We start from the raw sequence: 71,829 nt of genomic DNA, 5'->3' as shown, positions 1-71,829 counted from the left end.
GTAGAAACGCTCCCAACCTGTACATGTGGAGCATCTAGAGCTATAGCTGACATAGCCAACAGAAATAGGCTCATGCAATTCCTAATGGGTCTAAACGAAGTCTTTGGGTCTGTAAGGGACCAAGTGTTAGGGATGGATCCTCTGCCAACAGTAAACAAAGCTTACTCTATGGTAGTGAAGTTTGAGTCTCAAAGGGAAATCCTAGGAGCTATGAATGACAACACTGAATCCCTTGCCTTACTAAACAAAACTCAATCTGAAAACCTGAATAGACCAAGAAGGTCTGAGAATAAGAAGGGACATTGTACCTTCTGTAACATGAATGGTCACACCCGGGAAGGGTGTTTCAAGTTGATTGGATACCCTGATTGGTTCAAGGGTAAGAGCAAGGCTGGGACACAACCGGTCAAAGGTTTTAGAAGCACCAAAATTATGGCTGCTATTGATGGAGATAATCCAGAAGAGGACAGTCCTCTGGAATGTCTGAATACATCAAATAGAATTCTTGAATTGTCTTCTATGCTGAGCTCCCTGAAACAAGAAGTCTCCCAACTTGCAAAAGGGAAAGGAGTTCTTGGCGCAAGCACTTCTCATGGACCAGAACCACACTTCATGGACTTTGCAGGTAAATCTACTATCTATAAGGCTTGTAATGCACAAGTACACAACAATGTTAGTTGGATCTTAGACACTGGAGCCACAAACCACATGTGTTCAGATAGCACTCTCTTCACTACTCTACAATCATCACACAAGCACATATCTATTTGCTTTCCAGATGGAAAAACAACTCAGGTCTCTCAATCTGGAAAGGTAAATCTTTTTGGGAAATTGTTTCTAGATGATGTCTTATATGTGCCTCACTTTCAGTATAATCTGATCTTTGTTAGTCAATTGATAAGTAGCTATGGCTACTGTATAATGATATGTCATCATTATTGCCTCATACAGGACCCACTGAATAAGAAGGTGGTGGCCATAGGCAAGAAACAGAGAGGTCTTTTCAGACTAAACCAGATGAGCTTTTCTCATTCTGATATCAGACATTGCTTACTTGAGATCATGAAATCTAATGCTGGCCTTTACAGCTTTGTAAACAGTACTCTTTCTCTAGTGGAATTAAATAAAGAATGCTCAATGCAATATGAACAAGCTCATAATTGTGTAGTAACAATGAATGACATGCATGATAGACTAGGACATGCATCTGTTAGTAAGCTCAAACACATTCAGGGGATAAATATGAGCAATGAGTCTATGCAATGTTGTCCTGTATGTCCTCTAGCAAAGCAGGCGAGATTACCCTTTCCCAGAAGTCATACCTTGACTTCAAGACCTTTTGATTTAATACACATCGATATATGGGGACCTTATAAGACCAGTTCTATTACTGGGGCTAAATATTTTCTCACCATTGTAGACGACTATAGTAGAGCTGTTTGGACCTTCATGATGCACTTGAAAGGTCAAACCTTTAGCTTAACTAAACACTTCATTCATATGGTAGAGAACCAATTTGATACTGTCATTAAGGTCATTAGAACTGATAATGGGAAAGAATTTCTAAGTCAGAATTATAGATCTTTGCTTATGAATAAAGGGATAATACACCAAAGATCCTGCCCATACACCCCACAACAAAATGGGGTTGTGGAAAGGAAACATAGACACATTCTTGATACTGCCAGAGCATTGAAAATGCAGTCACATGTTCCCATTGAATTCTGGTCAGAATGCATTCTTACTGCCACTTACCTAATAAATAGAATGCCCATGGAACATTTTGGTTGGACCACTCCCTATGAGAGACTCTATGGGACATTACCTAACTACTCTCATTTGAGAAAATTTGGCTGTTTATGCTATGCAACCTCTGTGGGAACACAAAAGGATAAATTTCAAGAAAGAGCTGTTAAAGCTATTATGATAGGTTATGCTAACACACACAAAGCCTATAAATTGTATAGCATGAATGACAAGTCATTCTTTGTGAGTAGGGATGTCATTTTCCATGAAAATGTCTTTCCCTTTCAAGGGACTGATATGATAGAAAGACCTGTGGTTCCTCTTCCTGTGGTTGAGGATGATAAAGTAGTTCCAGATTCCTCTCCTCCCAGTCAGACCAATGAGGATCTTCAAAATTGCCCTTCCATTAGAAGGATGCAAAGGCCAAGAAAGGCCCCTGCTTGGATGAAAGACTATGTTAACTCTTTAGAAACATCCTCCATGTCCTTTCATCCTATGCATAAGTCTTACATTTGCAATGTTAACAAAATTATTGAGCCTAGTACCTATGCTCAGGCATCCAAGGATGCACAATGGGTAGAGGCCATGAATCAGGAGCTTCAGGCCTTAGAAAGCAATAGCACATGGGTTCTTACTAGCCTGCCTAAGGGTAAGAAAGCCATAGGCTGTAAGTGGGTCTATAAAGTGAAGTTTAAACCAAATGGGGATGTGGAAAGGTATAAGGCCCGGCTGGTAGCTAAAGGATACAACCAAATAGAGGGCCTGGACTACAAGGACAGATTTTCTCCTGTGGCCAAACTTACCACTGTGAGAATCTTCATTGCACTTGCCACCTTTAGACAGTGGCCAATTTTTCAACTAGACATAAATAATGCCTTTTTGCATGGGCATTTGGATGAGGAGGTGTACATGACACCACCACAGGGATATCACAAAGCCCAGCCAGGGGATTTTTGTTTGCTAAAAAAGTCCTTATATGGGCTTAAACAAGCCTCTAGGCAATGGAACATTGAATTCACCAGCTTTCTCAAAAATTTAGGCTTTGTGCAATCTTCTCATGATCACTGCATGTTTACACAGCATACTGGAACTCTAACTGTGATATTACTTGTTTATGTTGATGATATCATTCTCACTGGAAACTCTATTGATGCTATAAATAAGTGCAAGCTTGCTTTACATTCGAAGTTTACTGTTAAAGATTTGGGGCCCATGAAATATTTTTTGGGTCTAGAGATTACTAGATCCAATCAAGCAACCTTCATTAGTCAAACTAAATATATTTCAGATGTACTGAAGGATGCAGGTATGTTTAATTGTAAGCCTGCCTCCTGCCCTTTACCTCAAGGTTTACACTTATCTCCTGATACAGGGGAGCCTTTTGATACACCTGACATGTATAGAAGGCTCCTTGGCAGATTGCTTTACATTAACCTCACAAGGCCTGATATTTGCTATGCTGTCCAGCATTTAAGCCAGTTTATGAGCATGCCTCGAAAGCCCCATTGGGAGGCTGCTTTACATGTGCTTCGTTATCTTAAAGGGTCCTTGCACCAAGGCCTTTATTTTCCTGTAAGTGCTGATATGTCACTGAATGCATATTGTGACTCTGATTGGGCTGCTTGTACCTATTCCAGAAAGTCACTTTCTGGTTATTGCATATATTTGGGACCTTGCCTTATCTCTTGGAAGACTAAGAAACAACCTACTGTTTCTAAATCCTCAGCTGAGACTGAGTATCGTGCCATGGCTAACACAGTATGTGAGCTCCTCTGGTGTAACGACCCGGAAATCCGACCCGTTACCGGCGCTAGGATCCAGATCGGCTTAAGGCCGCCGGGACCCGTAGCAAGCCTACATACCTTCTGTAAACCTGTGGAATCCCATACATAACAACATATACATGATCTGTAAAAATTTTTCTTTTCTCTTATCCAAGCAAAACCTGTGCATGCACAAAATCATACATAAACCCCACACTGGAGTCCTCATCAAATACTCCAATGGGGTATCATCATCGTACATATCAGCTTGGATAATCATAGTCATTAATATCATTACTCATTAAACACTCTGTACATAATGGGGATTCACACACCTCTAGGTCAAGCACTACTATAATCCTCAATATATCATCAAATCATTCATTACATTACATGGTCATAAATACTCATTACATCATGTTCATGTCCACTACTATCTATTACAACATACATGACTTAACTTCACTCTAGCCGACTTCCTGATCTATCCTGTACCTGCAACTCTGGGGATAAAGGGAGTGGGGTGAGCTACTAGAGCCCAGTGAGCAGAATAATAAAACATCAATTTAAATCATGCTTTCATGTATGCGCCATAACACAAACATTTCATAACAAGGATGAACTTGTCACCATTTAGCCCCTATCTTTCTTACTCATACATGCCGGGGGCGTAGAGCCGTAGCAGGCACACCCGGACTTCCATAATCTGTCATAGTGCCAGGGGCGTAGAGCCGTAGCAGGCACACCTGGACTCACATAGGCTATCATGACATACAAGGGCTAATGGATCATTCAACATTCATCCACATCAACAACAAAGTATGCAATGCAACATATTCGTGAATTCTAATGCAAACAACCTAATATATCTCATGGCATTCATGATGCGTGAATCATGCTAAAACATTTCATTAATTTGCTTTAAAACTTAAAGTTTATTCCACTCACCTCTGGCTAGCTCTGAAGAGACTCTGAAGCAGCTGGCTCACTGCTGGGGGTCTCGGTTCCTCGGGTCCGAACCTACACAGGTGGACTCAAATGAGGGACCAAACATACATGAATATGACTCTAAAATACTCCCCAAAAACCCTCCTAAAACATCTTGAAAACATCACATGAAAACATGCAAGAAATGGCTGAACAGGGCACTTTCGGCGGCAGGTTCGGCGGCCAAAAGTCCTTCTGCAGCCGAAAGTCATGCAGGTTCGGCGGCACTTTCGGCGGCCGAACCTCCCAGACAGAGACGAAACTTGAGTTTCGGGGGCAGGCTTCGGCAGCCGAAACTGCCTCCACAAGGGGGTTCGGCGGCCGAAAGTCACTTCGGCGGCCGAACCTGAGTTTCTGCCGAAGGGCAGAAACTTGGCTCCCTTGTGTCCACAGCCTCCAAAACGCCTCAAAACATGCATAAACTTGTTTCTACACATACATACACATCATACATCACACCTAGGGGTCTCAAACTATAATATACCCCAACTACAACACTTCAAACAACACATTTCCAACATACATTGTTCAAATCACAACATAAACCCATAAACCTAACAACAAGCCTAATCATGCATTCTACCCCATCAACTTGCATAAAACCTTCATAAAACATAAAAGAAGCATAGATCGAAGCTTACCTCTTGAAGATCGAGAGGAAGAACGACCCTAGCTCGGAAAATGGAGGGATTTAGCTCTAAGACTTCCAAGCTCCAAACTTGCTTAAGAACACTCAAAAACTTTTGTGGAACCTTAAAACTCAAAGAAAATGGTGGGGATTGAAGGAGAAACACAAGATTTGGGAGAGGGAGGTCGGAAGCTTGCTGCGGCTGAAAATGGGAGAAAACTCTCCCATTTCGGCTAAGTGCCCCTTTTATAGGTGGCTGGCCAGGCCACGTTCGGGGGCCGAAAGTGCCTCCGCATGCATGCAAGGTTCGGCGGCCGAACTTGGAGTTCGGCTGTAATACCCGGCTAGACTCCGGTATCGGAATCCCTACCGTCCGGTGGGAATTCGGATGTCGGAAACCTCTAGAAGGGTAAAACTATGATTTTATGAAATGTTTTCATGTATTTCATGTTTTTAAGTAAGAAATTTAATGAGTTTTTACATGAAAAGTCTTTGGAGGAAAACCCAGGTTCGGCCGCCGAAAGTCAAGTTCGGCCGCCGAACATGCATGCGTTTTGGAGGCACGTTAGGCCCCCGAAAGCATGAGTGAGGGAAGTCAAGGTTCGGCCGCCGAACCTCATGTTCGGCCGCCGAACATTTGCATGGATGCGGAGGCACATTCGGCCCCCGAACGTGGTTTGGCCAGCCACTATAAAAGGGTCCCTTAGCCGAAAATGGGCGAGCTTTTTCTCCCCATTTCGGCCAAGGTGAGCATTCCGCCATCCTTCCCCAATCTTGAGTTTTTCCTTCCTTTTTCCATGATCTTTACAAGTTTATAACTTTGGTTTTGAAGATCTTTGAGCTTAGAACGAGTTTTGGAGCTTGGAGACCAAAAGTTGGAACTTCTCCCATCTCCAAGTTTAGATCTCCTCAACCCTCGATCTTCAAGAGGTAAGAGCCGATCTTAAGCTCAATGTATGATTTAAACAAGTTTTATGAAGTTTTAAAGGGTAGAATGCATGTTAGGGTATATGTTAAACCTATGGGTTTTTGATGACTTTTTGAACAATGTAGCTTGATTGTGTGTGATTGAAGTGTTGTAGATGGGGTATATGCATGTTTGAGGCCCCTAGGAACTTGTATGCATGCTTTGGTTGAACTATATGCATGTTTGGAAGGTTTGGAGGCGAAATGTGCTAAGGGAGCCAAGTTTCTGCCCTTTGGCAGAAACCAGGTTCGGCAGCCGAAGGTACTTTCGGCCGCCGAACATGGCTGGGGAGGCAGGCCTTTCGGCTGCCGAAGTTGCCCCCGAAAAGAGACTTTCGTCTCTGTCTGGCACTTTCGGCCGCCGAAGGTGCCGCCGAACCTACCTGAGTTTCGTCTCTGTCCAGGACTTTCGGCCGCCGAAGGTGCCGCCGAAAGTGCCCTGTTCAGCCATTTCTTGCATGTTTCATGTGATGTTTTCAGGATGTTTTAGGGGGTTTTTGGAGAGTATTTTAGAGTCATGTTCATGTATGTTTGGTGCCTCATTTGAGTCCACCTGTGTAGGTTCGGACCCGAGGAACCGAGACCCCCGGTTGTGAGATAGTCGTTCAGAGTTCATTGTTTAAGCTTCAGTTACCAGGTGAGTGGAACAACCCCTTAAGCTTTGAAGTAAATGAATAAATGAATGAATCATAAAGCATTGCCCATGCATCATTATGCCATGCAATATTAGGTTGTTTGCATTAGAATTCACGAATATGTTGCATTGCATACTTTGTTGTTGATGTGGATGAATGTTGAATGATCCATTAGCCCTTGTATGTCATGATAGCCTATGTGAGTCCAGGTGTGCCTGCTACGGCTCTACGCCCCTGGCACTATGACTGATTATGAAAGTCCGGGTGTGCCTGCTACGGCTCTACGCCCCCGGCATGTATAAGTAAGAAAGATAGGGGCTAAATGGTGACAAGTTCATCCTTGTTGTGAAATGTTTGTGTTATGGCGCATACATGAAAGCATGAATGAGAAAAAGAAAGAAAAAGTTAAATAATAATAAAATGAATAATAATATACCTAAAAATGGAGGAATTAAAACAAATGTTTTTAGTTTCTGCTCACTGGGCTCTAGTAGCTCACCCCTCTCCCTTTATCCCCAAAGTTGCAGGTACAGGATAGAACAAGAAGTCGGCTAGAGTGAAGTCAAATCATGTATGTTGTAATAGATAGTAGTGGACATGAACATGATGTAATGAGTATGTATGACCTTGTAATGTAATGACTGATTTGATGATGTATTGAGGATTATAGTAGTGCTTGACCTAGAGGTGTGTGAATCCCCATTATGTACAGAGTGTTTAATGAGTAATGATGTTAATGACCATGATTATCCAAGCTGTTATGTATGATGATGATACCCCATTGGAGTATTTGATGAGGATTCCAGTGTGGGGTTTATGTATGATTTTGTGCATGCACAGGTTTTGCTTGGATAAGGGAAAAGAAAATTTTTTACAGATCATGTATATGTTGTTATGTACGGGATTCCACAGGTTTACAGGAGGTATGTAGGCTTGCTACGGGTCCCGGCGGCCTTAAGCCGATCTGGATCCTAGCGCCGGTAACGGGTCGGATTTCCGGGTCGTTACAGAGTGGTATCAGAGCCTGGTTTATATGATCGGACCTAGAGTGTCGGGCTCATAGATGTTCTAGAAGGTCAAGCACACTAGGAAAATCATGTCCACTAGGATAGGATGTAGAGTCCTGTCTATATGATGATATGATATGCCATGATGATATGCATGTGCATAAATGCTATGATGTGATGCTATGTATGTGATGAGGGTTCATGTGTTTCCACATGAACCATATGATGCTAATGATTGCTTGTGCTATGTGCTGTTTTTCAGAAGATAGAATGAGAGGAACTCGTCGATCTGCACGATTGACTGGAGTGCCACCTCAGGACGAGGGCGCTGATGCCCGTCCTTCAGCTTTGCCTATGGCAATGTCCAGTAGGTCCAACAGAGACAGAGTAGCTAGAGACCCTAGAAGGTCTTTGGATCTGGGTAGAAGCAGATCAGTACGGGGAACCGTGCAGGGAGGAATGTCTGAGGATATGGAAGTAGATCAGAGGAGGGATGGCAGTCTCGGTGTGAGCATGCCGGAAGAGGGCATGGGAGAATCAGAAGGAGGCACTCAGGCCTCGAGTTATGTCCAGCCACATCACTACCCACCCTATTCACACCATCCAGGGTATTCGATGGGAGGTACATCGGATTACCCCAGTTTTAGCCCTTATCCTCCACATATGCCATACCCACCTTACTACCCACCATACTCTCAGTACCCCATGTACCCACCTCCACCTCCCTATACCAGTACAGCAAACCCTACCCCAGGGGATGTTGTACCTCCACCACCACCAGTATCTACTGTCCCGGAAACACAAGTACCCAAACCTACCTCATCTGGAGGGAGCAAGGTCAAGATGACCGATTATATGAAGCTGGGTGCTCCCCAGTTTGAAACCGGTGATGATCCGTTCGTGTACTTGGAGCGGGTCAAGGCAATTACAGATGAGATAGGGGCTGATGACAGTAGAGCCATTCAGATGGCCGGGTTCACGCTTAAGTGCAAGAAGGCACGGGAGTGGTTCAAGAATTATGTGAACCCGAGAGTGGACAGCATGAATTGGGAAGAGTTTTCAAACGAGTTTGCAGGATGGGCTTTCCCTGATAGTTCAAGGGAATTGAAGATGATAGAATTCGAGCAGTTGAGGCAAACTGATGACATGAGTATAGACGAGTACACAGACAGGTTCCTGGAGTTGTTGCCATATGCTGGGCTGAATTTGGACATAGATCAAAAGAAGTCAAGGAGATATATTATGAGGCTGCACTCCAGGTATTCCTCTTTGGTACAGTCAGCAGAGAGAGAGAGTTTCCATGCCATAGTGGATATGGCTAGGAGAATGGAGGCTAGTGCTATCGTTGAGGGGAAGGTAAAACAGACAGTGGCACAGTCTTCTGGTTCCAAGACCCCAGGTGGGGAAAGGGTAGACTCTTCTTCTCTAAGTGCAGCAGTTGCAGGCAGTAAGAAGTGGGACAGAGGCCACAGAAAATCTAAGAAGAATAAGTTCTGGAACAAGATCAAGTCAGGTCTGGGTTTAGGCAGTGGCTCAAGCTCTGGCGCAGAGGTTACAGCATGCATGAGATGTGGGAGACCACACAAGGGAGTATGTCTGGCAGGGACAAACACATGTTTCAGATGCGGACAGGCGGGTCATTTGGCTCGAGACTGTCCTAGAGGAGCCTTTACAGCACCGTCTCAGCAGACAACCTCCGGCAGTGTGGTGCAGCCAGTAGCCCCAGCCGCAACACAGGCCAGTGGCAGAGGCAGAGAGAGAGGGTCAGCCTCTTCATCAGCAGGATACAGAGGTGAAGGTCCATCAGCTCCGGCACGGATCTTCACTATGACTCAGCAGGAGGCCAACACATCCAACACCGTGGTGGCAGGTAATCTCATCATTGGTTGTTCTGATGTGTATGCCTTAATGGACCCGGGTGCATCTCATTCTTTTATTGCTCCGAGAGTCGTGGAGAGGGTAGGATTGATGGTCTCTGGGTTAAAGTGTCCCCTATGGGTCAGTGGACCCAAGTGTGACCCGTCAGTGGCAGAGGCAGTCTGCCAATGTAGTCCAGTTTTCATAGAGGGGAGATGCCTTTCCGCCGACCTTGTGGTTCTAGATTTGACAGATTTTGACGTCATTCTAGGGATGGATTGGTTATCGACCCATGGTGCTACCTTGGACTGTAGAGACAAGGTAGTCAGATTCAGAGATCAGGATGGGTCAGAGGTCGTCTTCAGAGGAGACAAGAGGGGTACACCTAGAGGTCTGATCTCAGCTCTTCAGGCTCGTAGGTTGCTTAGGAGGGGATGTCAGGGGTTTCTAGCTCATGTGAGGGAGTTAGATAGTCATGTCAGAGAGCCCGCCTCAGTGCCTGTGGTGAGTGAGTTCTTAGATGTTTTCCCAGACGAGCTGCCAGGGTTACCACCTGCTAGGGAGATAGAGTTCGAGATTGAGTTAATGCCTGGTACCAGACCGATCTCTATCCCTCCCTACAGGATGGCACCAGCTGAATTGAAGGAACTGAAGGAACAGTTGCAAGAGCTGGTAGATAAGGGTTTCATCCGACCGAGTACTTCACCTTGGGGTGCTCCGGTTTTGTTTGTGAGGAAGAAGGATGGATCCCTTAGACTTTGTATCGACTACAGACAGTTGAACAAGGTCACTACCAAGAACAAGTACCCTTTGCCGAGGATCGACGATCTATTCGACCAGCTAGCAGGAGCAAGTTGTTTCTCCAAAATAGATCTGAGATCAGGGTACCATCAGTTGAGGATAAGGAATGAAGATGTACCGAAGACAGCTTTCAGGACCAGGTATGGGCACTATGAGTTCCTTGTGATGCCGTTTGGGTTAACCAATGCCCCTGCAGCATTCATGGACCTCATGAACAGAGTATTCAGTCAGTATCTGGATCACTTCGTTATTGTCTTCATAGATGATATCTTAGTGTATTCCAGAAATGCAGAGGAGCATGCCCATCACCTGAGGACAGTTTTGCAGACCTTGAGAGAGCATGGCTTGTATGCCAAGTTCTCCAAGTGTGAGTTTTGGCTTAGGAGCATTTCATTCTTGGGGCACATTGTGTCAGAACAGGGTATTGAAGTAGACCCCAAGAAGGTAGAGGCTGTAGCTAACTGGCCTAGACCCACCACAGTGACCGAGATCAAGAGTTTTCTGGGTTTAGCAGGTTACTACAGGAGGTTCGTTCAGGACTTCTCAAAGATTGCTGCTCCTATGACCAAATTGACAAAGAAGAATCAGAAGTTCATATGGACCGATCAGTGTGAGGAAAGCTTTGAGGAGCTTAAGAGGAGGTTGACTTCAGCACCGGTGTTAGCTCTGCCAAAAAGTGATGATGACTTCTCAGTATATTGTGATGCGTCCCGTGTGGGACTGGGTTGTGTGCTAATGCAAAATGAGAGGGTGATCGCTTATGCTTCTAGGCAGCTGAAGAAGCATGAGCTGAATTACCCCACACATGACCTAGAGATGGCAGCAGTGATCTTTGCACTCAAGATGTGGAGGCATTACCTTTATGGGGTAAAGTGTGAGATCTTCACAGATCATAAGAGCCTGCAGTACATCTTGAGTCAGAGAGAACTGAACATGAGGCAGAGGAGATGGGTAGAGCTGTTGAGTGACTATGATTGCAAGATTCAGTACCATCCGGGTAAGGCGAATGTTGTGGCAGACGCCCTAAGCCGGAAATCACTCGGCAGTCTATCCCACATTTCAGCAGAGAGGAGGCCGGTAGTGAAGGAGTTCCACAGACTTATGAGTGAGGGATTACAGTTGGAGTTGTCTGGCACAGGTGCCTTAGTGGCTCAGATGAGAGTGACACCCGTGTTTCTGGAGCAGGTAGCTCAGAAACAGCATGAGGACCCAGAGTTGGTCAGGATAGCCAGAACGGTTCAGTCAGGCCAGAGTAATGAGTTCAAGTTTGATGATAAGGGGATCCTCCGCTACGGGAACAGATTATGTGTGCCAGATGACATTGGTCTGAAGGGAGATATTATGGGGGAAGCCCATAATACCAGGTATAGTGTTCACCCTGGAGCCACCAAGATGTATCAGGATCTGAAGAGAGTGTATTGGTGGCCAGCTATGAAGAAGGATGTGGCACTGTTCGTGTCATCCTGCGATGTGTGTCAGAGGGTGAAACTAGAACATCAGAAGCCGGCTGGAATGTTGAATCCACTACCGATTCCAAAGTGGAAATGGGAGAATATAGCTATGGACTTCGTAGTGGGGTTACCGGTGACGTCCAACAGATTGGACTCCATATGGGTGATTGTGGACAGACTCACCAAATCTGCCCACTTCATCCCTGTCAGGAGTGGTTACTCTGTGGACAAGTTGGCGCAGGTGTACGTAGATGAGATTGTCAGACTGCATGGGGTCCCGGTATCTATAGTGTCAGATAGAGGGCCCCAGTTCACCTCCAGGTTTTGGCGGAGTCTGCAGAACGCTATGGGTGCCAGATTAGACTTCAGTACTGCCTTCCACCCACAGACAGACGGACAGTCAGAGAGGACCATCCAGACAATAGAGGATATGCTCAGAATGTGTGTGCTAGATTTTGGCGGTTCTTAGAGGCAGCATTTACCTTTGGTGGAGTTTGCCTACAATAACAGCTATCATGCTAGCATAGGGATGGCTCCATATGAAGCTTTGTATGGGAGGAAGTGCAGATCACCTATCTGCTGGGAGGAAGTAGGAGAGAGGACTCTTGCGGGTCCGGAGTTAGTAGAGCTTACCAGTAGGGTGGTACCCATAATCAGAGAGAGGATCAAGACTGCTGCTAGTCGGCAGAAGAGTTATGCAGATATCCGTAGAAGATAGCTAGAGTTTCAGGAGGGGGATTTGGTTTTGCTCAAGGTGTCTCCTATGAAAGGAGTGGTTCGGTTCGGGAAGAAGGGTAAGTTAGCTCCACGGTACATCGGCCCTTTCGAGGTGCTTCAGAGGGTCGGTAATGTGTCGTACAAGCTAGACTTGCCTGCTTCGATGGAGAGAATCCATCCGGTTTTCCATGTTTCTCTGTTACGGAAGTACGTGTCAGATCCGAGCAAGGTTCTTAGTGAGCCTGATGTGGAGATCCATGAGGATCTCACCTATGTAGAACAGCCAGTGCGGATCCTAGACACTCAGATCAGAAAGCTGAGGAACAAGGAAATCCCGATGGTGAAGGTCCTTTGGAACCACCACAATATTGAAGAATGCACCTGGGAGACACGGGAGTCCATGCTCCAGCAATACCCCCATCTGTTTTGAGGTGAGTGTTAGTTGTTCTATGTGTTGTATGTATGAGATATTGTATGCCATGTTGTATGCTATGATTGATGCCATGCTTTGTATGTTAGTTGAGGAACATTCGGGGACGAATGTTCTTAAGGGGGGAAGAATGTAATACCCGGCTAGACTCCGGTATCGGAATCCCTACCGTCCGGTGGGAATTCGGATGTCGGAAACCTCTAGAAGGGTAAAACTATGATTTTATGAAATGTTTTCATGTATTTCATGTTTTTAAGTAAGAAATTTAATGAGTTTTTACATGAAAAGTCTTTGGAGGAAAACCCAGGTTCGGCCGCCGAAAGTCAAGTTCGGCCGCCGAACATGCATGCGTTTTGGAGGCACGTTAGGCCCCCGAAAGCATGAGTGAGGGAAGTCAAGGTTCGGCCGCCGAACCTCATGTTCGGCCGCCGAACATTTGCATGGATGCGGAGGCACATTCGGCCCCCGAACGTGGTCTGGCCAGCCACTATAAAAGGGTCCCTTAGCCGAAAATGGGCGAGCTTTTTCTCCCCATTTCGGCCAAGGTGAGCATTCCGCCATCCTTCCCCAATCTTGAGTTTTTCCTTCCTTTTTCCATGATCTTTACAAGTTTATAACTTTGGTTTTGAAGATCTTTGAGCTTAGAACGAGTTTTGGAGCTTGGAGACCAAAAGTTGGAACTTCTCCCATCTCCAAGTTTAGATCTCCTCAACCCTCGATCTTCAAGAGGTAAGAGCCGATCTTAAGCTCAATGTATGATTTAAACAAGTTTTATGAAGTTTTAAAGGGTAGAATGCATGTTAGGGTATATGTTAAACCTATGGGTTTTTGATGACTTTTTGAACAATGTAGCTTGATTGTGTGTGATTGAAGTGTTGTAGATGGGGTATATGCATGTTTGAGGCCCCTAGGAACTTGTATGCATGCTTTGGTTGAACTATATGCATGTTTGGAAGGTTTGGAGGCGAAATGTGCTAAGGGAGCCAAGTTTCTGCCCTTTGGCAGAAACCAGGTTCGGCAGCCGAAGGTACTTTCGGCCGCCGAACATGGCTGGGGAGGCAGGCCTTTCGGCTGCCGAAGTTGCCCCCGAAAAGAGACTTTCGTCTCTGTCTGGCACTTTCGGCCGCCGAAGGTGCCGCCGAACCTACCTGAGTTTCGTCTCTGTCCAGGACTTTCGGCCGCCGAAGGTGCCGCCGAAAGTGCCCTGTTCAGCCATTTCTTGCATGTTTCATGTGATGTTTTCAGGATGTTTTAGGGGGTTTTTGGAGAGTATTTTAGAGTCATGTTCATGTATGTTTGGTGCCTCATTTGAGTCCACCTGTGTAGGTTCGGACCCGAGGAACCGAGACCCCCGGTTGTGAGATAGTCGTTCAGAGTTCATTGTTTAAGCTTCAGTTACCAGGTGAGTGGAACAACCCCTTAAGCTTTGAAGTAAATGAATAAATGAATGAATCATAAAGCATTGCCCATGCATCATTATGCCATGCAATATTAGGTTGTTTGCATTAGAATTCACGAATATGTTGCATTGCATACTTTATTGTTGATGTGGATGAATGTTGAATGATCCATTAGCCCTTGTATGTCATGATAGCCTATGTGAGTCCAGGTGTGCCTGCTACGGCTCTACGCCCCTGGCACTATGACTGATTATGAAAGTCCGGGTGTGCCTGCTACGGCTCTACGCCCCCGGCATGTATAAGTAAGAAAGATAGGGGCTAAATGGTGACAAGTTCATCCTTGTTGTGAAATGTTTGTGTTATGGCGCATACATGAAAGCATGAATGAGAAAAAGAAAGAAAAAGTTAAATAATAATAAAATGAATAATAATATACCTAAAAATGGAGGAATTAAAACAAATGTTTTTAGTTTCTGCTCACTGGGCTCTAGTAGCTCACCCCTCTCCCTTTATCCCCAAAGTTGCAGGTACAGGATAGAACAAGAAGTCGGCTAGAGTGAAGTCAAATCATGTATGTTGTAATAGATAGTAGTGGACATGAACATGATGTAATGAGTATGTATGACCTTGTAATGTAATGACTGATTTGATGATGTATTGAGGATTATAGTAGTGCTTGACCTAGAGGTGTGTGAATCCCCATTATGTACAGAGTGTTTAATGAGTAATGATGTTAATGACCATGATTATCCAAGCTGTTATGTATGATGATGATACCCCATTGGAGTATTTGATGAGGATTCCAGTGTGGGGTTTATGTATGATTTTGTGCATGCACAGGTTTTGCTTGGATAAGGGAAAAGAAAATTTTTTACAGATCATGTATATGTTGTTATGTACGGGATTCCACAGGTTTACAGGAGGTATGTAGGCTTGCTACGGGTCCCGGCGGCCTTAAGCCGATCTGGATCCTAGCGCCGGTAACGGGTCGGATTTCCGGGTCGTTACATCGGCGGCCGAACCTGGGTTTTTCCTCTCAAAGATTTTTCATGCAAAAACTCATTTAATGTCTTACTTAAAAACATGAAATACATGAAAACATTTCATAAAATCATAGTTTTACCCTTCTAGAGGTTTCCGACATCCAAGGTCCCACCGGACGGTAGGGATTCCGTTACCGGAGTCTAGCCGGGTATTACATCTGGATTAGCTATATTTTGCAGGATTTGCAGGTTACAGTCCCATTGCCAATCCCACTGCACTGTGACAGCAAGGCGGCCATGCATATAGCTGCAAATCCGGTATTTCACGAACGCACCAAACACATCGAAATAGACTGCCACCTCGTCAGAGATCAGCTTCAGCAGGGATTCATACTGCCTCACTATCTCCCCACTGAAGAACAGTTGGCAGACATCTTCACAAAGGCCTTGCCAGCATGTCGTCATGTTAATCTCACTCACAAGTTGAACCTTTTGCCTTTACCAGCTTCAACTTGAGGAGGGGGTGTCAAAACTACATCGTTTCTGATGTTTTTCAGTTTACATATGTATATTGTTTAGACTGTGTCGTTTTAGGACAGATGTGTTGAGTCTCTTGCACATGTCGTGCACGAGCTGTTATTTGATTTATAAGAAAGCTACAAGCTTCCAGAACATGTGTGTAACAACATTTTCTTTATCTCTGAAATAAAACCAGTATGTTTTCTCTCTCTCGTTCTTGAACATTCTTTAATTGTTTTTTTTTTAAATAATAATTGAAGTTAATAAAAAACGAAATAAAAAAAGAAAAGCAAAATGGAAAATGAAAGAAGAATAGGCTTATGTCTGAATTCAGATGATCTAGGCTTAAAATCAGAACAAGACATGCTCTAATCATGACCACACATGTGGATTTTAAGGTACCAATAGAAGTGGATAAGAACAGCATATGTTGGATTGGTCACATGCCTTAAAGAATGCAGCCTCCTTGGTGTATACTATTGGAATATTCAACAGTTATGTATGTCTCTTTAGCCACAATCATGGAATTTGGAAACTAATAATAGTTAGACAAGAATTGTGGGTTTCTAGGGCTTCAACTATAAGCTGCCAAGTATAAGCATTTCTAAATCATCTAATGTTTTATTTTGATTAATTATATTCATAATTTTTCAAATTAAAAAATTGACTGAATTTGATTTTAATTATGATTATTTTTTTTTCTTTTAATTCTGCATAAGATTGACGTGTAATAGAGTACTTAGCTACATTACAAGGATGGCCAAGTGGCACCACCTTGTCTCTATTCTTCTTGACTTTTAATGCTTTTTGGGAACTTTTAGGTAGTTTGGATTCCTTGAATCATTTATGTTCATTGAAACATTACACTTAATTTCACAACTTGAAAATCTCCAATATGGTTGTACCGCCTCCATCCAACACTAACTATCATTTTAAATAATTTATTTTATATCATTTGTCACTTTAAAATTTTCAAAATAACAATAATTTTTATTTTTTTTGTATATTTTTATAAATTTTTAGATCATTTAATATTAATAAATGAAATAAGCATGACCATTTAAAGACTATTTTCAATAAGTAATTATAATCTTTTTAAATAAATTATTTTTATTGATTTAAATAAATAAATAAATTTTAAATTGATTATATTTATTTAATTTGAAATTGAAATATTATTAAAATAATTAATCATATTTATAAATTTAATATTTTTTATCTAAAATTGATTTCTTATTAATGAAAATATTTAAATAAAAATAGAAATTATTGAATATTATTTTTTTAATAGTTTGGACTGAAATTTAAACTTAAAATCTCATAGTTTTAAAAATTTACTCTAATTATTTAATATTTATGCAGTCAGCAACTACTCACTCTTTGTGTAAATAATCATTGTTCTGCCAATTGAGGAGCTAAGCAACCGATTTACGATCAAATTTCAAAAAAAAAAAAAGAAATAAACAAATAAAAGGTTGTTTTCAATTGACCGGTAAAAAAAAAAGTCATTGCGTGTTTGGCCAATTCACCGGAAAAAATTTATTGTATTTTAATTTAAATTATTAAATTTTAAATAAATTGGCTCAATATTTATATTTAGATATAATTTTAATTAATTTCTAAAATTAAAATGTGGAAATTCAGTTAACATGCCAAATGAAATATTTTATTTTTTTAAATATAAATTAATTTTACATATAAAAATTATATTAAGTCATATTTAATTATAATCAATTAATTAATATATTTAATTTTAAAAATAATAAAAATTTAATATAAATAGATTTAATCAAAATTTAAATTTGAGATTTCACTAAAACAACTCTCATAACATTTATGCAGTTAAACAACTATTCTATTCACTATCGTGTAGCTAAGAATTAATCTGCCACTTGAAAAGGACTGTTTCAAAGAGACCAAAATTTGAGTCTCAATCACTTCACATGCCTATGCTTTATATTGTCTTCCCAATTATTAAGATACTCTGCATTCTATCACTTTGGTCCCAATTCAAAATAATTTGAATTTTATTCCTTTTAACATTGATTTTGTTTTTTTACTTCTTTTTCGACCCAAGTTTTCTTCTATGATTGTTTTGCGATTCGATATTCTCGTTTTTTTCTCTTCCTTAAACCTAACTTCTTCTTTCTCCTTTTTCATGAAAGACATCTACGTCAATTGACTATCGATGAAAAAGAAATTGTTATCCCTATTAAGAGTTGAAGAGATATTTCGATCGTCATTGTGGAAGAGTCATGTGCTTGTTTCTGTGGTTGACTTTTTTTCAAAATTTATTGATTCGGTTGTTTCGGAATGTAATGTTCAATAGGGGTTTATTAGTTATTATGGGTTTTCGGAATTGTAACAACGACGTCGGTTTTGAAATTTTATTAGAGTTTTATCTCATAAAAGTTATCTTCTGTGATTTTGTTCGGGAGACTTTAATGACTTATACTCGAGAGATGAGAAAGAAAAAGGAATATTTTTATCAAATTATTTTATACAAGGAGTTTAGACAGTCACTTGAGGAGTATATTTGCCAAATTATCTTATGAAAATGTTTGATTTTAAATAATTATAAATATTTGTTAGATTCTAGAACTGATATTTATGTTAGATGGGTTCGTCGTAATACTAGAGAATCTATTATGCATAATTGTCTATTTGTTTGAAATGATATCATTTTTTGATGAAATTTTATTAATATAATTAGTAGATTTGTTTAAAAAAAGTATAGAATTTATTTTTTTAAAAAATTAAAAATAAAATTTTTTTCATTTTAAACATGAAACTCATTTATAAAAGTTAATCATTCTTTTGAGCTTTCTCCCCCACATTATTGCTTTACTTTTCATTTAGAATCAAGTATTTTTTAAAATTTTAATTCAATTGATTTTTTAAAAAAAATAAAAAACATAAATTTTAAAAAATTTAAAATCTTATATGATTTTATAAAAAAATATTTAATTTATTTTTATTACAAAATAAATCATATCAAATAAATAGTTTGAAAATTAAATCTAAATTCAAGTTGAAAAGGTTGGTTCGATTTGATTAGATTTAAATTGAAGTTGAAATGATTGGTCCGGTTTGATTAGGTTTAGATTGAAGTTGAAATGGTTGGTCCGGTTCGATTGGGTTGTTTATTTGATTAGGGTCTGTTGGGCTGGATATTCATCCACTTGCAGCGTGACTTATTGACCCATTACCTTTCCCAGTGGTCCCACCAACAATTGACAACTCAACTATGCTCCAAAATTGGATATTATCCCAGCAAATTTTTTCATACATTTATAAATTAATTTATATATTTAATTAATTAAAAATTTTAAAAATTCATGTTTTGTGACGTATCTTATTATTTTTTATAAAAATTATTATTATTATTATTATTTTAATAATATGTCAATTACTAGTTGAATAGATTATATATCCTATTAGAGGCAAAAATCAATCTCTTATCCAAAGATTAAAGGTCTAATTTCGCATTTTATTTATTGAGAATATTAAATTTACTATATTTTTAACTTTTTATCAAATTCACTCAAAATTTTTAATTTAAACTTAAGTTAATTTATTTATTTTTTCTAAATTTATTGATTTAATCCAAAAATTAATTAGCTTAATTTTCTTAAGTTTTAGGGATTGAGTTTAAATTGAAAATTATAAATTATTTTAAACAAAAATAAAAAATTAACTAAATTAAACTTCTTTAATGAAATTGAGCAACAACCCATTCCCCCGTATCCAAACCATCAAGTTGGAGTGAGAAAGTCCAATATATATATATATATATATATTCTAATTTAAAAAATAGAAAAGTAGAAAATTTAAATTTTAAAATAAAAATTATTAATAAAAATAGAGTTTTATAGATATTATTAAATAAAAAATATAAAATTGAATAAATTTAAATACTATTCAAATAGTAATAATTAGCCTGAAATAAATTCAGATAGTTTAGTATAAATTTTTTAAATAAATTTATAATGAATTTAAATATTGAAAATAATAATTAAATTTGAGTATGATAATTTTCCGAATACACATTGCCGCAGAAACAGTGAACTTTTAACTAGTTCAGCTATGAAGCATGACAGGGAAGAAGTCCTACAACGTTTGTTTACTCCTACAGCACGCCAAAATGGAAAAGACCAAGGAAGTTTTCAGGACCATTATTCTGTGACAACAGAATCATTCCATAAATAATTCTGGGACTTTTTTTTCTCTCCCTTTTTTGGCATTGATAGATCTCTAGTCCCAGTTTGAACATTGATTGAGCTCAAATTCCAATTTAAACCCATAACCTTAAAAATCTAGGAGACAATTATAGTATTATTGAGTGAAAATACACAAAAGATGGAGAGTTGCAGCACTTTTCTCTGCTCAGACTTGCTTTCATCGCCCTAAAACAAGTTAAAGAAAATGTGAAAATTTTGTCAAAACAATGAACATGGCTGTCTACAAAATTGGCCTCTTTCAAAATCAGAAAGTTGCTCAAATTTATAGGGAAAGAGGCTCACACGTTGCTGTTTCAGCTTGTGATTCTTAAGAATATACTTGGATGTGCAATGACAATATGCTGTCTGAATCTCTCTCTGGTGCTGCATGCAGCCAAGTATGGCTCTGGTTTCTGGAAGCCTTTAGTCCCTTTTCAGGGTTTGGAGAAGCTGAAGTAAGTGAAAGAATTCGGGACAACGAATGTAACTGAGACATCTTTCCGATGGATTTTCTTGATCGAAACGTTTGATTCCCATGGTTTTTAGCTTTCAAGCGTCCCTTTTGGCCAATGATTATGGGAAAACTGACTGAATTAACGCCTCCTGGGAGGACATTAAGGCCCTCTGCATGCAAGGGAGAAGTTGGCTTTTCTGGCAATCTGTTCCTCCAAGCCAAAAAGGATTGTTGTATCCCAGACGGAACCTGCAAACCGACAGACAGGTTCAAGTATCACCCAAATAAAAAATAAAGGGGGAGAAATACCACAATGAAATACCAATCATGTAGAAAATAATCTATCAAAAAATTCTTTGGGATAAAACTTACAGCTGAAAGAAGGCTAGAAGAAGCAAATGACAATGAACATGAAGAGAAAGGAGTTTCACCGGGTCTTTTTCCCTGCTGATCATTCTTTGTTGAGCTCTCAACTTGGCCTACAGACCCAAAACTTGATGGTGTAACATCATCATCCTCATCATCTTCCTCCTCCTCGGCTTCTTCTTCCTCTGCAGCTACAGGTTTCTGATCTTGATCAGGTGACACAGAACCATCCTCTTTCTCCTGCAAATCTATTTCTGCCTTCTCCTCCTCCTCCTCTTTCTCTTGCATCTTCAACTCCTCATCCATGTCCTCAATGGCTTCTTCCAGAGACAATTCAGCCTCTGCCAGTGCAAGTTCTTCTTCAAGCAGCTTAATTTTGACCTCACTTTCTTTCTTCTTCTCTTTAGTCCATTTCTCTAGTTTATCAAGCGTTGGCTTTACTGCATTTTCCACTGCTTTTAGAAGACGCTGCCACATAGTTTCTTGCACTGTCTCCTCTCCGTAAAAATCATCAAAACCTAGAGGTAGGAACTCCACCTTTTTAGGATCCACATCTTCTCCATCTTTTAGAGGAGGTTGCCAAAACAAACGAACCCCATGTTCTTCATCCTCAATGTAATTGATTATTCGTCCAGTTTTTGTGTGTAAGATTACAGGATCTTCAGTGTATATGAGCTTTGATGGGTCTTCAGGATCAGGTTCTGGTTCCTTGCTAAGAATAACAAATTCAGGTTCCTCATCTGCCCAAACAAATTGGAAAAAACAGAAGACAAAAAAGAATCAGGCATAAAGATAGTTTGCATAAGAGTGAATCAGACAAAAGAAAAATAAAGAAAAAGATCAAGTAGCCTAAAACAAGTGCCTTAAATCAGGTCTACTTTTGCTGCCTTAACTTCCCTGTAACGCAGTGAAGCAAATACAACTATCTGATGCCTAGGCGTAACAGACATGCATGGAGTAAGACCTTTTCAAGAGCAACACTACAAAAGCAATCAGTAAGTCAAATGATAACATACCCAACCTGTGAAGTGCTTTGGGCTCATAAAAATAAGCCAAATGCCTCAAGTAGGCTGAAATTGGTCAAGGGACAATAGAATAAAGATTTGCACAAACAATTTCATCCTTTTTTTTTGTTTTCGGGCAAGGAGTGGGGGACTAAAAAGGAAACAATTTTAAGTTTTAATGAAGTTAAGGGCAATAGCCTTGTGAGGTTGCATAAAGCAAAAGCAAAATCAAATTCTTTCAAGGATGCTTATATACTCATAAGTCAAAACACATGAGAGAGAGAGAGAGAGAGAGAGAGAGAGAGAGAACCATTTGACCACCAGTGCTCAAGCTCAGCAGGCATAGGTAATCTCAGTGGAGCTTTATAGAAGGAATTTAACCACATTTCTCTTTCCTGATCCACGTCTTGCACATATCTTTTCCAGTAATCGGGGACCTGCCAGTTGAGCATATGTGTTCCTCATACTATGCATGCTTAGAAACAAGTAAAAGAAGAAAAAGAAAAGTTTCACTTACTTCATAGAACTGGTTGATGAAACCTGGTGCCATCCACACATCTTCTTCCTCGTAGAAATAGGGATGTTGAGGATCACTATACGGACCCCTGTCTTCCCTGACCACTGTGGCAAAAATACCGAAATTCATTTAAAAATTATAGGTCATATAAGTTCAGCTAGAATTCTATGGAACAAAATAAGCCGTGCATATAGCATGACATTGTTTTCAATCAATACATAGATAATAAACATTGTTACTATAATTTCAAATTGGAAATATTGTTTGTCAGTAATCTGAACTATCATTGGAAGTTAAAGGGTCAGGGAATAGCATTGCAGTAGGCACATGACACTGTACTTTGAAACTCAATAGTTATATTATCTTAAGAAAGTAATTTCAATGACATAAAAAAGACATACTTCCATCTGGTTTGTTAACAAACATCCGAGCCTTAGCAGCAGCTACTTCTGCTATTCCTGCATGCAACTGAAAGAACACACATCAGATAAAAATCTGTTTAACTGATACAAATTTCTTTTCAATTTTAAAAGAAATAAAATCATAAGATACCGCTGAAATGTTCTCATCACAGTCTGTTGCCTCCTCCACATATTCTCCAAAGTAGAATCTACCCTGTATGCATACCAAATATAATCAGTCACTCAAAAGAAAGATGTTTAAGAGTAGCTAACCCCATCAAAGTGGGTGTCATGAGAAAATTTGCAGGTAATCTTAACCTTCGACGTTTATGCACAAAGTGGCTATTCTTAAGGTTCAAACCTACACTCTTGCCTTTACACCAAGACATTTACCATTCATCAAGTGATTGCCCCTTAATTCACCCCTTAAAACCTTAGAGATCCCATTGGACAATAAGAGAAGTAGAGTACACAGCAACCAAAAGCATCTAGACAATTCAAACTCTAGCTATCCTTTACCACTTGTCAAATTTATGGCTAGAGATCCAGCACAGCATCCACATCTAAAAATACATTGTTCTATCTAATCTGGGGAGTCTGAAGTCTGAAATCATTTCGTTATGAGAAAAACAAAATCTCATGGACTGGAGAAGACTAGAAGAGAAATGAACTTGGATCATACAGATTGTCTGGTATCTTTAACACATTGACGTTAAGCATCCATTTAAATCTTTTCAAAATTAAAGTGCATTAAACTATACAAGTTCTAAAAATGTTGCTCATATTTCAGTCACCTACATATAGCATACGCTCATTCACAACATAGACTCCACATCCATGCATCCTTCCATGCTTCCACTCACCAGCATATCGGTACCGACCTTTTTCCCTGTCATACACTATTACCATTCATCAGTAGTCCCATAAAACAAGCCATCATCACATTGAAGTATTCATGGCTTTTTTCACAGCTCTAATGTAAAAATGTTTGTTACTACTCATGCCCATGCTAGCAATACAAGTTTAGGGTTTAAAGATCACTCACATTGAGACTCTACGTTATGATAATATTTCTTATTTTTGTCCATACTCAGTACTGGTAATATGAAGTCAATTAAGAGAATTTTTCTCATAGAAGAATATTTGGTTACAAGTGTCCTCTTAGCACGTAGCTTAGTTTACTGCCTATGCAGAATCATCAAAATTTTCATTGAACTTGGAGAAGGGCTGAGGTGAAGATACCAACAGTACTTGGAGAAAATTCCCTTCAGTATGAAAAGATAATTTAGTCTGAGCCTTTTGAGAGAGAGGAGGACTCTCTTTCATGTCCAAAGTATCTTCTATGGGGTTTCATCACACATTTTTTTGGTCATGTCTAGTGGTTATGAAAACCACTTCATTCAGTTACCTTCTCAATAAGAGGGAAAAAGTAGAAGCAAAACAACACCAAACCTAAATAGCACATTTCCCATTCTCATTTAGATTAATTGAATCTAATTGCATAAGAAAAGGTCACTTTTCTTTGGGAGTGAACTAATCCAAGTTAGTGTAATGAAAGGCGTGCCTCAGGCACAAAGCACACTAGACGCCAGGCTTAGCACCTAGGGTGGCAGCAGGCGGGCGCTGTGCCTGAGGCGCCCTTAGGCGCACCAGGCGCAAGACACAGGCGAGGCGCGCCTGAGCCCTTCCAGGCGCCCTCTATAGAAGGGCTTCAAAATTTGCCCTAGACTTTAACAAAAACTTCAACAGCTAGCAGCAGCCGCAGGAGAGAGAAGGAAAAATAGGGAAAAAAAAAGAAGAGGAAGAAAAAATCAACGTTCAAGACTTCAACATACCTAGATTTCATCTCTTCAGTTCATTCTCAACGTTTAATTCTTTTTTTTTTTTAGTTTATCATTCTCCTTCTTTTCTTTATTCTTTCTCTTTTTCTTCCTTTTTCTTTCTCTCCCCATGGTTGTCATACTGCTGGCATGCTGCTCTGCCATTGCCTACCAGCTTGCTATTGTGCTGTTATTGTTGATTTTTTTAAACTTGATGTTAATTATCCGTTTATATTACTATCATGTTAATTAATCAAGTAAATTGAGATTTGTGAATATAGTTAGCAAACAATAATTTAGAGTCTATTGTGAATGTGAATTGTGGATTGTGATAATGTGATTTGAGGTGATTGTTAAAGTAGCAAACAAGTAAAGATTATATTGCATTTGATGTTTGGTACTTGATTTTATTGCATTTAGATTTATGTTACTTGAATTTTAATGGATTTTTTACTTTTTATTTTTTTGCGCCTCGAGTTGCCTTTCACAACTATGATGCAAGTTCAAATAAATGCATTGCAACACACAGCAAAAGTAACAAATCAAGAAGAATTAAATAAGATATATAGTGTGTAAGAAAGGGGAGTCACAGCAATGTAATGGAAAAATAGATAACAGCATAGAAAGCTTGATACAAAAAGAAACTTACGGTTTTTCCCCAAATTGTCTGATCCACTCATCATTCTCATAAAAAGGTATTTCATACTGCCCCCGAGTCAGAAGAATGCTATCCTCAATATCCATCTCCAGCCATTTTCTGTCTTCCGGGGACATAAAATCTCTAGATATTATATGCCCTTCAGCACGCATCTTTGCTTCAAGCCTTTGAATATGGATGACAAGCAACTTAATTCATAATGCCGTATATGAATTGATTACATGGAATGTAACTGCTGAATACTACTAAGGAGATAAAGGGATAGAGATTGAAAACATACTTGGAACCAGGCAAAGGTTCAATGTCAGGTATATCCACTTCACAAACTCCATGGCCTTCCATGTTATTCCGAAGCCATTCACCTTCATACCTTCATTAAGGAAATAACATAAATTCCAAGTAGAAGATACAATACCCATTTGCTGAGTTCCATGACTACGGATTTACTTGAAAGACAACAGAGAAAATAGTGTGGGTGTGAAGGGGGACGAACCTTGGACAAAACATGTACTTTCATTACTAAATAGCATTTTTAAAAGACATTCTTGTCACTGTGATTCCCACTATTCCAAGCGCAGAAACCCATTAGTCTAACTTCTAAGGGATTCAAAAGATATCAGAAACTCCTGAAGACAATATTCCATTAAACATTGCTAAGAGGGTGTTTGGAATGGAGTTTGGGGGTCAAGAAGTGCTTTTTTGAAAAAGCACCATTTTGGATGCTGTTGAAAAGAGCAATTTACAAAAAGCTGTTTTGTTATTTTGGTGTTTTTATGACTAAATTATATAAAAAATAATATTAAATTATTTTTTAATATTTTCTAAATAATATTTATAAGAAAGTATTTTTCTCAATAGAAGCTCCAAAAACAATGCCAGATAGACCCTAAGTCTGGTGAGGATGGAAACAAGTGTGGAACATTGCTTGTCCAAAACCATAAGTGAAAACTAAAATTTGTAATCTACCCCGAGTCATATTATTTCATTCTGATTTTCAAAGTTTCTTGTTTTTCTAAACAAAACGTCATTACTCCTGGACAAGACTTTTCAAACTGCTCTGAGCAACGAGCAAATTTTGATTATAATGCACTGTGGACTGATATAATGATATAGAACGCCAACGCAAAAGCTTTTGGAGTTTCTGGGCGACATAATGTGAGTAGAATCATAATTGTCATGCACTGTACAGCTATGCTTCCCATTTTTACAAATTCTCATGCTTTTTCCTTCCAAACTTTGAGTATTTATTAATTTTTCTAGCAATGGTAGACCACTATACTTTAGAATTGTATTATATAAAATAACTGGTATGACTTTTAAGAGAGAGAATACATACTTTACAAGTCCTTGTTCTGCAATGTAGACACCCTTGCCATGAGCCAGGTCATCCCAAACAGTGCCTTCATACCTTGACGAAACCAAAATCCAAAGAAACGAGAAAGGAATTTATTTCAAACTTGGTGTTTGCGTGAGTGAGGGACAGTAAGTGACAGGAAGACTCAGCAAAATGGACACATCTCTTCCTCAAAACAGAACAAACAGTAATAATCACCTTGGTGATTCAGCTTATAGAAGTAAATAATTGCACATTGGATAAACTCGCTAGGACTGTGAAACAACAAAAAGGGGGGAAAACATATATCTAGATAACCAATATGTTCGTTTCAAATTCCAATTATGTCCTATTGGCATCACAATTCACCTCTTGAGTTTACCACTAACACCGTAATTACTTGGTAGACAATGATAGATGCAGAAAACAATAAAAAAGTGATTTGAATCCAACTGAACAACTAGATAATGACTCCAATAGCTCAAAAAAGCTCACAGAGTACATAGGTGGCATCAATAAACCTCAGTTCCTCCACAACAAAGATGCTCAACTATCAACCACAAAATCAGAATTATAATATCATCCAAATTCGAACCTACTTGGATAGTCCTGAATCCTATAAACTTATATGCATATGGGTGTTTTAAGAATGACAAAACTCACTTATAATATGCAACGAAGTATGAAAATATAGACAAAGAACCAATAATTTAAGAACAAAACAAAAGATCAAAATCCATGACAAAGAACAAGCGACATACGAGCTCCCATCAGGGAAAATGTAGCTAACCCAAGTAAGAAACTCCTCAATTCTATCCAATTCCTCAACAACATCCTTGGGAGTTCTGACATCGAAATTGTTATCAGGGATAACTGGATATGGCGGCCGATAAGGAAGATAGAACGGAGCAATGGGTGGGTCTCTCCCTTCCTTCTTCTCCTTCATCATAATTCCCCAGTCCTCCTCGTCCGCCCACACTGGATCCCACCCGGGCTTCGTCATTTCCAATGGAGCATCCGCCCACAGCTCTTTCAAATCCTCCTCTCTCCAGTCCTCATTGTCCTTAGGAAAATTAAATAATTCCTCGCGACTAATATACTTGCGGTCCGCTTCCTCTTGCTTCTGTTTCACGCTGTCCAGTGCTTCCGAAAACAGAGCAATATTGATTTCCGGTGTGTTAGTCGACGGTGGCGGCTCCTCACCAGGGCGGGTGTAGGAGACATTGGCGTCTTGGCCAGGCACATAATCATAGTCATAGTCTGAATCTGAATCTGAATCTGAATCAGAATCGGAATCTGGGGATAACAAGGAGCGCTTTTCAGCATCTGGGCCTCCTTGTTCTTTCTCTTGCACTTGTTCTGGCTGAGGCATGAAGTTTTTTTGTGAATCAGTGAGTTGGGTTGGCGAGTCATCGTTAGCCATGGTTGAAGAAAGGGAGATAAAAGAGAAGATAAGGAGCAAAGGCGGAGATTCCAAATGAAATGAGGATAGAGCGAGCAGAGGAACTGAAAAGGGTTTTTTGGAGGGTTTTGTCTGCTAGCAACTTGAATTTTGAAGCTTTTTTCTCTCTTTTTTTTTTTTTTTTACCATGGACAACAAAATATATTTTTATCACTTTTTATATTTATATTTTAATTTTAAATTTTTAAATAATAAAATTAATATTTAATTTTAATTAAAAAAATTATAATTCACGTACCATTCTATTATAGCTATTGAATATCTAAAATTTTAAATTTTAAATAATAAAATTAAATATTTTTTATTTTATTATAATTATAATAAAAAATATTAAATTTAATATGAAAAAATTAGTAATAAATTATAATATAATTTTTAAATTTTATATTAATAAATATATAATTTTTTAATTTAAATTTATATTAAAAATATATTTATTTTATATTTATTATATATAGTATTAAATAAATATTTATTACAAATAAATTTTTTACTATATAAAATATCACATATAAATATTATATATTAAATATTTCATTAAAAATTTATATTTACTATAATTATATATATTTTTAATATATAAAAAATTATAATTTATATTAATAATATTAAATAAAATAAATATTATATGTTTTAGTAGGTAACTCATTCTTTATAATTTTTATAAAAATTTAAATATATTAACTCTATCTTTTTCATTTCAAAAAAAAACTATATCTTTTATGAGTTATTTGAAATATTCAATATTTTTATTTTACTTATTTATATAAAAACTAAATTTGTAATATATATATGTATTAATTTATTTATTGATTACAAAAATGTATTTATATCAATAATTTTAAATAAAATATTTTATATTTTATATTATAATTTTTTATTAAACTATAATATGTGTGTAAAAATAAAAAGGAAAAGTAAACCATGGGAGTAATCAAATAGGATCATGTTAAATAAAAACAATACGTTAAGGATTATTTTATCAATTAAATAAAATTTTAAAGATTATATTGTAATTTTTTGATAATTTTTTATATTCAATTTAATACTTTAATTATAATTGTGATAAATTGAAAAATATTTAATTTTATTATTTAAAATTTAAAATTTTGGATATAAATATAAACTAAAATAAATATTTAAATTTTATTATCTAATAGATTTTTAAAAATAATCTTAGACTATAAAATTTTTAGTCAAATTTAATAAAAAATTATTAAAATTTGGATAAATATAAAATGATTAATTTTATTGTTTAAAATTGTAAGGTTAGGATATAATACGAAGAAATGGTAAATATTTAGATTTTTTTGCAATAGATTTTATTTTTTTTATATAAAATGATTATTTTTTAATTAATATAAAATTTTTACTGTACAAATATATAGAAAACATTGTATATAGATGTTCTGATAAAAAAAAATAAAATTTACAATACAATAATATAAATTTTAATTTTTAAAAAAATTAAATTTATATATTTTTAAAAATTATTATTATTTTCCATCAATATTATATATTTTTATAATATAATGAATTACAAAAAATTAAAATATAATAAAATAAAAGTACTGTATGATAATTGGAATTGGCATTTTTTTAAATGGACAAGGAATTTATAAATTATAAAGGGATGAAAAAAATACTGAAAATGATAAATTAATATTGCATAATTTTTTTTTTTGGGAATTTAAAACTAATGGTTTCATTCTCCATTGAAATGTGTTATTCTTGTAAAAAATAATTACTTATAACAATTATACATAATATGATATTTTACAATATTTTTATTTCTATGATTAGAAATATAAAAAATTGATACAGAAAATCAGAATTGTATATAATAATTAGTATTAAACTACAAAATAATTTAAGTTAAATATTTTAAATTAAATAAAAAATAAATTTAAAAATTATTTGAATCAATTTGGTGTTTCAATTGATATTATATTCTAAGTCAGACAAATCGTGCAGAACTAATGAGTCTAAGAGAGAGAAAATGATTATTTATGTGGTGAAACTGAGATAGTAGCAAATCACAATACCCAATAATTTAGTTCTGAATTAATAATTGTATTCGAATCAATTGCGTTGAAGACATTACAATACTCAAAGTCGGATTTGTTTAGTAGGTTGGTTTATGGAAAATTAAAATTATATATAATAATTAATTATTAAATAATTTGAATTAATTATTTTAAATAATTTCTAATTTTATAAATAATTTTTTGTTAAACTAACAAATATATCAGTAGTGCATACTAAAAAAATTAAATATAAACAAATTAAATTTAATTATTTAAATAAAAAAAATAATATGACAATAGTATGATTTGGGTTAGCTATATGTATATTTCTTATTATTCACTTTATACACCAAATCTGAAAATCATTAATTTTTGAATTATTAAAAAATAAAAAAATTTAATTATTTAAAATATAAAATAACTTAGGTCCACTATAACATATATTTGTTGCAACTCAACACTTTGAAATATAAGTAAAATAAGATTCTAATTTTATTTTAAAATTTTTATTTTAAATGGTTAAATGTATTATCTATCTAAATTCAAATTCTGTTTTATTAATAGATATAATTTTAGTAAAAAAATTAATTCCTTAAAAATTATGGATTAACAAATCTTTATTTTGATTGATTGGATGAACTTTTATTCAAATTCAAATTTCATTTTATTTGTTGAAATAATTATTAAAACTTTATAATTCAATTCAAAATTTCAATTCAAATCATATCTATTCCTTCTATTAATAGATGTGAATTGATTAACAAAATAACAAATTTTAAAACTACATGTTTTTGAATCAGATTAAATATCACGTTTTTTTTATAAATTGATAATTTAAAAATTATTAAATAGTAAACAAAATTTCAAACTTGACTCCCATATTGGATGACCATTCAGTTGGTTCGATTTAAAATAAATTAGAATAAATCAAAAACTGAAATTTTAGTATTTATGAAAATCGAATCGAATCGATTTGTTCAAAAATCAAATTAAATTAAACTGATATAATTTGGTTTAATTTAAATTTTTAATAAATTTTTAATAAATTTTTTATATTTTATATTTTACGTTTAATAATTTAAAATTTAATTGGAACATTTTAATTTTAATATAATATAATTTCTCTATATTAAAAATAATATACTATTATCACTAATCGATTTGATTCATTTTTTTCATTAAAACTAAACCGAATTTAAATAATTAAAACTTTTAAAATTAAAAATAAAACTGAATTTTTAAATTAATTTGATTGGATCGATTTTTTTAATTTTAACCGCGCATACACTCACACTTCGAATTTATATAACTCATCTACTCCCATGAAATTTAAGTACATAAAAATAATAATTTTTAATAAAAATGCATGTACATTTTTAATAAAAATAACATGTTTTTTTAACAATATTTAAAAGTAAAAAAGTAATTTTAGGATGTAATCCATGAACCAAAAAAAAGTGACTAGAGTGAAAATAATTATTATTTGAATAAATAAAATAATAATATATATTGTTATGTGTTTATCTGTTTAAACTAATAAAACTTATATAAAATTTTAAAATTGCATGAAAAATATTAAGAAAATAATAAATAATTGCATAAAGTAAATTCAATTAAATATTATTTAAATAATAAATTTTTTAACGAGATAATGATATGCATTGCAAATTAGTATTATAAAAAAATATAATAATAATAATAAGAAGAAGAAATAAAAAATAATTACAACAGAATAAAATGATTGTATGACAAATTGTTAAAAATAAGGAATTATAATTAAGAGTGTAAATTTAATTTAATTTATTATAAAAATAAAAATAAATTGTGCGAACACATATGCATTGCATATGACTATTTACTATTAAAATAACAAACAATTGTTACATAATTGGCATTTCCGGACAAGGCCTAAAAGAAGGGAGCAGGTAATGGTATTTAACTGTAATAATAACAAGTTATTTATTTAATAAATTATTATAATTAAAAAATAATAGGATTTAGAGTAAATTAAATTCATTGAATTAATTTAATTTAAAATTTAATTTGATTTTTTATTTTTTAATTTAATTATTTTAATTCGATTATGTTTTGATAAAAAAATTATGATAAAATTAAATTGAATTGAAAAATATTATTTTATTTTTTATAATATAAAAAGATTAGAATAGAGTTAAAATAAAAATATTTTAATTAAATTTTAGAATGTTAAGGATAAAAATGATAAAAAATAAAAAGTTTGTTAAAATGTTAAATCCAAATAATTAAATTAAATTAAATTAATTGAATTTAAATTAATTTTAATTTAAAATTAATTTAATTTAATTTTATAAATAATAAAATTTTAATTTTAAATTTAAGATTTTAATCCATTTTAAATGAAAGCGATCCAAAATCCAATGCTCACCATTGTCGATCCATTTATTGCCTAACGGCTAGCAGCAATCCTCGAGAAAAACACTTTTAAAAGCTTATTACCATAATTTAAATTTTATATTTACTGTTTTAGATTTCTATTGGCGGTTGACTACCTTCATTTCGGAAACTGCACCGTTCATTTCTATTTCATACCATAGAGAACAGGCATGTCGAGTATCAAGTTCTATCAGAGAAAATCCAAGAACACGAAAATTGGCAGTATGGGGTGTCAGCCTCCCCAGGGACAGTATTATTGGATTCCACAAGCCAGACCCCAAAAAATCATCTATGCCAGGATTGACGAAGAGGAAAAAGACAAGGAATCTCAGACTAAAGCTCCTTCATTTTTGTGTTCTGATGGCCTGATAGATTTAAACAAGAGTATTTGTAATTGGGAAGATACCAGAATAGCTGCTTGTTGCTCTAAGGATTCTGGAGATTCAGCAAATTGTTTTCTTGAAACAGCTTTGCTTGCCGAACAAGAAACAAAGGAATCAAGAGATTCAGGGGAAGGAGAAGTAGATTTCATTTTGGGTGATACGAAGTCTAGTAATAATAATTTGGCTAGAATTTTAGATTAGTTCAGGGGAATCAAATAAAGGGTCCTTGAATTGTTGTCCCTCTGTAGCCCCTCCCGTCTTTCCACAATCTGAAATTGCTTCTCAGGAATCCCCAGTTGCTCAACTAAAATATGAAATTGGCCGGAGAAAATTTCCTCCTTCTCCGATCTTAGGTTCTGGAGTTGACAGAAAAATTCAATTTGAGGGAGAGAACCTTTTGCCTGTAAATCAAAATTCCTTGCTCAGCCTAGCCATAGAGAATAGTACAAGCAACCTAGAATGTGATGCAACTCAATGTAAGTGATGCCAATTTTGTCTTCATATTATAATTTTATTTATGACTTGAATCTGCTGTGTTCTAATTAAAGCAATATTAGATATCATAGTAATTAGTCTGAAATTGATGGCAATGATTTGATGAGTCACTAATTTTTATTTTTTTTTCGTTGTTTGTTTCCCTAGATAGATATGTAAAGGTTAGGATACCTGAAAAATTAAATAACTAAATCTTAAATCATATTTAACTTTTTACTCGAATAATAATTTTATCTTACTCAAAATCTAAATTTAAATTTTTTTTTCACGTGGATAAACATGTAAAGAAATAAGATAGGAGAAAAAATTAAACTAGTTAAACCCTAAATCTTACTTGACTTCCCACTCCAATAGTAAAATTTTATTTGACTTCGAACCTTTACCTGAACTTAATAATATCTGGATCTTATTAAAAATTAATCTAAACTAACCGAATAGTATGATTTTAAGTAATTTTAATAAAATTATGATTCTTAATTTTTTTATTTTAATTTTAGTTTCAATTTTAAATTTTTACAAATAAAATTATAATATTATTAGTTATATTTTAAAATATTAAATAATTAACATTAAAATTAATAAAATTAATATTTAAATAATAATAATAATATATATTATATATAATTCTTAGTAAAAATTAATTTAAACTATTCAATCCATTTAGTTTTATATATTTTGATTAATAATTTATATAAAAACTACTTTTCATTAATTATTTTTATTTAAAAATTTTAATATTTTTTTAGAAATATTTAAATTTAAAATTTTAAATAAAAATATATAAATATTATTATAAAATATATATTTTTATAGTAAATTAATTATTTATATAAATATATTGGAGTAGTGAATAATTTATAAATAAAAATTTAAACCTACAGTGGACATTATGTTTTAAATTCAAACCTATTTCAAATTCGATTGAAAGCTACTTCCGATACTGAAAAAGAAAGCTACCATCTAAAATTTATTTCTGTAGTGCTTTGAACTCAGCATGAAATTTAACAGATAATGAAAATAGCAACTCCAATTTCTTTTAGTGAATTTCAATGCAGGTGATAAACAGAATGAGAAGGGTGGGGGCTTAGAACTAGCAACTCCAATGCTGGATGTCAAGAAAAGACAAAGAAAAGAAACAGATGTGAACCAAAGTCCACTCAAGAGAACCAAAATAAAAAAACACAGACATAGGCCCAAAATAGCTGGTCAAGGAAGATCTAAGAAACATTTTAAGATTTCACTTGAAGGAAACAAGCCAAAGAGGAACAATGTTAGAAAAAATCAGGAGAAGAAGGAAAAAGGGAGCTTTCTTAGAAAAACTGAGTAGTTATGGCATAAGGTCTGCAAGGGATTATGGTAGGAATTCTTTTTCAAGGAAGAAAATTGGTTTCCAACATGGCTGCTTGTGGGTTAGCCAGATGTCCCTTAAGGTCATTAAATCTTATAAATATGTTATGTATATTTAATTTAAGTACATAAAAATATAAAATTAAATAATATATAAAAAATCAAAACTTATTCATAAATAATCGGAATCATAATTGAAAAGTAAAGTAAGTTTAAATTAGTGCATTTCTATTCTTACAGTATAATATTTTATTATAATTTTTGCTTAAAAAATTCAAATAGTCATAATTAAAATAATATATAATGTGCAAAAAAATAGATATAATTTTGATTAAATAAAAGTAATTATAAACGCATATGAAAATCATAGAAATATAAGTAAAATAAGATTCTAATTACTTGAAAAGAAAAAAGATTCTAATTTTATTTTAAAATTTTTATTTTAAAATTTTTATTTTAAATGGTTAAATGTATTATCTATCTAAATTCAAATTCTGTTTTATTAATAGAGATAATTTTAGTAAAAAATTTAATTCCTTAAAATTATGGATTAACAAATCTTTGTTTTGATTGATTGGATGAACTTCTATTCAAATTCAAATTTCATTTTATTTGTTGATATAATTATTAAAACTTTATAATTTAATTCAAATTTTAAAACTACATTTTTTGAATCAGATTAAATATCATTTTTTTTTATAAACCAGTAATTTAAGAATTATTGAATAGTAAAAAAATTTTCAAACTCGTCTTCTCATATTAGGTGAGTATTTGATCGGTTCGATTTTAAATTAAATCAAATCAAATAATTCGAGAACTGAAATTTTAATATTTATAAAAATTAAATTGAATTAAATTGAATCAATTTGATTTGATTCAATTTCATTGATTTAAATTTTTAATAAAATTTTTATATTTTACACTTTATTTTTAATAATTTAAAATTTAATGAGAATATTTTAATCTTAATATGATTTAATCTCTTCTGTATTATTAAAAATAATATACTATCATCACTAATCGGTTCAATTTGATTTTTTTATCAAAATCGAATTAAACTGAAATAACCGAAATTTTTTAAATTAAAAATCGAATTGAATTTTTAAATTAATTTAATTTAATCAATTTTTTTAATTTAAAACTGCTCACTCCAATTTAAAACTACTCCCATGAAATTTAAGTACAGTTAATTATTTAAATCAATTTTAAAGATCATATGAGAAGTAAAAAAGTAATTTATATCTACTCCCATGATTGTATGACAAATTGTTAAAAATAAGGAATTATAATTTATAATAAAATTGTTTCAAAAATATCTCAAAAGAAAATAAAAATAATTAATGATAAAACAATTTCAATTAAAACAAGGAGGTAAGTCTACCGTTTTAATGAACAGTAAGGACTGGTTAGTATAATATAATGTGTAATTAAGAACTTAACTAAAATATTTAAAATAAATAAAATCATTTTAAGTGATTTCCTAAAAAAAAAAAGGAGAAATATGTGAAAATAGCACTGTCAACGTCGGTTGAATTTTTTATTTAAATAAGAGATTTAAGATTTATTTTTAAAATAAAATTTTTTTTATTTAACTAGTTTTGAAATTGATTCCGCATAAATTAGATCATATAGATTCATGAATTAGATCATATAGATTCATGAATTATCCATTTTAAAAATACTAAAATAATATTATTTTATTCATTCTTTTTAATTTTTTATAGATAAAATCAAAATGTGAATAATAATAAAAGGTAAATAAAAAAAATGTATTAATTTTTAAATAAAATTTAAATATTATTGATTCATACTTAGATTGATATTTTTTTATCTTGTATAGTTTTTAGTAAATTTATTTTGTTATTTAAATGATTTTAATAAATTATATTTAGATTTTAAAAAATATGTAGTTGAATTTTATTTATTGATTATAGTATTTTTTTTTATTTACTGATCGTAACATGTAAATTTAGTTAAGGGTGTGAATTTAATTAATTTTAAAAATAAAAATAAATTGTTGGATCTATCCATAGACTTGCTACTAATTGAGTTAAGTTTAGTGTAAATATTAAAAATTTATTTTGACAATATTAAATAAATTCGATTGATTATTTTAACAACATTAACTAAATTCGATCGATTTTTTTGACAATGTTAAATAAAAGTATTTGTAAAAAGCTTTAATCGATAATAATTTTAAAAACAGCACTAAAATTTAGTAGTCTTGTTATAACATTTAACTAACTACTGCATATGACTATCTACTATAAAAATAACAAAGGATTGTTACATAATTTGCATTTCCGGACAAGGCCTAAAAGAAGGGAGCAGGTAATGGGTATTTAACCGTAATAATAACAAGTTATTTATTTAATAAATTATTATAATTAAAAATAATATGATTCAGAAAAAATTCATCCAATTAATTTAATTTAAAATTTTAGATTAATTTTTTTATTTTTTTCAGTTTAATTTTTATTTTTAAAAATTTTAATTATTTTAATTCGATTATATTTTAATTAAAAAATTATAATAAAATTAAATTGAATAAGATATTATTTTATTTCTATAATATAAAGAGATTAAAATAGAATTAAAATTAAAATACTTCAATCAAGTTTTAAAATACTAGGAATAAAAAAATTAAAAATAGAAAATTCATTAAAAAGTTAAATTCACACAATTAAATTGAATCAAATAAATTAAATTTAAATTAATTTTTATTCAAAATTAATTTAATTCAATTTTATAAATAATAAAATTTTAATTTTCAATTTAAGATTTTATTCCATTTTGAATGAAAGCGATCCAAAATCCAATGCTCACGCTCGTCGATCCATTTATTGCCTAACGGCTAGCAGCAATCTTTTTAAAAGCTTTATAAAAAAAAAAACGCTTTTAAAAGCTTATTACCATAATTTAAATTTTATATTTACTGTTTAGATGTCTATCGGCGGTTGACTACCGTCATTTCAGAAACTGCACCGCTCATTCCTATTTCATACCATAGAGAACAGGCATGTCCAGTATCAAGTTCTACCGGAGAAAATCCAAGAACACAAAAATTGGCAGTATGGGGTGTCAGCCTCCCCAGGGACAGTATTATTGGATTCCAGAAACTCCTGCAAAGCTTACACAAGCCAGACCCCAAAAAATCATCCATGCCAGGATTGACGAAGAGGAAAAAGACAAGGAATCTCAGACTAAAGCTCCTTCATTTTTGTTTTCTGATGGCCTGATAGATTTAAACAAGAGTATTTGTGATTGGGAAGATACCAGAATAGCTGCTTGTGGCTCTAAGGATTCTGGAGATTCAGCAAATTGTTTTCTTGAAACAGCTTTGCTTGCCGAACAAGAAACAAAGGAATCAAGAGATTCAGAGGAAGGAGAAGTAGATTTCATTTTGGGTGATACGAAGTCTAGTAATAATAATGTAGCTAGAATTTTAGATTTCTGTAGTTCAGGAGAATCAAATAAAGGGTCCTTGAATTGTTGTCCCTCAGTAGCTCCTCCAGCCTTTCCACAATCTGAAATTGCTTCTCAGGAATCCCCAGGTGCTCAACTAAAAGATGAAATTGGCCGGAGAAAATTTCCTCCTTCTCAGATTTCAGGTTCTGGAATTGACAGAAAAATTCCAGAATCTGAAGGAGAGAACCTTTTGCCTGGAAATCAAAATCCCATGCTCAGCCTAGCCATGGAGAATGGTATAAGCAACTCAGAATGTGATGCAACTCAATGTAAGTGATGCCAATTTTGTCTTTCAGATTATAATTTTATTTATAACTTGAATCTACTGTGTTCTAATTAAAGTAATATTAGATATCATAGTAATTAGTCTGAAATTAATAGCAGCTGCAAATCTGCAATAATTTGATGAGTCACTGATATTATTTATATATTTTTTTTCTTATTTGTTTGTTGTAGATAGGGATGGAAAGGGATAGGATATCCAAGAAAAATTAAACTAACTAAATTTTAAATCTCACTTGATTTAAACTCCAAAACTCTAAATCCGAAACCCTAAACTCCAAAACCCTAAAAACTCTTACCCGAATCCGATCTATGACTCCTAACCCTTACCCGAATCCGATCTATGACTCTACTCGAACCCATCTATATAAGTAATATTCTAACTAGACTAATATGATTCTAGGTTCTTATTTTATTTTTTTATTTTAATTTTAGTTTCAATTTTAATTTTAAATATTAAATTTTTACAAATAAAATTATAATATCATTACATATTTTTTGAAAATATTAAATAATTAACATCAAAATCATAATATTAATATTTAAATAATATAAATATTAATAGTAATATATATTATATATAATTCTTGGTAAAAATTAATCTAAACTACCCAATACATTTAGTATTATATATTTTAATTAATAATTTATATAAAAATATTTTTCATTAATTATTTTTATTTAAAAATTTTAATATTTCTAAAAAAATATTTAAATTTAAATTTTTAAATAAAAATATATAAATATTATTGTAAAATATTTTATATGCTGTATTGCTTTGAAACCAGCATGAAATTTAATAGATAATGAAAATAGCAACTCCAATTTTTTTTAGTGAATTTGAATGCAGGTGATAAACAGAATGAGAAGGGTGGGGGCTTAGAACCAGCAACTCCAATGCTGGATGTCAAGAAAAGACAAAGAAAAGAAACAGATGTGAACCAAAGTCCACTCAAGAGAACCAAAATAAAAAAACACAGACATAGGCCCAAAATAGCTGGTCAAGGAAGATCTAAAAAACATTTTAAGATTTCACTTGAAGGAAACAAGCCAAAGAGGAAGAATGTCAGAAAGAATCAAGAGAAGAAGGAAAAAGGGAGCTTTCTTAGAAAAACTGAGTATAAGAAGAGTAGTATCCAACAGACATTCACTGCAGAGCACCATACTGAAATTGTTGCTGCAAAGGTGAGTTCATTGAGTGGAGTTAAATATCAAAATGATGAAAGAATAATAGAAATTATGCAGCCAGAAGCGGATGACCACTCCAATGATGATAAACCAATAGATGTTAACCATGGAAGTAAGTCGGTTATGGAGTCTAATTTGGGTTCTTTTGGTGGGAAAGAGTTGTTGAATGATCTCCGGGTAGACATAAACTCAATCAGATGGAGTAGTTATGGCATAAGGTCTGCAAGGGATTATTGTAGGAATTCTTTTTCAAGGAAGAAAATTGGTTTCCAAAATGGCTGCTTGTGGGTCAGCCAGATGTCCCTTAAGGTAAATCATTGTCTGAGTAATAGTAGAAGGTTCCAGCCTAATTTTCCAAGAAGTTGTAGGAGGAGGAGGACCAAGAGGAAGAGAAAATCAGTTGTGTGTATAATATTAGGTTCTTTCTGCTTGAGTGGTTGCATAAAAAAGAAAAGATCCAAACGATTTCTTCCAAGAAGAAACCTATGGAAACAATTTATTCAGAGAGTAAATTTATCTCCGCTTGATATGGTTCAAATGATCAATGATAAGATGCTAAATATCCATACTTGCGAATCCCAAAAGTTAGCATCAGATAAAGGAAAGGAGCAAGTTAACCATAAAAGAAATGTGCCAGGAAGCTCCGTTGAGATGGGACAGCTTCTCCAACAACCACTTGCGGAAATGAAAGGGGCGGAACCCAATTCAGTAGCAAAGCCCCATGAGAACTTACTGTCTAAATGCAATGGACAAGCATTAACCAAACAAGATCATGATGACCTTCAACGAAATCATGAGAAAAAAGTGATTGGACAACCTGCTGATCAGAAGCTCCAACTCACCGTCAAATCAAAAGGTAGTTTTCCATATTGCCTATAATTATTTTTGTGTTTTGTGTAAGGTATTTTTTAGTATTATTTTTTGTAACTCTGTGAATATTTAGGGACGATAATGGATTAGATATTTATCAAACTCTTCTGAAACTGTATTATAAAAAAACAAAAAGTCACTCATAATTTTATTTAGAGATAGCTATGGGTCGGGTGGATTCGAGATTAATTCAGGTTTTATTTATAAATTAAATAATTAATTTAATAAAAAAATATATTTTACAGTAATATTTATATTTTTATATATATATATTTTTAAAAAAATAAAATTAAAATATGTTTTAAAAATATTAAAATTTTTTTATATAAATTATTAATTAAAATATATAAAATTAAATGGGTTTACATTTTGTTTTGATAATAATAATTGGGTTTTTTAAATTAATTTTTAGCGGTTCAGTAATTTTATTTTTAATATAAATATAGTTTGGGTTATTTTAGGATATACACACAAAATTGTTACCTTTCATTTATTTTTAGGTTGATTCATATCTGTTTTGACAGGTCAAGTATCCAACAGAAAGGGTAGGACTATGACAGTGGAGCAGATTATTGACAAGTTTAAGAAGCTAAACATCAGTGATATAACTGCTATTGTTCCCCATAAGGGTTCTGAGTCTACCAAAAAGCCAAAACCAATGGTGCTTCTAGACTCGGTGACTATAAAACGATGGAATAAGTTGATGAAAATAGATGATGGTCCAGATGATGAAAAGGTAGAGGGAGAAGATCATAAAAAGTGGGAAGAAGAAAGAAAAATTTTTCGGGGAAGAGTGGAAGCATTTAATTCTATAATGCATACTGTGTTAGGTAGTTTCTTATCAAAAGTTCATGATTAGTTAGTTTTTTTATTTTAATTTTTTATTTTTTATTACTTGCATTTGTGAGAAAAGAAACTATTTGAAAGTATATTAACAGTAACAAAAAAGAAAATATTTACAGGTGATAGAAGTTTCAGACCTTGGAAAGGATCTGTGGTGGACTCGGTAGTGGGAGTTTTCTTAACTCAGAATGTTTCAGATTTTCTATCTAGGTAGAATTTTATTATTTTTAAAGTGTTTAATTGACTATTTTTTGAGTTCCTGATAATAAAGTGTTTAATTTGATATTTGTTGATAGTTCTGCTTACATGTCACTTGCCGCAAAGTTTCCTGCTAAGTCACCAACAAATGATCAAGAAACAGTTGCTGATGGGTTGGAGAACAATAATAGCCAATCCTCAACTAGGAGCAATATCTGCTTCACTGAAGCAACACAAGATGAAGATGGTAACCAATATTTTATCACTGAACCAGTTGATATGACTGAAGAAATGAGTTTGGTAGATATTGAAGACCTTGGGAACACTGTGTTGCCATGGGCACAATCAAGTTCAAGGAGGTTAGTTTGTCTCAAATTTTTATGCATTTAACTACTCCAGCAGACTTATTTGATTTCTTTGAAATGTTATGTTGTTTTCCGTGCATGCCATAACAGCCCATCAGAGATCTTGGAAGTCCATGAGAATGTAGTTTATGAGAATATTTCAGAAGAAAAAAATTGGATGAAAGGAGATCAGCATGCTCAAAATGAAGTGAATGAAACCAATATGAAAATTCTTCATCTGGTAACAAGAATTCGATATGCCTTGAAAGCCGTTGCTGATAAGACAAAAAAGACAGGAGGACTAAAGAAAGAGAAGTTTAAGGAGGTAGAAAAGAGAGACTGGGACGAGTTAAGAAAAATGTATTCCAGACCAATAACTAGTGAGCACACGGATACCGTAAACTGGGAAGCAGTTAAGGAAGCACCTGTAACTGAGATTGCTGAAATCATTAAAGGAAGGGGCCAACATACTATTATTGCAAAACGAATTCAGGCAAGAAAATATTTGTTTTTTCGTATCTTAAATCACTGTACTGATACAAATACCAATGTAAATCATTAAATTTTGCAGGACTTCCTCAAAAGACTACTTGATTATCATGGAAGCATTGACTTGGAATGGTTACGATATGCACCATCTGATCTCGTAAAGTATGTGAATAGTTTGCATATGAATAGTTTGCATATATATACATTATATAATCTATGAACCATGGGAGCATTTCTGCATTTGTAGGGCGTACTTGTTGGAGATACCTGGATTGGGCTTAAAAAGTGTGGAATGCGTAAGGCTTTTGGCACTAGAAGACAAAGCTTTTCCGGTAAGTTCCAAAATTGGTATCATAATAGCTTCTGAAAATAGTTCTTGAAAATGCACACTTACAATTTTATATATAGGTTGATGTAAATGTTGCCCGGATCCTAGTGCGTTTAGGATGGATCCCCTTGGAGCCACTTCCAGGAAATCTTCAATTTCACCTTTTAGAGGAGTAAGTACCAATGCTATAACACCATCTAAGCAGATTCATATTATGAATTTTACATAAAAAGTATAAAATTTGATTTGCACAGGTACCCAATCATGGATTCCATTCAAAAATATCTCTGGCCCCGACTAGCTGAACTTGATCAAAGAACACTGTAATCTCCTATTATTCACTTCAACTAATTATCTTTCATAGTATCTTTGTGTTCTCTCTATGAGATTTAGTTGAAAAGTATGCACCATTTGCTTGTCCATTTATTTATTAAATGCAGGTATGAATTGCACTATCATATGATCACGGTTGGAAAGGTATGCAATAATTATTTTTTTTGTTTTTTTTTTTCCTGATCTTTGATGAAAGGTTGAATAGCTTAGAAAACTTTGTTTTCTTTTATGCAGGTTGTTTGCACAAAGAAAAATCCAAATTGCCGTGCTTGTCCAATGAAAGCTGAGTGCAGACATTTTGCTAGTGCAGTTGCAAGGTTTGTGTTAATTTTTGCTGGGAATGACACGGGTAGGGTATTTTATTTATAGTTTGTGTTAATTTTTGTTGGGGTCGGGTATTTTATTTATAGGTATTTATCATCTGATAATTTAATATAAAAATATGTATTTTATAATAAAATTTATAATTTTTTTTATATATTTTTCATTTAAATTATTAATGAAAATTATTAATGAAAATTATTATTTATAGTTTGTGTCCTCCTGGGGGTGTACAGATTTTGAATAATTTCTAATTCTAATTTCAATGCAGTGCAAACATGTTGCCAGGACCATCAAGAAAAGATGAAGAGAGATCCATTGTTCCTCTTGGAAACTATGCTTCAGTTGGAAACTGTGATTTGGTCACTCTAAGATCAACGTCTCTTCTGGAGTCTAACAAGACCTTGGCATCTGAATTAAGAAGCCAAAATTGTGAACCCATAATAGAGGAGCCTAAATCACCACAGCTCGAGCAAGTTACTGATGATTTAACTATTGAAGAGATCATTTATGACGATAAAGAAGCAAAAATCCCCACTATCAAACTCAACAATGAATCATTCAAGAAAAATGTACACTACTTCATGGACAAGTATGGGCAAAATCTACAAAGCCTTCATTTATCAAGAGATATAGTTCCAGTGTACGTGGATGTTGATTCAGTTCCGTTGCACAAATTGAAGCACACTAATCGCTTACGGACAGAACATCGAGTGTAAGTAGAGATTCACTTAAATCTTTTAGACAAGAAGGCAAGGATAAGATTAGACAATCCATTTTTGTTAATAATTTTTTTTTGTGCAGTTATGAAATTCCAGATAATCATGAACTTCTTAGAGGGGTAAGATTACTCTTTTTTACCCAATTTAATGAAGAATTTTGTTTGTATTGAAGTAATAAAAGTCTGAAATTTGATCATATTGTTTAAGTTACAGGTACAGAAGCGAGACCCAGATGATCCCTTGCCCTACCTTCTTGCCATATGGACAGCAGGTAAAACCTAGAATGAACATAGGAGAAGGGGAAATAGAAATAAGAAGATTGAGAACTTTCAATAGGATTTTTAGTTTTGTTGATTCTAAACGGTTTTTAACTGAAAGAATGTTTTGAATAATGAGTTGTGTCAGGTGAAACTCCAGAGTCCTGTGAACCGCCTAAGCAAAAATGCAACTCTCAGGGGATAGAACTTTGTAATGACCAAACCTGCTCTTCTTGTCAAACTATTCTAGAAGCAAGAGCTGATATTGTTCGAGGAACTATTTTGGTGAGTAAAGCTATACCTTGTGCACATGTTAGAAACCATCTCAAACAAACTAACATTCAAGAAATGCATAAGCAGATACCTTGCAGAACAGCAATGAGAGGAAGATTTCCACTTAATGGCACATACTTTCAAGTTAATGAGGTGAATGCATTTTAAACATGTTCTTTATCCTTTATTCATCTTTTATCTTTTGTTGTTTATTTACTTTTGCTAGAGTTTTCAATTTAGTATGATGGTTTCATTGTTTGGAGAAGGTAATAAATAAAGCTAAATAAAAAAACTTACTCATCATGTGACCCTAGCATAAGCTAGGAGTTTTAATCTTTATGCCATCTTCATTGCAGGTATTTGCGGAGCATCAGTCCAGCTACAACCCTATTATTGTTCATAGGAGTTCAATATGGCACCTAAAGAGGAGGACGGTATATATTGGGACATCACCAACATCAATATTTAAAGGTAACTTGCCATTCATCTAAATAAAATTTAATATTCAATAATTACGTGGGAAATTATTTTTTTTTATTTTTTTAATAGGAACGAGTTCCATAAGGGAAATTCAAGAAAACTTTTGGAGAGGTATGAAAATGCTTATTCAAAAACATTAATAAAATTAACTATTTTATACTCAGCTGAAAACTGAAATTTATGTTGATTGCAGGTTTCATTTGTGTGAGAGGATGGGATTCCAAAACAGGTGAGCCAAAACCTCTCTCCAAGAGATTCCACTGTCCACCTAGTAAGATGGAAAAAACGGGAAGAAGGACCCATCAATCTGCCGGAAATAGGAAATAATACTAGTTAAGGATACAATATGTTTTGTATTTTAGTTGCACATCTTAACTCTGATTAATCAAAGGGTGCCACTAATTTTTGTACTAGAGATTAATATTTATATATATTCTTATGCAGCCACATGGTAAGATATAAAGACTTGATATAGGGTCAATCACCTATAATAATAAATATGAATTTAAAATTTTAAGAGCACATCTTATAAATATTTATAAAAACTTTTTTTATTATTTCCAAATACTTTTTCATTATAATTTTAAGATTTGATGATGAGTTATGTAATAATTCTATATTTATATAGTTTTTTTTTTCTATTAAAATTCAGTAAAATTATTTTTCAATAATATAATTTAAACCGATTTGATCTGCTAAGGGACGACAAAAAAATTTTACTAACAAAAAAAAGCAACCAAATAATTTTAAAAAATTCTAGTAAAATCACTCGAATTCAATCGTTTATCATATCCAACAGCTAGTCTTTAAAGGCACCATACCCTAGAAGGCACCTTATCAGATCGTTGCTCAAGAGAAATAAAACCGCTTCTATTTGATTCAATCTCCTCTCAGTTTTTTGTCACGTTGTCCACTAACTGCCTAAACTGCACTATATAACCAAACCTATACGCCATTGTTACAGTTTTTGCAGCCTTCTCCCACCTTCACAATTTCTATCCTTTCATTTTCTTTGCCAACATGACCAACAACTACACTGATTCTGTCCTGGATTTCAATTTCCCTTCGTTTTCGTCTATCCCATTTCACCAGCATGATCAGAAACAGCGAAAGAAGCGAACCAAATTGATCAAGATGGAACCCAGTTCAGTTCCTTCTACTGCCAGTGTTTCTGTCGTCTCCAAGCCAAAATATCAGGCTAAAAAATCAGACCTTTCTGCCCCTAAGATCACCATGCCTTGTACTGAGTGTGGTAAAAAGTTTTGGTCCTGGAAAGCACTCTATGGCCATATGAGATGTCATCCTGAGCGTCAATGGCGTGGGATTAATCCACCATCCAACTATCGTAGACCTGTTTTGCCAGTTACAGAGATGGGTAATGTAGAAGAAGCTGCAATGACCTCGGAGGAGTATGAAGCGGCTGCATGTTTGTTACTGTTGAATGATAGTGATGGCGGCACAACAACATTGGCTGATACCGAATGCAGCGGACATGGTGGGATTCGTTTTCACGTTCACGAAGATTTGAATTGTGGTTTTGAATGTTCCAGTTGCAAAAAGGTGTTTGGATCGCACCAGGCATTGGGAGGTCACAGGGCAAGTCACAAGAACGTGAAAGGCTGCTTCGCAATGACCTGTGAGATGGGTGAAGATCATATAGGAAGCAGCGGAGCCAGCAGTGGTGCGAAGGAGAATGTGGAGGATAATAACAAGATGTTGATGGTGTTAGGGCACAGATGCAGTATCTGTTTAAGGGTGTTCGCTAGTGGGCAGGCACTGGGTGGGCACAAGAGGTGTCATTGGGAGAAAGGAGAAGAAACCTTGTCGTCATCGATGAATCAAGGAGGAGTTGCAACGAAGGAAGAGGAAGCTTGTGGATTGGACCTGAACTTGCCTGCACCAGTTGAAGATGAATTATCCTCTTCATATTCATTGGACCTCGCCCTGGATTTGAGGTTGGGTCTCTGAAAAAAGATCATTAATGGCTTTTGTTTGTGAACTGATTTGTGTTAGTATAGAATATAAAGATTGCTGTATCATTGTTGTTGATGCTCCAAAATTGGGAAGCATTTATATATGTGTGTGTGTGTGTTATACATAGGAAATTAAGCTTGGAGAAAATTCTGCTAATTTAATTTATTTGAGCGCCAGCTTTGTAGATTAATATAAATAATTTTATTTAATTGCTTCAAAAAGCATGCAGAGCAATATCCTATTTACTGAATTAATTTCCTTTCATATGTATATATATGAATGATAGAATTTGGTAGAATTTCAGAGATGCAAGCAAGAATGAAGGGTTTTTGAAGCAAAATTGGGGAATGGTTTTTGAATGGTTGGACTCCTGTTCTATCAAATGGTTTTTCAATGGTTCATGGATAGGTAAGCGAGGCAAAAGTGGCATTGGGGGTGTTTTAGGCATCTCAAAAGTCTCAAGTTTTGCTTTGGCTAGAGTCAGTGTTGTGCTTTTTTCACCTTGGAGTGCTTTGCTGGGCTGCTTTGGATGTTGAAATTATTCGTACCAACCAATCGAACTGTTGATATTCAAATTTAATATGATATTAGAGTTTTCACCAATATCGTTTTAACTAATATTAAAATCATTTGCACCTTATATGAACGTATTAAATTATTGATATCTAAATTTAATATGATATGAGAGTCTCTCACAACTCAATAATATAGTATTAGAGTCTCTCATCGATATCGTTTTAATTAATATTAAAATCATTTGCACTTTATATGAACCTATTAAGTTGTTGATATCCAAATTTAACATGATATCATAGCAGAGTTTCTCACCATCGAAAATTGTGTCGAATCTCAAAATTATTTGACCCATTAGTGATTTTTGTTATTTTTTAGTCATTCTATATGGGTAATGTGCCATTGCTGGTTTTTGTTGTTTTTTAATCCATTCTGCATTGTTTTTGCATTATGTTTCTTCTTAGTTATCTTTGCTGGTTGCTTTGTATCTTTGGATAGGTTAGGTAGCTCCATAGTTTTAGGTGTATTTGTTGTACATATTGGCATGGGTTAGTTTTCTTGGAGCTCCTTTCCTTCCTTTTTTTCCTTTCGAAATAAAATCTGTTGTTTATTAAAGAAAAAAAAAACCAATTTGTAAAATTATAAGAGTATCTATAAAATGAAAATATCAAAACTCATCATTAGTAAATATATTAAAATAAGATATACTATATTTTTAAATTTTAGCTTTAAAATAATTAGTTGAAAATATAAGCAATTTTTTAATTACCTTATGAGAGTTAATTGGTTTAATTTCTTCACTGTAAAAATCATTAATAAAAAATACCATTATTTTAAACACCCTTGGAGAGATTATTTTATCTTATAAATTGTTTATAAGATTTAAAAATAAATTAACTGTTTAAAATACCTTTTAAGTTTATAATTATAATTATAAGTATTAAATTTATAATTATAAGTACTAAATTCATGAATTAATTTAACAAAATACTTTACCATATTGCACTCATTAATTAATTTTAAAATTCTATCATAGACCTTATTTAATATATGTTCAGTAATTTTAATAATACTAATTTTTATTTTTTATATGTGTTCTAACACTCGTAATTTATTTTATATAATTTATTTTTTTATATAATTTTATATAATAATATAAGAATTTAAGTATATGAATAATAGTTTTAAATTTTTTTAATCCTAAATAATAATTTATATTAATTTTTAACTAAAGTTAACTTTATTGTAATAGTTTTAAATTATCATGAGTAATTTTAATAATTTAATTATTTCATCTTATCTAACTTGGATATATATATATATATATAATTTTTAGTTTTATTCTAATAGATAAAATAATTTAAATTAATTAGTATTACTTGTGAGATGATAAAATTATTTAATTTTTAAATTATAAATTATAATGGAGCCTTTAATGTAATTAGAATTATTATTAAAATAATTTTAAATTTTATTTAATATTAATTATTATAATATTAACGATTGAATTTATTTACAAGATTTTACATAAATTTTATTATTTAACATTATTATTGATAGAATGATTACCACTAAATTTCATTAAAAAAAGTTTAATATGTATTAATAATAAATTTATTGTTATTAAGCTATATCTATTAGTGGGATTATGTAAAAAAAAATTAGCTTACATATTTAAAAGAAAAAAAAAACTAGAATTTGATTTAATAAATAAAGAAATTTAGATAATAATTATTATTAAAATAATATTAACTTGTTATTTAATAATATATAATAATACAAACAATTAAATTTCTTTACAGATATAATTTATTGTCTAAATTTTTCATTGTTAAAAGTTATTAATGATAAATGGATTGTTACTAAAAACATTTTAATATGCATTAACTATAAATTTATTGTTATTAATTCTTTTTTTTAGATAAATAGATATAAAGTATTAATTAAATCAATTGAATTAAAGAAATTTAAATAATAATAAAGTATTAATTTTTAACCAATTAAATTAAAATATTATTTTATAATTATTAAATCATTTTATGAATAATTTTTTATATTTTCATTATTCCCAATCTTTTAGCATTTTTGCATGTAGCTTTGTATATAATATATATTTTAAAATTTTAGATTTTCTGATAATTGTATAATTAGTTTGTTTGATAAAATTATAATTCACTTTAAAATTTAAATATAATTATAAATAATAAAAAATTAAGAATAATGAACTTAAATAATCCTTGAATTATCAGTTCATTTTATAAGATTGTAAAGATTTTATCCATTTCAAAAGGAACATTTTATTTTAATAATTTTTATAAATTAATAAAATTTAAATTTATTATTTTAATATAAAATTGAAATTTTATTATTTTAAAATTTATTTTTTATAAGATTTTTGAATATATTATTCTAATTAATATTTCATATCTTATTAAAATTTAATATTTTTATAATTATACATATCTCTAAATTTGATATTTTTTAAACTAACTATAAAATTTATTTAAATAATAAAATATATCAACGAATTTAAGATTTAAATAAACTTGTAAATTATAAATAATTAAAAAGTATTATGATATTTTTAACAATTATGTTATTTCCTTTTTGTTTCTTTATATCATAGAGTATAAAATTATATTTTATTTTAGATTTATTAAATTAAATTTTTTGTTTTAAAAATATTATAAAATTGCTTAATTTAATAATAAAGGTTATATTTTTTAGTTTTTAATTATTATTTAAAACATAATTAAATTACAGAAATTCAATATTTTATTTTTAAAGTTTTAAAAATTAAAAGTATTATTTTTTTTTTGAAATGGAGTATTGATTTTTTTAAAACAATTTAAATTATAATAAAAACTTAATTAAAGAATTATAAATATGATAAGAATTTAAAACTTATACAAACTAACTAAATAATTTAAATAAGGATAAAAGTTAAAATAATTCAATAATAATTAAATTTACTATTTTATTGTAATAATATAAATTTTTAATGGAAATTAAGATTTTTTTTTAAAAAACATGTATTTCTTTTTTATTTTTTTAAATTAATAAATTTTCAAATTAAAAACATGAAACAATATTTTTTAGAAAAATATTTAATAATTTTAGCTATTTTTTTATAAATTTTATTTTAAATTATATAACAAAATTTTTGAAAGTTGAATTTAAATATAAGTAGGAGAAAGATTTTAAATTTATATAAATTTTAAAATGATATAACTAATTAAAATTAAATTATAGATAAAAATATAATTAAAATTTAAATAAAAATCAATCTTCAAATAAATTGAATTTTTAAAATAATAAAAATTTATATTAATTATTAACCAATAAAAATAAGAGAGCAATTAATAATTATAAAACTTAATTGTAGTTTAAAAATTCTAATTAATAATTATAAAACTTAAGTGTAGTTTAAAAATTCTAATTATTTCCATACTTCTAATTTTTATATATAATATAGATTATTAATTAAAACAATAATACCATTCAAAATATTTTAAAAGAAAAAGAAAAATCCCCCTCCAATTATATAAAAAAATCAATTGAAAGTGAGAAATTCTTTATAAAAATAATCTTATCTTGCATGAATTCTCTCAAGAAAAGAAAATTTTTCTTCCAAGTGAATATTTGAAAAAACCTGAATTTAAAGTTTCTTTAACAGTTTCAATCTCCCCAAGAAACTTCGATGAAATTTTTTTTCAAACTTCTTGATTCTTTCTCATCAAAGCCTCTAAAGAATCAAACTTTCTCCTCAATATGCTAAAGTACTTCTTTAAGAAATCATTATAATCCATTAGCCCATACCCAGACAACCCAAAAAACAGCAACAGTGCTCAATGAGTAAAAGAAAATTTTCACTCTCTTTGTTGCTTAGTTCACCACCGGGAAACCATGCACAGAGTTGCAGGTGGGACAATGTAGGCCATCCGGTAGAATCACAAATTTTCCCGCAAAATTTGGAGACAGCAGCTTGGCATTGGAGGGAGATTTTTCAAGGAAAGTAGAGGAAAATAGAGGCTGTTTTGAGGTTGTTCATCTTATGTTTGACTCAATCCATAGAGCAATATCATCTCCATATTCAAATACTTACAGCAAAAGGAGATAAATCAAGCTATTCGGGGAACTTGGCTCTCGGGCATATCAGGCTATTCTGCGAGCTTGCTCTCGGGTAATCGTATCAGGTTTTCTAATTTCCTATAACATACATCAACCAATTAGGTCAAGGCTGGGGAGCCCGTCGAAGTAACACCTGATCCTGAAACTATCAGGTTTTCTAATTTCCTAATCGTATCAGTTTTGCTTTTAACTGTTTAATTTTTCAAGTATTTACAGTGTCTTATGTTCCGAAAGGCAGCTCTAGGGTAGTCGAAAAATGAATCAATGCCCCCTTTTTCTAAAGATTGATGATAAGCAGATTGTTTTATTGGAACTCTTTCTCTTGAAACATCCCTCAGTTGCCCCTTTCTCTTGAAGATTGTATTATTGTTCTTTCCTTCAAGCAATTTTGTGTTGTAGATATTTGTTCGGTTCATTGTGGTTTTAAACCCTGTATTTTCGCTGAAGCACCCTGGCATTTTATCATCTAGTTTTGATTTTGCACATAATCTTGAAGTTTGAAGTTCTGATGCTGCTAAACATAGGTTATGGCACCTAAACACTAATCTTAATGATGAATTTTATGGAAAATACAGCTTAAGGATTCCGGTTGTTTTTGAAAGATGTCTAGAATTCATTGTTTCTCACTTTTCCTTATGTTCTATATTCATGTATTTGTTGTTTCCTTGACTTTATTGTGTCTTGTGGCCACTGCTTTTTCTGGTGAGTCCAATTAAATAAAGTTTATCTTGTAAATTTTGCTAAGCTATTTGGTTTTTGAAGAGGAGGATTCAGAAGATGAAGAGCCATTCCCATTGATGAATGCAGGCAATGGTTTCCCCCTATTCACTTGATATTGGTTCAGAGGAGCATGTTGATTGATGAATAATCTGTTTGATTCTTTTATTTTAAAGGAAATGTTCAGCCTGTGGTTGAGAATACAAAGCCTGCCAAGGCAAAGGCTAATGTTTAGAAGCCTGATTCTTCTGTGAAACAAAAGGCTAAGCCAGTAGAGCCAAACAAAGAAATCAAAGTTGAGGATGCATCTGACGATGATGATGATGAGCCTGGTGAAGAAGTGAGGAAGATTCTTCTAATGAAGAACGTGATTCTGACGAGGTATCTCCATTTTATGATATGATTAACTTATTTGTAACACAATGTCTTACCCTTGTTTAGTGAAGGAGAGGAACCCATTAATTAGTGGTAATATAACCAAGAAATTTTATTAATAGTTACATATTAATTATTATTAATGATAAAATGTATATATTTATTATCATCAATTTAATATTTAATCCTTCCCCGTACAAGACTTTAATTTTGACATATCAAATGCAAGGAAACCTTGAAGGGCTCAAGAGAAATGTTAATAAACTAACTGGAAGTCTTACCCAGTCATGAAAGAGACCTTCTACTGATGCATGCCTTAAATGATCATTAAGAATTCAAACAATTTTGACCATAAACGTCTAAATATTATCAAAATAATATCAGAAAATAACATTAACTGTAAATGACATGTTATACATTAATGCTTCTGTTGTAGTGATTGCAACTGATTTAATATAAATATCATTTTGTCAATTCACAGGTAATTTTGTTTCCTACTGTGAAAACTTGTGAGTTGAGATTTTCTTAGGTCTGGTTTTCCCACTTGCTTAATTTTTAATTAAGCAAATGTGGACTTTCTATAGGTTTTTGGATTAGAATAATGTTATCTGTCATTCAATGTGATATTAGTTGTTTTAATAAATCAAGGGGACAAAGGTGTTTAAGGAAATTTCTTTGCAACTCTCAAGTTGTTGAATCAAACCAGTTAGCCTTATTCACTAACATGCAGTTCAAAATTAGAGAGAGTGAAAAAGCTAAAGACATGAGTTTCTGTTTCCACCTAAGTAATTTCTATCTGTTACTTGTGTTCTTCAAATGCATATTTCCCTTTGCAGATTCAACCACTTTAGACATTGAAACTGATAAAGAGGCTTTGATCTTATTCAAGTCTTAAATAAGTCTTCAAACTCTGAACCCATTATCTTCATGGGACCTGAACAGTTCTCCTTGCAACTGGACAGGAGTTTCCTGCAACAGCCACAGAGTTGTTGGCCTCAATCTTTCCATCTTGGGACTTGTTGGGTCAATTAGCCCTTAGGTTGGTAATCTCTCTTTGCTTCGCTCTCTCTAACTTCAAAACAATAAGCTTACAGGAACACTTCCTGATCAAATTTGCAGTCTTTTTCACCTGAGAATTCTGAATATTAGTTTCAACCGCTTGCAAGGTTTGATTCCCTCGAACATAAGCGGATTGGCTGAGCTCAGAGTACTTGACTTGTCAATCAATGAGATGACAGGAAAAGTTCCTGAAGAAATGAGCTTTCTCACCCAGCTCCAAGTTTTGAACTTGGGGCGAAATCTTTTTTTGGGTGGAATTCCATCATCAATAGGAAACATTTCATCTCTGAAGGATTTTATTCTAGGCACCAATGCACTTAGTGGCCCAATTCCTAGTGACTTGAGTCATCTTCAGAACTTGAAGCTTCTTGATCTCACCATAAATAATATCACAGGTAATGTCCCTTCCACAATTTACAACATGTCTTCCCTAGTTTATTTGGCTTTATCGGCAAACCAACTGCAGGGGAAAATTCCTGCTGATGTTGGGTATAGGCTTCCTAAACTTCTAGGCTTCAGTATCAGCTTTAATAAGTTCACTAGAACTATTCCAGGGTCTTTGCACAATCTCACACATATTCGAATCATCAGAATGGCATGTAACCTTTTAGAAGGGACAGTGTCAGCAGGTCTTGGAAATCTTCTATTCCTGGAAATGTACAACATTGGTTTCAACAGGATTGTTAGTTCAGGTGACAATGGTCTTGGATTCATCACTTCTTTAACAAACACTACCCGCCTTAAATTCCTTGCCTTTGGTGGCAACCTTCTGCAGGGTATAATTCCTGAATCCATTGGCAACCTTTCCAAAGTTCTTGAAAGATTGCACATGGGAGGCAACCACATTTATGGAACCATACCAGCTTCAATTGGCTATCTTAGTACCTTGACCTTGCTAAATTTAAGCAATAATGCCATTACTGGTGAAATCCCACATGAAATTGGCAAATTGGAGAATCTGCAAGTGTTGCATTTGGCTGGAAATAGGATATTTGGTAGGATTCCAGATTTCTTAGGCAATCTTCATGTAATACCCGGCTCGAGTCCGGCATCGGCATTCCTGTCGTCCGGTGGAATCTCGGGTGTCGGAACCCTCGAGAAGGGTAATGCATATGTTTTTCAAGGTATTTTCACTTGTTTTCATGTTCCAAAGACTTGAGTTTTGACAGAAAAGCAACAAAGGAGAAATGCAAAGGTTCGGCCGCCGAAGGTCACTTTCGGCCGCCGAACATTGCATGGTTGCGGCTTCACGTTCGGCTGCCGAAGGTGGTCTGGCCAGCCACCTATAAAAGGGCGAAGGGTCGGTGGAAGGAGGTTATTTCTCCTCCACTTGCAGCCAGAGGTGAGTTTCAGCCTCTCCTACGTTGACTTTCATGTTTTCCATGATTTTCATCCAATCTTTCAAGAGTTTTAAGAGTTTTAGTGACTTATGAAGGTTTTGAGCAAAAGAAGCAAGTTTTGAAGCTTGGAGCTTTGGAAGAGCTTTTCTTCATATCTCCACGTTAGGATCCTTCATCCTCAAGTTGTGTAAGAGGTAAGTGAAGATCCTGAGCTTCTTTGATGATTCTATCGTAGCTCATCCCTCTCCCCTAACTTCAGTTGTACAGGTTCAGAGATCAGAGAGAACTCAGCAGGGTACAGGAAGAGTACAGAGTCTTGTAATAGCTAGTGTGGACATGTAAATGTAAAGAGATAAGGTTTATGTATAGTGTATAGAATGGTGCTTGACTATAAGAGTTGTAATCCCTTGTTCTTCTCACATGATCAGTTTATGTTTACATTTATTGTTTTATGTTTATGAGCAAAACCAGGCTTAACATTCTGAGTTTGATCCGCCTAGAGCCATGAGGAGCTCTAGTAGGGATTAGTAGAGCACAGAGAGAGTGCATGCACAGGTTAAGCCTTGGAATGAAGAAAAGTTTTATGTTTTTACAGCAAATGTATGATCATGTATGGGATTTCACAGGTATACAGACAGGATAGCAGGCTTACTACGGGTCCCGGCGACCTTAAGTCGATCTGGATCCTAGTGCCGGTGGCAGTTCGGTTTCCGGGCTGTTACAGATTGGTATCAGAGCCCTAGGTTCACATGGTCGGACCTATAGAAAGAGAGTTGGGCTCATAGAGAGGTGTAGCAGGTCAAGCACCATAGGAAAAACATGTCCACGAGGATAGGATGTTCTGCTGATGTGCAATGCCCTGAGTTATGTATGTGCATGTTTTTGATGTGTTGCTGATGTGTTATGTGATTTGTTGTTTTCCAGAACGTGAAGATGCGAGGAACTCGTCGATCCGCGAGATTGACTGGAGTCCCACCTGTAAGTGAGGGTACAGCTGCTCGTCCACCTGCCTTGCCAAGGGCAAGATCTCACAGGTCAAGCAGGGAAGGAACGTCACGAGACCCTAGAAGGTCTTCTGACGAGAGCAGGAGAGGAGTAAGCAGAGGGGGAAGGTCAGTAGAAGAAAGAGGTGTGCTGGAAGAGGATCAGAGTAGAGATGCAAGCATGGGTGTAGGAAGGTCAGAAGAAGGTATGGGGGAGTCCCAGGGAGGCGTTCAGGCCTCGGGGTTTGGCTATCCACCCTTTCCACAGGGCCCAGAGTATCCGATGGGAGGCACGTCGGATTACTCCAGCTTTGCCCCATATCCACCCTACATGCCCTATATGCCCTATCCTTCCTTTTATCCACCATATCACATGTATCCACCCCCACCTGCTCCTCCACGTCCAGTACAGCCTGAAGTGAGGGAACCAGTTCCTCCACCACCACCTCCTGAACCAGTAGCCCCTGTTGTGGAAGCACAGCAACCCAGTTCTTCAGGGGGAAGTAAGGTGAAGATGACCGAGTACTTAAAGTTGGATGCTCCGAAATTCAATACAGGAGATGATCCCTTTGAGTATCTCAGTGCAGTGAGAATGATAACAAGTGAGTTAGGAGCAGATGATGGTAGAGCCATTGAGATGGCAGGGTTCACGTTAAAGTGTAAGAAAGCTAGAGAATGGTTCAAGAACTATGTGGACCCGAGACTTGAGAGTATGACATGGGAAGAGTTCGCCAACGAATTTGCTGGCTGGGCTTTTCCTGACAGTTCCAGGGAACGAAAAGTTGTGGAGTTTGAGCAGTTGAGACAGACGGAGGAGATGAGTGTTGATGAATATACAGATAAGTTCCTGGAATTGTTGCCATATGTCGGTCAGGCATATGATACAGATCAGAAGAAGGCAAAGAGATATGCCACAAGGCTTCATCCCAGGTATTTCTCTTTGATTCTTCATGCGGAGAAGGAAAGTTTCCACTCTATTGTGGATGCTGCTCGAAAGATGGAGGCCAGTGCCATAAGTCAAGGTGTAGTCAAGGCACAGTCTTCTGGTGTTAAACCAGGTTCCTCCTCACAGGGTACAGTAAGTGCAAGTAAGAAGAGATGGGAGAAATTCAGAGGAAAGAGAGGCAAGTTCTGGAACAGGCTTAAGTCGGGTCTGGGAATGAGTAGTGGCTCCAGTTCTGGCGCAGATTTTCCAGTGTGCAAGAGGTGTGGCAAACAGCATAGAGGAGCTTGTCAGTTGGGATCCACAGCCTGCTATAGATGTGGGCAGGAGGGACATTATGCACGGGAATGTCCTCAGGCGACTTTGGTTGCACCATCCCAGCAGATGAGTGCGGGCAGTGTAGTACAGCCCGTAGCTTCAGCCATACCACCAAGCAGTGGCAGAGGCAGAGGAAGAGGGGCAGCCTCTTCATCAGGGATGGGTTCCCGAGGTGCAGGTCCGTCAGCCCCAGCACGGATTTTCACCCTGACTCAGCAGGAGGCAGACACGTCGAACACGGTGGTGTCAGGTAATCTCATCATTGGGTGTTTAGAGGTGTATGCTTTAATGGACCCCGGTGCTTCTCACTCTTTCATTTCTTCTAGAGCTGCAGAGAGGTTGGGTCTGATGGTGTCTGAGTTAGAGTGTCCTCTATGGGTCAGTGGACCCAAATGTGATCCATCTTTGGCAGAGTCAGTCTGTCGGTTCAGTCCAGTGTGCATAGAGAGTAGATACCTTCCAGCTGACCTGGTGGTTCTAGAGTTGACAGATTTTGATGTCATTCTAGGGATGGACTGGTTATCTACGTATGATGCTACCCTGAACTGTAGAGACAAGGTAGTCAGTGTCAGAGACCAGGATGGGTCAGAGTGTGTCTTCAGAGGAGACAGGAGAGGGACACCTAGGGGTTTGATATCAGCCCTCCAGGCTCGTAGAATGTTAAGGAAGGGGTGTCAGGGGTTCCTAGCTTATGTGAGAAAGCTAGACAGTCAGGTTAGGGAACCATCCTCAGTACCAGTTGTTAGAGACTTCCCAGAGTTGTTTCCTGAAGAGCTTCCAGGACTGCCACCGGATAGGGAAATAGAGTTCGAGATTGAGTTGATGCCCAATGCCAGACCGATCTCTATTCCTCCCTACAGGATGGCACCAGCAGAGTTGCGAGAGTTGAAAGAGCAGTTACAGGATTTGGTAGCTAAGGGTTTCATCCGCCCGAGTACCTCACCTTGGGGTGCTCCAGTATTATTTGTCAGAAAGAAGGATGGACCTCTTAGACTTTGTGTCGACTACAGACAGTTGAACAAAGTCACTATCAAAAATAAGTATCCTTTACCCAGGATCGATGATCTATTCGACCAGCTGGCAGGAGCAGGTTGTTTTTCTAAAATAGATCTGAGATCCGGATACCACCAGTTGAAGATCAGGGAAGGAGATGTATCCAAGACTGCTTTCAGAACCAGATATGGGCATTATGAGTTCCTTGTGATGCCGTTCGGGTTGACTAACGCCCCTGCAGCATTCATGGATCTCATGAACAGGGTTTTCAGGGAGTACTTGGATCGTTTTGTGATCGTCTTTATTGATGATATCTTGGTGTACTCCAGGAATGCAGAGGACCATGCCCAGCATCTGCGGATAGTGCTGCAAACCTTGAGAGAGCATGGCTTGTATGCCAAGTTCTCCAAGTGTGAGTTCTGGTTAAGGAGCATTTTTTTTTTGGGACATGTTGTATCAGAGGACGGTATAGCAGTAGATCCCAAAAAGGTAGAGGCAGTAGCCAACTGGCCTACACCCACTACAGTGACCGAGATCAAGAGTTTTCTGGGTTTGGCAGGCTACTATCGGAGGTTCGTTCAGGACTTTTCGAAGATAGCTGCTCCTATGACCAGACTGACCAGAAAGAATCAGAAGTTTGTGTGGTCAGAGGAATGTGAGGAGAGTTTTGCAGAGTTGAAGAGACGGTTAACTTCAGCACCGGTGTTAGCTCTGCCGATTAGTGATGAAGATTTCACAGTGTTCTGTGATGCATCCCAAGTGGGATTAGGTTGTGTGTTGATGCAGAATGACAAAGTGATAGCTTATGCTTCTAGACAGCTGAAGAAGCACGAGCTGAATTACCCGACACACGATTTGGAGATGGCAGCTGTTATCTTTGCACTTAAGATGTGGAGGCATTACCTCTATGGGGTAAAATGTAAGATTTATACGGATCATAAGAGCCTGCAGTACATCTTAAGTCAGAGAGAGTTAAACTTGAGGCAGAGACGGTGGGTAGAATTGCTCAGTGATTACGATTGCAAGATCCAGTATCATCCGGGCAAGGCGAATGTTGTAGCTGATGCCTTAAGCCGAAAGTCACTTGGCAGTTTATCCCACATTGCAGTAGAGAGAAGACCGGTGGTGAAGGATTTCTACAAGCTCGTGGAAGACGGGTTACAGTTGCAGTTATCTGGTACAGGTGTTTTGTTCGCACAGATGAGAGTGACACCAGTGTTTCTAGAGCAAGTGGCTCTGAAACAGCACGAAGACCCCGAGTTAGTGAAGATTGCCAGGACTGTTCAGTCGGACAACAGTACAGAGTTCAGATTTGACGGTGAGGGGATTCTTCGGCACGGTAAGAGGTTATGTGTACCAGATGATAGCGGGTTGAAGGCAGACATTATGAGGGAAGCTCATAATGCGAGGTATAGCATTCACCCGGGAGCCACCAAGATGTATCAAGATCTGAGAAGGGTGTATTGGTGGCCAGCAATGAAGAGAGAAGTGGCACAGTTCGTGTCAGCCTGCGAGACATGTCAAAGGGTGAAGCTAGAGCACTAGAAGCCGGCTGGAATGCTTAACCCACTGCCGATCCCAGAATGGAAATGGGAGAACATAGCGATGGATTTTGTAGTGGGCTTACCAGCGACGTCTAACAGACTAGACTCCATCTGGGTGATTGTGGATAGACTCACTAAATCGGCTCACTTCATTCCAGTTAGGAGTAACTACTCTGTGGACAAGTTGGCACAGGTGTATGTAGACGAGGTAGTAAGGTTGCATGGAGTTCCAGTGTCGATAGTATCAGATCGAGGACCTCAGTTCACCTCCAGGTTTTGGCGGAGTCTGCAAAATGAAATGGGCACAAGGTTGGATTTCAGCACTGCTTTCCATCCACAGACAGACGGTCAGTCTGAGAGAACCATCCAGACCATTGAAGATATGCTGAGAATGTGTGTGTTAGACTTTGGCGGTTCTTGGAGGCAGCATCTACCTCTGGTGGAGTTTGCCTACAACAACAGCCATCATGCTAGCATAGGGATGGCCCCTTATGAAGCTTTGTATGGGAGGAAGTGCCGAACACCTGTTTGCTGGGAAGAGGTAGGAGAGAAAACTCTTGCAGGGCCAGAGTTAGTTCAGATAACCAGCAAGGTAGTGCCTATCATCAGAGAGCGGATCAGAACAGCTGTAAGCAGACAGAAAAGTTATGCAGACATCCGTAGGAAGCAGAGAGAGTTCCAGGAGGGGGATATGGTATTGCTTAAGGTGTCTCCGATGAAGGGAGTGGTTCGGTTTGAAAAGAAAGGTAAACTGGCCCCACGGTACATTGGTCCCTTTGAGATCTTGCAGAAGATCGGGCCTGTATCGTATAAGCTAGATTTACCGGCTTCTATGGAACGAATTCACCCGGTATTCCATGTTTCTATGTTGAGAAAGTTTGTGTCAGATCCAGAGAAGGTTCTGAGTGAACCTGAGGTGGAAATCTTAAGTGATCTCACCTATATAGAGCAGCCAGTGCGGATCCTTGACACCCAGATCAGAAAGCTGAGAAACAAGGAGCTACCAATGGTGAAAGTGCTGTGGAACAACCACAACCTCGAAGAGTGCACTTGGGAGACTCGGGAGTCCATGCTCCAGCAATACCCATATCTGTTTTAAGGTTAGTTTTCCCCTTTTCTATGTGGTTATATTGTGTTAGGGACATTCGGGGACGAATGTTCTTAAGGGGGGGAGAATGTAATACCCGGCTCGAGTCCGGCATCGGCATTCCTGTCGTCCGGTGGAATCTCGGGTGTCGGAACCCTCGAGAAGGGTAATGCATATGTTTTTCAAGGTATTTTCACTTGTTTTCATGTTCCAAAGACTTGAGTTTTGACAGAAAAGCAACAAAGGAGAAATGCAAAGGTTCGGCCGCCGAAGGTCACTTTCGGCCGCCGAACATTGCATGGTTGCGGCTTCACGTTCGGCTGCCGAAGGTGGTCTGGCCAGCCACCTATAAAAGGGCCAAGGGTCGGTGGAAGGAGGTTATTTCTCCTCCACTTGCAGCCAGAGGTGAGTTTCAGCCTCTCCTACGTTGACTTTCATGTTTTCCATGATTTTCATCCAATCTTTCAAGAGTTTTAAGAGTTTTGGTGACTTATGAAGGTTTTGAGCAAAAGAAGCAAGTTTTGAAGCTTGGAGCTTTGGAAGAGCTTTTCTTCATATCTCCACGTTAGGATCCTTCATCCTCAAGTTGTGTAAGAGGTAAGTGAAGATCCTGAGCTTCTTTGATGATTTGAAAGGTTTTATGAAGTTTGTATGGGTAGTTTGCATGTTTAGGTTTAGGTGAGGTTTTTGGTGATTTGTGGTGTTCCAGCCTGTTTAAGTGTTATGTGCTATGTTTGTTTGGGGTTTTAGGGTAGTTTTAGACCCCTTTGTGCATATATATGTGTATATGCTAGTTGGGAGTAGTTGAGATGCATGTTTGTAGGTTTTTGGGCAAAGTTTGCATGAAACAGAGCAGGGTTCTGCCCTTCGGGCAAAACCAGGTTCGGCCGCCGAACCCCTTGTGGAGGCAGTTCGGCTGCCAAAGGTTGCCCCCGAAAGCTAGGCTTTCGGTTTAGAAAGGGACTTTCGGCCGCCGAAAGAGGGAGTTCGGCCGCCGAAAGTGTGTGAGTTTCGTCTCTGGACGAGACCTTCGGCCGCCGAAGGTGCCGCCGAACATGCATGAGTTTCGTCTCTGGAGTGGGGTTTCGGCCGCCGAACCTGCCGCCGAAAGTGCCCTGTCCAGCTTTCTTTTGCATGGTTTATTTGATGGTTTGAGGAGTGTTTAGAGGGGTTTTGGGGAGTTTCGTAGAGATGTTCTTGAGTGAGTTTAGTCCCTCATTTGAGTCCACCTGTGTAGGTACGGACCAGAGGAATCAGGGAGGTCAGCAGTGAGTCCAGTGTCAGAACCTGCAGAGTCAGTGCAGAGATAACCAGGTGGGTGGAACTTAACTTAATGTTTTAATCTGACAACTGAATATTTTATCATGCTTCATGCATCATGAATATGCTCTAGGGTGAGTGCATTAGTGTACACAAAGATGACGCATTGCATTTATCCTTGTACTTGGCATGGCTCCTTGTACATTGCTTATGTGAGACGGCACGGACTTCGTGAGGATTCATTAGCCCTCAGAGGAAAGACCTGGAACAGCCCTACGGGGACCAAGCACACACACAAAGACCTGGAACAGCCCTACGGGGACCAGGCACATGGTACTTAGGTACCCCAGATGAGATAGAGGGAGTTTTGATCCGTCCGACCGAGGTTGTGTGATTATGTGTTGCATTCCATGAGAGCATGTTTTATCACCTGTATTTGCCTATTCTACTCACTGGGCTATCGTAGCTCATCCCTCTCCCCTAACTTCAGTTGTACAGGTTCAGAGATCAGAGAGAACTCAGCAGGGTACAGGAAGAGTACAGAGTCTTGTAATAGCTAGTGTGGACATGTAAATGTAAAGAGATAAGGTTTATGTATAGTGTATAGAATGGTGCTTGACTATAAGAGTTGTAATCCCTTGTTCTTCTCACATGATCAGTTTATGTTTACATTTATTGTTTTATGTTTATGAGCAAAACCAGGCTTAACATTCTGAGTTTGATCCGCCTAGAGCCATGAGGAGCTCTAGTAGGGATTAGTAGAGCACAGAGAGAGTGCATGCACAGGTTAAGCCTTGGAATGAAGAAAAGTTTTATGTTTTTACAGCAAATGTATGATCATGTATGGGATTTCACAGGTATACAGACAGGATAGCAGGCTTACTACGGGTCCCGGCGACCTTAAGTCGATCTGGATCCTAGTGCCGGTGGCAGTTCGGTTTCCGGGCTGTTACACTTCAAAAGTTGAACAAAATTGATTTATCAGGAAATGAATTGGAAGGTGGAATACCCCGTGCCTTTGGGAATCTGCATAGTGTTCTTTCACTAGACTTATCCAACAATAAGCTTAATGGAACCATGCCTAAAGAAGTTCTCAATCTCCCAAGCTTGACCACCATCTTCAATCCCTCCAACATTTGCCCCAAGAAATTGGGTCACTAGAAAATATTTTTACTATTGATCTCTCTAACAACCGCTTATCTGGCCACATTCCCAGCTTGATAAAAAACTGCAAGAGCTTGGAGGAATTATACATTGCCAGAAATATATTCTCAGGCCCTATTCCAGAGACTCTTGGAGCAGTAAAGGGCTTGGAAACTTTAGATCTCTCATATAACCATCTTTTTGGTTTCATTCCTCTTGACCTCTAAAAACTACATGCTCTTCAATCGCTGAACCTTGCCTTTAATAACTTAGGAGCTGTTCCCTGTGAGGGTGTTTTTGCAAATCTCTCTAGAGTTCAATTAGAAGGCAACCCAAAGCTTTACTTGAATTTTGAATGTGAGAATGCTCAAGATTATAATAGAAGAAAGCCTGTCAAAGTTTACATATTTGTTATTGTTGCTATCATGGCAACATTGGTAGTCTTCATCTCTACTGGTTCTTTGTTGTATATGAAAAGAAGATGAAACAATGACACTTCTAACTTGATGGAGGAGCGACATCATATGGTTTCTTACCACAAACTCTGCGAAGCAACTGGGAATTTTAAAGAGGAAAATGTGATTGGAAATGGGAGCTTTGGATCAGTGTACAAAGGGTGTCTTAGTGATGGTAGTGTTGTAGCCATCAAGGTCCTTGAAATTGAAAAGACCGGATCTTGGAAGAGCTTTCTTGCAGAGTGTGAGGTTCTAAGAAATGTGAGGCATCGGAATCTTGTTAAGCTGATTACATCTTGCTCAAGTGTGGACTTGAGAAACAAAAAATTTCTGGCTCTAGTTTATGAGTTCCTTGGTAATGGGAGCCTGGAAGACTGGGTTAAGGGCAAGAGAAAGAAAGGAAATGAAGAAGGCTTGAATCTTGTGGAAAGATTAAATGTGGCTATTGATATAGCCGGTGCAATGGATTACTTGCACCATGACTGTGAAGTTCCTGTTGTGCACTGTGATCTGAAGCCTAACAACGTTCTTCTGAATGAAGACCAACGTGGGAGACTTTGGCTTGGTGAGATTGCTGATAGAGAAAGTGGGTGGTAATCAAACTTCAATTAGTTCCACCCATAGGAGGAGTGTTGAAGAATTACTTAAGTTGCTGAAATAGGACATGGTCAAATATTTTTGCTGGAATTTTTTGTTCTGTTTCAGTTTTTTTAGCTGATTATGAATTCATGTTATTAGTGGTTGATTTTTAGAAATTTGTTAAACATGTAAATATGCTTCGTTATATTAGCCGAATTTTTTCTGTATATAAGCAGTATTCAGTTTAATAAAAATACTGACTTTCTAGCACAAATTTATTTTTGTTGTTTTTACTTTCTATCTCTATTTATTTATTGTTCTTCAAGCACACATTAGAGTTTGAGATTTCTAACATAAGGGGCATATACCCTATCTCAAAAGAATAATAATAATAATCAAGCTCCTTGGAGAATTGCTTGATGAAAAGTTTATTTTTGTTGATTGTGATTATTAGCTATGCAAGAAAACCAATATATGAGCTACTGTTACTAATGGATACAACATGATTTCTTATTACAATTCCTGGGGTTATTGAAAACCTCAGAATCTTGAAGTTGTTCTTGTCACTGAGTTGTTCTTACATGGAAACAAAGACTTGAGTGTTGATCATATCTCATGAGCAATTTGTATTTTTTTTTTTAATTATTTATATGAGAAAGCCATTAGTATTATATGTTTATGAAAATAAATTTCTTCCATGTAGTCCAATATAATTATTTTTCTGTAGAAAATATTCCACTATATCTGGAAATAACTTCCATTTTTAGTAGAAAAAGTTATTTTTCATAAAAATAGTTTAATTTTTTCTAACAGGAAAAAAAATACATTTCTTTTAAATCAATGATATTCATAATCATATTTTTAATATACACATTATTCATATTGAACAAAATTTTATTACTTTTTCTTTAAACTACTAAAATTTATTACTAACATGCACATTATATACATGAAGAACTGCTCATGGAAGAGAGTTTATTGCTCGGACTACCATTACCCATTCTTAGAATCCTATTTTTCTTCATGATTAGAATCCTTTCAGCATAGGAACATGATTAAGAAGATTGTCTCTTGCAGCTTTGAGCTTGCGAAGAGCATTTCTCATGCTGATTCGGCTGTCAGGAGAGCTCGCAGTGCAAGATAATCCAATCCCAAGAACTGTGATCGCACATTCTCGTTGAACTTCTGAATTTATCGTGCGACCATCATGGGAAAGATTATCCATGAGCAGCAGCAACTCAGGATCCAGAACTTGCAAAATCCTGCCAGGAAAAGCTGATTGCACCCACCCAACTAGATTTTGTTCACCCATCAAACTCTCATCTATAGGACTCTTCCCTGTAAACAGCTCTAGCAATAGCACTCCAAAGCTGTATGCATCTCCAGCCGTTGATGGTTTCACTCCCAGACCATACTCTGCATGTGTTTGATAGATCTTAGAAAAACAATACAATGATTTCATAGAAACTTATAAGAATTCGTTATTTGTGTGGTTTGAATTTGGGTAGGAACGTAATGAGTCAGATATTTTCGATCTTATCAAACTCTAATAAGACGAGTTTGAGTAGTTTAACCGGGTTTCAGATAGATTTAAATCAGGTTTGAATGTTATATATTTGGTATCCATAATTCAAATCTATTTATATAAATTATTAATTAAAATATATAAAATGGGTTGTAGTATCGGGGTTTTCAACGGATTCGGATAGTTAAAAATAATTTTTAATCTGATTTAGGGGTAGATTCAAATTCAGTTAGGGCTTTATCTCTATATTACCTGTGAACTTAGTTTACATGTTTGTCTCAACAAAAAAATGAATAAGATTAAGGTACTAACCTGGAGGTATGTAGCCTATGGAACCTTTCAGGACATGAGTGGAGCTAATTGAAGTTTGATCACCCAATTCCTCCATCAGCAACCTCGCCAAGCCAAAATCTCCTACCTTTGCAGTCAAGTCTTCATCTAAAAGAATGTTGCTAGGCTTCAGATCACAGTGCACCACCGGAACTTCACAGTCGTGGTGCAGGTAATCAATTGCACTGGCTACATCAATACCCACGTTTAATCTCTCTACGAGATTTAGTCCATCGCCATCTTCTTTCTTCCTCTTGTCTTTAATCCAGTCTTCCAGATTCCCATTACCAAGGAACTCGTACACCAGAGCCAGAAATTCTTCATTTTTAAAGTCCACGCCCGAGCAAGATGTGATCAGCTTAACAAGATTTCGATGTCTGACATTTCTTAAAGCCTCACATTCTGCAACGAAGCTCTTCTTGAATCCAACTTGCTTGACGTCGAGTACCTTGATTGCTACATCAGAGCCATCTCCAAGACACCCTTTGTAGACTGAACCAAAGCTTCCACTTCCAATCAAATTTTGGTCGTTGAAGTTCCCAGTTGCTTGGCGGAGCTCATGGTATGAAACCAATTGATGCTGCTCCTTTATCGAGCTGGGTGATTGAGCAATCTTTTCTTTGTTTCTCCTTATATAGAAGAATGAACCAGCAGAAAAGCACAAAGCTAGCGTCACCACGATCAAGATGATGATATAAACTTTGATTTGTTTTCTTCCTCGAGCTTGAGAATTATGACATGGCGTCTGCTTGGAGAGCTTCAGGTTGCCTTCTAATTGGACTCTAGAGAGATTTGTAAAAACCCCATCACAGGGAACGACTCCTTCCAGGTCATTAAAGGCAAGATTCAAGGATTGAAGGGCCTGTAGTTTTCCAAGATCAAGAGGAATAGAACCAGAAAGATTGTTATAAGAAAGGTCAAGAATTTCCAGGCCTTTCATCTCTGCTAGAGAGCTTGGAATAGGGCCTGAGAATGTATTTCTGTTGATGTAAAATTCCTCCAAGCTCTTACAGTTTTTGAGTGATCCTGGAATATTACCTGACAAAAGATTGCTGGAGAGGTCAATGATAACAACACTGTCTAGAAGCTCAATTCCCTCTGACAAATTCCCACTCAGGAAGTTGTTAGACAGGTTCAAGTTCATACTTAAGCTCTGAAGCCTGAGAATTTCTTTAGGGATGGTTCCATTGAGCTTGTTTTTGGATAAATCCATGGAAAGAAGACTATGGAAATTTCCAAAAGTAGTAGGTATTCTTCCCACCAATTCATTTCCTGACAAATCAATTTGGTTTAACTTCTGGAGATTACCAAGGGAATCTGGAATCCTTCCAGCAATCCGATTTCCAGCAAGAACTAACTCTTGCATGTTCTCTAATTGACCAATTTCAGTTGGGATTTCACCGGTGATAGAATTGTAGCTCAAATTTAACAAGGTCAAGCTACTGAGATTACCAATTGATGCTGGTATACTACCATATATATGATTGCCTCCCATGTATAATTTCAAGAGGTCCCTAGAAAGATTACCAATGGATTCAGGAATCACACCCTGCAAAAGGTTACCGTCAAAGGCAAGGAATCTAAGACGGGTGCTGTTTGTTAAGGAAGTGATGAATCCAAGACCATTATATCCAGAGCTAGCAATTCTATTGAAACCAATGTTGTACATCTCCAGGAATGGAAGATTTCCTAAACCTGGAGGTATTGTTCCTTCTAAAAGAGTGTGTGCTATACGAATAACTTTAATATTTGTGAGATTGTGCAGAGATCCAGGGATTGTTCCGGTGAACTTATTGAAACACAAATTGAAAACCAAAAGATTTGGAAGTGTCTCACCAATATCACTAGGAATTTTACCCCACAGCTGGTTGGAAGCTAAGGCTAAATCAACTAGAGAAGACATGTTGTAAATGGTTGAAGGAACTGTACCAGTGAGATTGTTTATGGTGAGATCAAGAACCTTCAAGTTTCTAAGATTGCTTAAATCACTAGGAATCATCCCACTAAGAGAATTAGTTCCTAAGATCAAAGTCTCTAGTGAAGAAAGATTACCAATAGATGGGGGAATTGTACCCGAAAGAAGATTTCGGCCCAAGTTCAAAGCTTGCATGGTGGTAATCGACGTGAGCTCTACTGGAATTCTTCCTGTAATCTGATTCATTGACATGTCGAGGATTCTAAGCTCCGTCAACTTGCTTACATTCAACGGTATAGAACCCTGCAAGCTGTTGGAACTCAGGTTTAAGACTCTAAGGCCAGAAAGACTACAAATTTCTTCAGGAATTGTTCCTGTAAGTTGATTGTTTTGAAGCTCCAGGGACTGAAGAAAAGAGAGATTGCCAATATTGGGACTTAACGAGCCAGAAAGACCAAATCTGGAGAGTTTCAGACCAATCACTCTTTGGCCAAATCTGTTGCATGAAACTCCTGTCCAGTTGCATGGGGACGATGAGCTCTGGTCCCATGAAGATAGAGAATTGGGAGATTCTACGCTTAGTTGAAACTTGAACGAGATCAAGGCCTGCTTGTCAGTCTCAATGCTTAGAGCAGCAGTCTCCAACAAGGGACATATGAATCTGAAACAGAAAATTAGGAGAGTGAAACATAAGAGGAGATTCATTTTCGACAGGTGATCGATGTTTGTCGGAAATCAACATATGGGTTCCGAGATTGTTGGGTGATTTGTATTTATAACAATCATGGTGAGCACTTCAATAATTTGACGCGAGACTAATCAATGTAGCGGACTTGTTCGTTCTACAGTAGCGGCTCTAGCTGACTAGTGACTACTGCTATCTTGTGCAAGATTTGAAAAGGTCGTAACTCGTAAGCCCAAATATCATTGGCAGAAAGGAAAATCCTTATCCGCATCGAGTGTATATATTCACGCAAATATATAGACATTTTATTTTTTTTTCTATAAAAATATATTTAATAAAATCATGCCAGAATTTCATCACCAACCACCACACCGATCTATTTTTTAAGACGCGGTCGGGACTTTATATTAACAAACCTAATCTAACACAGTTAAATCTGAAAAATCAAAATTCAAGCTACTCAATTTGATAATCAATAGGGATACAAATCTTTATACATCCAGGACCAGATCTATATCAAAATTTAAGCTACTCAATTTGATAATCAATAGGGATATAGATCTTTATACATCTAGGACCAGATCTATATAAATCTGGTCCTAGATGTATAAAGATCTATAAAGGCGCTACGAAGATTAAATAGCTACTCACAATAGAAAAAAGAACGTCAATACGTATGTAACACGTCACTGAACTACAAAAAAAAAGATATATAAAAAAAAAAAGTAAACCGGAACTGAACTCGCTCATATATATAAAAATTTTACTCTCTTTTTTTTTTTAAATTTCAAATTATCAATATTCAATCACATGCCATCAAAAGGACAAAGTATTAGAGATAAAATTAAATTGTAGAAAAGAATTAACTCATAACACAAATTTAATTTTATTATTTAAAATTTAAAGTTTTAAATAGAAAAATAAATTATTATAAATATTTAAATTTTTTTATTTAATAGTTCAATAAATTTTATCAATAATTTATAATTTAAAATATTAATACTTAATTATCATTATATAAAAATATAGATTTTAATTAATTTATTAATGAATCGTCGTTGGTTGAAACTACTGAACCATAAAAAAATCTAGATCACTGAATTTTTCTCCTTTTTTTTTTTTTAAAAAAAAAAACCTCATGTGAAAACTAATTAAAACCTCCTATCTTGTTGAATTATTTTGAAAGAGACAACCAATGATTTGACTTGCTTAGATAGGGCAGGTTTGATTCTTCAAAATTTAAAGCTTCATCACTAAGATGGATTAAATATTTTTTCACATTTGGAAAAAATGAATTTCTTGGGAATTTTTATATAAAAATTAATTTAAGGCATTTCCAGGATTGGATAGATAATGCATGGATTTCTTCCTTCCTCATTTTAAAAAATGAAATCATTTTAAATTTCCATGAAAAAGTTTGCTATTTCAAAATTTTAGGCTGCACTAGGATTGGATCGATAGGGCATGAATTTCTTCTCATTTTGAAAAATCAATTCCTGTGTTATTAATACATAATTTTCGCACAAAGGTTATCACTTTATTTAATTATATCCATTCATATGTTATATATGTCGTAATTTAACCGTTGTTTAATAAATTTTTTTTTATTAAATCTGTGCATTAGATTACATATTGTAAATAAATCTTCTTTAAAATGCTATAAAGCTTTAAAATTTCAATAAATTAAAAAAAAATAATTAATGAACTTTATCTCATTAATATTAAAATCATTTTCATGAAAAATAATTTAATAATATGAACGATTAAATTAGCTTATTTCTGAAACCATATAAATATAATAAATTAAGAAAATTCTTGTGAAAATAAATATTTACAATTTTCAATAATTTGAGTAAACTCAAATATCATATTTTTAAATTAAATAATCATATAAAATTAAGATTAAATATATAAAAAAATAATTTAAAAATCATCAAATTAAATATAATATCAAAATTTATGTAAAATCAAGTTTGTAGGATAAATATATGAATCAAGAAATTGTTAGAAAAGAAATAAAAAATTAAAAATGTTTTGAATATTAAATTTTAGTCAATAGATTAGAAACAAAATGCAAATAGAATTTAGAAATACATCATAATCCGTTGCTGATTATAGTGCCAATAAGTTAATAATAAATTTAGAAACGAATTAGAATCAAAACAAGAAAAGCCTAAAATAAAATTAATATTATTTTTTAAAAAAATATTTCAATTCGAAACGATAAGTATTTCATAAACGAATACAAAATCTGCTCGATCGTATACTTATACATATTGAGTATATTAATAATTTAATTTAATTCACAATCTAATAGAAATAAAAAAAATCTGAAAATAAATTTTCAATTAAAATAACTTAAACGTTATACCATTGTAATTGAATTAAACAATTAAAATTGAGTTATTTTAATAATAATATTTTTTATTTTATTCGATTCGATTAATAATTTATAAAAAAATATTAATTTTTTGGTTCAATTACCATTTAAATGCGAAGGAACCAACTCAGATCCGTCTGGGTCAAACCAACCCATTTGACAATTGAGTCTTGAATAAAAGTTTGGTGTATTGTTGATTGATTCAAAGCCATGCACTTGGCGTAATAGTCTCACATCGCATTTCAGCTTTTCTTCTTTTTGCTTACATACTACCATTAGACTTTACAAGACAAGACAAAATTGAAAGAAAAAAAAACTCCCAAATGTTAAAGCCAAAAGCCGGATTATGATGTATTTCGTTTATAAATATTATTATAAAACATATATTTATATTA

The 71,829-nt window shown here is 34.8% G+C and overlaps 5 protein-coding genes across 7 annotated transcripts; 3 read left to right on the top strand and 2 right to left on the bottom strand.

The window, feature by feature from the left end:
• Positions 1 to 20,037: 20,037 nt before the first annotated feature.
• Positions 20,038 to 28,173, bottom strand: LOC110613317 (protein TIC 100). Of its 2 annotated transcripts, XM_021754375.2 has the most exons (12): positions 27,425 to 28,173; positions 26,667 to 26,738; positions 25,611 to 25,700; positions 25,322 to 25,495; positions 23,651 to 23,741; positions 23,004 to 23,066; positions 22,853 to 22,919; positions 22,452 to 22,555; positions 22,245 to 22,371; positions 20,937 to 21,670; positions 20,414 to 20,813; positions 20,038 to 20,296 (listed from the first exon to the last, which is right to left on the bottom strand). In XM_021754375.2, exons 1-11 carry the CDS (start codon positions 28,084 to 28,086, stop codon positions 20,439 to 20,441), a joined length of 2,559 nt encoding a protein of 852 aa, XP_021610067.1. In that variant the 5' UTR covers positions 28,087 to 28,173; the 3' UTR covers positions 20,038 to 20,296; positions 20,414 to 20,438. The 2 variants fall into 2 exon arrangements, with proteins under 2 accessions (XP_021610067.1, XP_021610066.1); XM_021754374.2 differs by having other exon boundaries at positions 20,038 to 20,813.
• Positions 28,174 to 37,722: 9,549 nt separating this feature from the next.
• LOC110613315 (DEMETER-like protein 2) lies at positions 37,723 to 45,642 on the top strand. 2 transcript variants are annotated; one of them, XM_021754373.1, is made up of 20 exons: positions 37,723 to 38,526; positions 39,390 to 40,583; positions 41,122 to 41,427; positions 41,560 to 41,650; positions 41,737 to 41,997; positions 42,094 to 42,475; positions 42,554 to 42,633; positions 42,719 to 42,803; positions 42,880 to 42,971; positions 43,054 to 43,122; positions 43,240 to 43,276; positions 43,367 to 43,449; positions 43,725 to 44,168; positions 44,258 to 44,294; positions 44,389 to 44,446; positions 44,581 to 44,717; positions 44,793 to 44,858; positions 45,062 to 45,176; positions 45,255 to 45,296; positions 45,379 to 45,642. In XM_021754373.1, the coding sequence occupies exons 1-20, from the start codon at positions 37,809 to 37,811 to the stop codon at positions 45,510 to 45,512; spliced, it is 4,431 nt and encodes a 1,476-aa protein (XP_021610065.1). In that variant the 5' UTR covers positions 37,723 to 37,808; the 3' UTR covers positions 45,513 to 45,642. The 2 variants fall into 2 exon arrangements, with proteins under 2 accessions (XP_021610065.1, XP_021610064.1); XM_021754372.1 differs by having other exon boundaries at positions 44,383 to 44,446.
• Positions 45,643 to 46,205: 563 nt separating this feature from the next.
• On the top strand, positions 46,206 to 47,153 carry LOC110613321 (zinc finger protein ZAT3). The gene has a single exon (XM_021754384.1). The coding sequence runs from the start codon at positions 46,206 to 46,208 to the stop codon at positions 47,151 to 47,153; it is 948 nt and encodes a 315-aa protein (XP_021610076.1).
• Positions 47,154 to 53,970: 6,817 nt separating this feature from the next.
• LOC110613617 (LRR receptor-like serine/threonine-protein kinase EFR) lies at positions 53,971 to 63,583 on the top strand. Its single transcript, XM_043955560.1, has 2 exons — positions 53,971 to 54,976; positions 63,378 to 63,583. Exons 1-2 carry the CDS (start codon positions 54,127 to 54,129, stop codon positions 63,581 to 63,583), a joined length of 1,056 nt encoding a protein of 351 aa, XP_043811495.1. The 5' UTR covers positions 53,971 to 54,126.
• A 1,917-nt stretch (positions 63,584 to 65,500) lies between these two features.
• LOC110613047 (probable LRR receptor-like serine/threonine-protein kinase At3g47570) lies at positions 65,501 to 69,301 on the bottom strand. Its single transcript, XM_021753965.2, has 2 exons — positions 66,437 to 69,301; positions 65,501 to 66,015 (listed from the first exon to the last, which is right to left on the bottom strand). The coding sequence occupies exons 1-2, from the start codon at positions 69,072 to 69,074 to the stop codon at positions 65,627 to 65,629; spliced, it is 3,027 nt and encodes a 1,008-aa protein (XP_021609657.1). The 5' UTR covers positions 69,075 to 69,301; the 3' UTR covers positions 65,501 to 65,626.
• Between the last annotated feature and the right edge of the window lie 2,528 nt (positions 69,302 to 71,829).

This window comes from Manihot esculenta, chromosome 4 (genome assembly GCF_001659605.2).
Source record: "Manihot esculenta cultivar AM560-2 chromosome 4, M.esculenta_v8, whole genome shotgun sequence".
Taxonomy (NCBI): Eukaryota; Viridiplantae; Streptophyta; class Magnoliopsida; order Malpighiales; family Euphorbiaceae; genus Manihot; species Manihot esculenta.
The sequence above is the reverse complement of the archived record's forward strand: the minus strand, read 5'-3'. Positions and strand labels throughout refer to the sequence as shown.

Coding starts and splice junctions, on each gene's coding strand:
- LOC110613317 (XM_021754374.2), bottom strand. CDS start 28,086: ATGGCTAACGATGACTCGCCAACCCAACTCACTGATTCACAAAAAAAC. Junction 25,496..25,610: donor GAACCTTTGCCTGGTTCCAA/GTATGTTTTCAA, acceptor CCATATTCAAAG/GCTTGAAGCAAAGATGCGTG. Junction 23,067..23,650: donor TGAATGAGCGTATGCTATAT/GTAGGTGACTGA, acceptor GTATGCATACAG/GGTAGATTCTACTTTGGAGA.
- LOC110613315 (XM_021754372.1), top strand. CDS start 37,809: ATGTCCAGTATCAAGTTCTACCGGAGAAAATCCAAGAACACAAAAATT. Junction 44,859..45,061: donor CATACTTTCAAGTTAATGAG/GTGAATGCATTT, acceptor TCTTCATTGCAG/GTATTTGCGGAGCATCAGTC. Junction 45,177..45,254: donor ACCAACATCAATATTTAAAG/GTAACTTGCCAT, acceptor TTTTTTTAATAG/GAACGAGTTCCATAAGGGAA.
- LOC110613321 (XM_021754384.1), top strand. CDS start 46,206: ATGACCAACAACTACACTGATTCTGTCCTGGATTTCAATTTCCCTTCG.
- LOC110613617 (XM_043955560.1), top strand. CDS start 54,127: ATGACAGGAAAAGTTCCTGAAGAAATGAGCTTTCTCACCCAGCTCCAA. Junction 54,977..63,377: donor TCCAGATTTCTTAGGCAATC/TTCATGTAATAC, acceptor GGGCTGTTACAC/TTCAAAAGTTGAACAAAATT.
- LOC110613047 (XM_021753965.2), bottom strand. CDS start 69,074: ATGAATCTCCTCTTATGTTTCACTCTCCTAATTTTCTGTTTCAGATTC. Junction 66,016..66,436: donor CATAGGCTACATACCTCCAG/GTTAGTACCTTA, acceptor AAACACATGCAG/AGTATGGTCTGGGAGTGAAA.